The 71,222-nt window shown below is 48.9% G+C and overlaps 1 protein-coding gene across 3 annotated transcripts; it reads right to left on the bottom strand.

Moving 5' to 3' along the window:
- Positions 1-23,200: 23,200 nt before the first annotated feature.
- On the bottom strand, positions 23,201-65,115 carry Clic6 (chloride intracellular channel 6). 3 transcript variants are annotated; one of them, XM_005323595.4, is made up of 6 exons: positions 63,694-65,115; positions 33,337-33,446; positions 32,709-32,834; positions 31,645-31,751; positions 30,915-31,096; positions 23,201-25,221 (listed from the first exon to the last, which is right to left on the bottom strand). In XM_005323595.4, exons 1-6 carry the CDS (start codon positions 64,768-64,770, stop codon positions 25,060-25,062), a joined length of 1,764 nt encoding a protein of 587 aa, XP_005323652.2. In that variant the 5' UTR covers positions 64,771-65,115; the 3' UTR covers positions 23,201-25,059. The 3 variants fall into 3 exon arrangements, with proteins under 3 accessions (XP_005323652.2, XP_040142953.1, XP_077900720.1); XM_040287019.2 differs by lacking the exon at positions 63,694-65,115 and adding an exon at positions 62,553-62,576; XM_078044594.1 differs by lacking the exon at positions 63,694-65,115 and adding an exon at positions 62,347-62,474.
- Between the last annotated feature and the right edge of the window lie 6,107 nt (positions 65,116-71,222).

Here is a 71,222-nt window from a genome sequence, read left to right as displayed (position 1 = left end):
TGGTGCTGTGCAGGCTGCCGGGGGCTGGTGGGGAGGGAGTGGGAGTCGTGACTTTGTCCCTCCAGGAAGCCTCAGGGTTGCCGCTGGAGGCAGAGGGACAATCCCAGTGGACTCAGCCCCAGGGCTCTACCTGGGCACCAGCCTGTGAGCCAGGCCCTGCAGCCCACAGATGTGGACTGACAGCACTGGAGAGCTGGAGTCAGAGTGCGCCTGAACATCTGCTAGCCCACTCCTGGGAAAGCTCTCCTCTGGGTTCTTGTCTCCTACCACCTCCCACGGTGGTAAGAAGGTTAGATGAGAAGCAGGTGGAACTTGTTTAAAACCATGCTGGGTGCACACACATGCCCACAAGTGCCTACCAGGTGTCTGTCCCCAGGGCTTTGCCCAGGCCGAGACATGGGGAGAGTGGGCGAGAGAGCATCCTTAGGAAGCATCCACAGGGAAGTGCTGGCCACCTCCGTCCGGAGAGCGGGGACCCCGGCCTCACTGGGCCCTGAAATCCACCCTTCCTTCTGGAGCCATTCTGGCCAGTGTCCATGGTCCTAAAAATAAGGAATGGGTAAAGCCCTTAGTCACTTTCACAGAGAGGGCCTTACGGCAGTCCTTGTAACGACCCTGCGAGGACAGTTTTATCAGAAATGTCACTTTGCAAATTAGGAAACTGAAACTCCTGGAGAAGCAGTGACTTTCCAAGATCCCGCAGCACCGTGTCTTTGTGATGGCCAGCAGCAGCCACCGTCTCTTTGGAGGGCCAGTGCAGGGGCTGATGGGAAACCTGTTTAGGGAGAGGGAAGCTGAGTTCATCTCTGGACTCTGGAGAGTGTGAGTCAGGACTCTCAGCCTGCTACTCTGCCTGACTCCCAGTGCACCCCCAAGCTAGTGCCATCCCCTGTGGTCTATGGGCGCAGGCGGGGACATGCCCACTGCTGGAGAGGGGCTTCTAAAACAAGAATATTGGGGAAAGCCTGCTTCGCACAGGTTTGTTGCAAATGTCTGGTGGACGCACATCTCACCATTTGGAGGGTGAGCGGCGCTGGTGGGAGGTACAGTATGGTGTCATGTCAGCATCTGCTCATCCTGGGGCCAAGCTCTCAGCTGCAGGAAATGTGCTGTGCTTAAATGTGGTTTGTCCCCACCAAAACTCACATTGAGGCTCGATTCCCCGATGGGGCAGGGTTGGCAGGTGGTACTTGGTAAGAGGTGTTTGGGTCACAGGGCAGAAGCCTCGTGCAAGGATCAGTGCCTCTCTGGTGAGAATGGATTCCTATAGTGCAAGTTCAATCTTTCTTCTCTTTGCAAATGCTTGCCCTTTATTTTCCCCACGGTGCACAGAGAGACACAGAGTTCTCACCAGAAGCCTAGCAGATGCAGCACCAGATCTTGGACTTCCAGTTTCCAGATCTGTGAGTTAAATAAACCTCTTTTCTTTATAAAGAACCCAGTCTTGGTTATTCTGTTATAGCAATAGAAAACGGACTAAGATACTTGGAATGCTCAGAATGGTCCTAAGAACACATGGTAAATAGTATGCAGGGAAACAGCATTGGCTCCTCCCTGAAAGACAATGATCCCCAGACAGGGGAGGGCACTTACCAGACAGGGAAAGGCACTGGTGGGTGCACCCCACACATCCTTTCCCATCTTGCTCTGAGAGAATGGCAGAGGAGAGGGAGAGATACCAGGAGGAACAGTTGGCTGCATGCTCCTCTTCTGTGATCCAAAGTTCCAATCTGTGACCCTCACCCTCTCACCATACAATGAAGCCTAGAAATGCCCATTCAGATTCATAGATTCTGGGGAAAGAGCCAGGTGCCTCACAGCTGGGAGCCCAGGAGGCTGCCTACATCAAGAGTAAAGAAGAAAGAGAATGAGGCTGAAGATGATAACCCAACCCACCAGCTGTGTTTCCCCCAAATCACTGTTCTCACATGCACAACGAGGGCTGGAGTGCAGTCAGTGAAGCGTCTCTCCTCGATCTCTCTTCTCCATGGGAAGGAAGGAAGGAAGGGAGGAAGGGAGGGAGGGAGGAAGGAAGGGTGAGCAAAATATGGTCACAAGCCCCATGCCATTTTCACCTTTCAGTCACAGACAGGAACTTCTAGTGACACTAGTCAGAGGTGACCCCAACATCTTCATACGTCTTGGCCCTGTTTCTTGGATGCAGGCAGAACTGGGGAGACCAGCTTGACTCAGAAGCCCGATTCCACACAGGTCCTCTGGCAGCACCTCCATGGGCTGCTCCCTTGGCTGTCCTCTAAGTCGGAGCTTCGTAACCCAGGCCCTTGGAGCACTGTTGGAGACACAGGTGAGTTCAGTTGTGTGTGGGTGTTTGGGCAGAGAGTCTTCTGAAGGATGAAGAACCACCGCTCTTACAACAAGACTTTCCTCAAAGATCATCATGTTCTGGTGTTCCTGGTGTATGAGAGGGTGAGGGGTGGTGCTGGTGGTGGCACGGGAACATGCTCAGTTGGGCTAAATACTCCCTTTCCTAGTGGTATCCAGAGAGTGCGAGTTGGCAAGCATCTCTGCTGGGTCGTCTTCCTGGGTAGATTTTAAGATGGATGAGAGGATGAATGGACCAATGGAGGATGGATGGAGGGGTGGAAGAAAGGAGGTCAGGAGTGAGTTCCCTCCTAACGTACTCTAGGCCTCTTTCCTCTCCTATCAAATGATATCAATCAATGTAATGATCTCTGATCCCTCTCCATGTTCTATCGCTCCATATTTTTAAGGTCTTAGGACTCTGAACTTCCCTGGACCCAGAGGTGATTTGTAGGCAAAAGGAGTAAATATTAGAGGGTCTCTCACCACTAGAGGCACTAGGAAGCTACGATTTCTTTAAAAATCAGATAGAACTGGGGGCTGGGGTTATGGCTCAGCGGTAGAGTGCTCACCTCGCATGTGCAAGGTCCTGGGTTCGATCCTCAGCACCACATAAAAATAAGTAAAAAAATTAAAGATATTGTATCCATCTGCAACTAAAAATAAATATTTAACAAAAATCAGAACAAGTACTGCCCAAAAAGAGACCAAGAGGCACCCCTATTCCTGAACACAGATGTGCCCAGGTCCTGTGAGGGTCCTCCTGCCCTCCTGCCCCTCCCTGTGGAGAAGGCACTGCTTTGGGCAGCACAGCAGTTATAGAGATGGTCACCCACTGCTCCCATCTCCACACTGGGGAAGACATCCTGGAATGCCTCGCCCTGTTCAACAGGGGCAGACCCTAGGCCTCTTCTGCAGCAGAAGCAGCTCCCCCCAAAACTCTGATGCTTGATGGAATCCCAGGATTCATACTTTTAGGAATTTTTACCAAGTTGGAAAAAAATTACAGATAAATAGATAACATATATCATCATGCCCTTCAAAGACTTCTACCTGCGAGGCTTTGAAATGGCCTGGGAACAATATACTTCATGAAAAGGAGGGGGAACAGAAGCGTGCCCTGCGCCCTGTCGTTTGGGTGTTCCAGAAACAGTGTGATGGGATCAGACACTTCAGAAGTTTCTTGGGGGACACACTTTGAAGGAGCCAGAGGAGGGGGGAGACCCATCAGACCACGGTGCAGGCCTGACCCTGTGGAGGAGGGAAGAAGAGAGGGACCCTGGATGGGCAGAGGCTCGCACGACAGCAGGGTTCTGAGAAAGTTCCAGCCAAGGCCAGGGACAGTCTCCGAGCCAAAGCTGCCTGTCGTAGGAAATCCTCGTGCCCCCAGTCTCTGTTCCTCCGTCATGTTCAGTCACTGCCTGGGAGCAGCTGAGGCAGGTGTGGTGTCCAAGCAAGTCCACCAGGGACCCACAGGGACCCATGGACAGGGTCATCATCAATCACGGGTGGCACATTTTCACAAATGCCACATGTGCGTTCCGTAGGCCAGGCACCTTCTGAATGACTCCTTCCATGAACACCTGTCCCTGTTGGAGGCTGGTATCATCAGCCCATTTTACAGACAAAGATACTGAATTTCAGGAAGCTTCACGCATTCATAGATTGTCAACATCCAAACTGGGACTCGACCCTGTAACTGGGTCCCAAGGCCCTGCCCCTCATGGATGGTAGAGCCTGAATATGGCTTGAGTGTGTCCCCCAGAGGCCTCTGTGCGGCAAGCTCCGTCTCAGGGCAGTGATGTTGAGTGGTACAACCTTCAAGAGGTGGAGCCTCCTGGGAGGTAGCTGTCACGGAGCTCTGCCCTCTGGAGACATCAGTGAAGCTCTCCGGACACCCTTGTTGGTTCCTGATAGAGCAGTTTGTTTTAAAAAGAAAAAGCAAGTCACACCCCTGCCCCTGCATCTGCTGCCTCCTGATCCTCTCACTCTGACCTTTGTGATGCCCTCACCCAAAATCAAGTGGATGAAGTCACTCAAATCTTGGACGGCAGCCTCCAAAACGGAACCCAGTCCAGGTAGTTGTGATAGCGAAACTAAGACAATGTCCCATTGTCCCTGGTCACCAGGACCCTGAACTGACAACAGAGAACTGGGTTAGCTTGTGGAAGTGGAAGTGTCCTGGATTCAGGACAGAAGAGGCAGAGGAAACGGCAGGAAGTGCCCTCCAGGTTCTAGAATATAAACACCACATGCACCAGCAGGTGCAGGAGGCAGGGACACCCCCACCTCATGGCCACCTGGTGTGGAACCTCCTGCCCATTATTGATTCAACAGTTAAATAACCCCACAAACATGGCAGAGAGCATTGGTTAACTGTAGTTCCCGTGGTGGGAAGAAATGCAGGTGCCAGACCTGTGCTGCGTATAAATGGGAGAAGACAGACTTCTTGGGGCACAGGCCACCTGAGGGCTGAATTCACTTCGCTGCATTTGGAATGATGGACGGCAGCACAGTGCCCACTCTGCCATCCCTGCAGGTGATGAGCGGTTCGATATGGCAGCCGAGTCCTGTCAGCTTCTTCTTCCAGCTCTTGTCAACTTGTGCTCTGGAAAGCAGTGAAACAGCCCTCTAAACACAGGCGAAAATGGGAAATGTGTAGGAAGCAAACGCTCCTCCACCCATGTCCACGTGGAGGCCTTGACATCAAATGGTGACGGAGGCAACTCGAGATCCACTTTTCCAAGAGACCTTTAAAAGTTCTTAAAAGGACGATGTACCTGACTCTGTTTTCTGCCATTATCCCTAAGGATTAAATCTGGGGTGCCCAGGCATCCCCCCACCAACCCTGACAAGATGGGAAAGAGCCAAGACAGGGACTTCTCAACCCAGACGCTGCCCTGCCTCCCCCACAGCTTTCATCTCCAGAGCTTCTCAGCCCTTTAATAAACCACGGATCCCAGCGTGGAGCTCAGCAGGCAGCCGGCAGGTGTGAGGAGCGTCCACAGGCAGAGCCCACAGCCTTTCCTGAGAGGGCGAGGAGTCTGCGTGGCTGGGGAAGGGGAGCATCAGTCCTGAAACCCAAATCTCTTTGCAGCAAAGATGCCCAGGGAAGCAGAGGCCTTCCCAGGGGGTCCTTACCAGGTGGGTACGAGTGCACACACTTGGGTGAGATGCTGAGATGGTGTCACTGGGGATGACAGACAGGCACCATAGAGGTGTCCAATGCCATGCTTCCCTGTCGGAGAGGAAACCAGAATGATTTCCCTTTAAGCTCTGTTTCTTAAACATATGACTAGCTATTCAAATTAAGTTACAATGAGAATGGGGGAAGCACATAAGTTGGGTAATACAGCCAGCACGGATGCCGTGGACTCTGATCTGGCATCAGTGGGAGTGGAAATCCATAGGACCTCCACCACAGGGAGGCATTGGGAGGTAGTTAACAAAACAAATCCACACGCCCTCTGACCTAGTCATTCATCTTCTGGGAATCTGTGCTGCCGAGATGCTCACAAGATGACACATGTGTGAGATGATTCATCATAGCTTCTCTGGTGATGGCCAACAATTGGAAACAAATCCAGATGTCCATCAAGAAAGGATTAGTTAAATAAATCATGGTACATCAAAACACCAAAGTACTATGCAGCTATAAAAAGGAACAAGGAAGCTCTCTGTGTACTGATACGGACAAAGTTCCAGGACGTTTTGTCAAGTGACTAAGAAACAAGCAACAGAATATTGTGTATAGAATGTAACATTTGTGTAATAAAGAGGGGAGATAAGAATGTGTATCATTTTCGCTTGTGTTGGGATATACAGATTCTGGAAGGATATGTAAGATATTGTCTGTGGGCAGAGAGGGAACTGGGCTCAAGGGGATGAAGAAAGCAAAACCTTTTAGGCTCTTGTATCTGAAGACAATGTGAATGCAAAGCTTGCTAAAAATCTTATATTAACAAACTTGTCTCGAATGAAAATAACCAGAAAAGGTGCACCCATAGAGACTGAAAGCAGATTAGCGGCTGCCAGGGGCTGGGAGGAGGGAGAAATAATGGGCACAGGGATTCCTTTTGGGGTGATGGAAATATTCTGGAACTAGAAAGTGGAGATGATCACATAACACCCTGAAAGAACTCAGCAGCACCAATAAGAAATTTATTTTAGGTGTGTTTTACCACACTAAAAGAAAGAAATATTATCATAATTGCTACATTTCAAATCTCACAGACCTTCTTCTGGGACCATCGTTAATTCAAGAATTCTGTGTTCTGTCCTTAAAACAAACTCAGGGAGAAGCTCTGGATTCAGACAGGAGCTGCTAAGGAGTAGTTCCAAAGTCCTACCCATTCTAGAAAGCTGGAGTCAGATAGTCACTTCTGCTTCAGACATGATGCTTCTTTCTAAACCTTGAAAGACAAAATTTCCATGAGCTCTTGTTTTGCCTAATTCATTAAAAGCTAAAAGCCAATGAATGGAGGGTGAGGGGCTCGGCCAGCAGGTTCCTGAGATACCAGATGCTGCAGAAAGCAGGGATGCGAAGCCAGGGGTGCCCCCCCACCTCCGTGCCCAAAATCTCCAGCTGCAGGGGCTGTCAGAGCGGCAGAGGAAAATGTGACTTCTACCGAGCGGAACGATGCCTAGGCAACCAAACACAGACTAAAGTCAGGACATCTTTATTTTTAGGGATGGCGGCATCCATCTGTCAGAGCACTGAGCGGGTCCAATCTGTGTCAGCATGCCTCATTCTCCAAAACGCTCCACATGAAACTGGAGGTTCATTAACTAGTTACCAGGTCACCTGGCCAGACAGAGGATTATGGTTCAATAAGCTAACTGATGGCGTAGAAGAGCCAGCTCACTGGCGTTGGAAACAGGGAACTGAGTCCGAAGATCCCAGGGCTGGACCTCTCTCTGTGACCCACCAGTAGCTCTCGTTGGATTTCTGGATCTGGTTGGTGAGGAAGTCAGCTGATGGGCAAAACCTTCTCAACATATTGTCTCACTTATTCCTTGTCACCTTCCTGTGAAGAAGGAATTCTTTCTATGTAATTGATCAGGCAACCAGTTTTTCTAAGGGTTTAAAAGTGGCTTGCTTGCCCGAGATGCTCAGCCTGTCGGAATCCACAGCTTAATGTCCTTCCCTCTTTGCAAGATGCGATCCCATCTCCCACCAGCATTATGAGTGGCACGTGGGTGTGTGCATCTGTGGGTGTGTGTGATCCAGGTTCACCACTGTGCATGGCTTTGAAGATACCATTTATTCTATCTGGAATCATTTTGCTCACCTAGAAGATGGAGATAATGCTTACTTCACAGGATACCTGGGGAGTATGACACAGATCATCCATTTGAAGCCCCAGCACAGTGACCAAGACTACACTAAATCCATGTTAACTTATATTATTTTCAAAAATAATAGTTTCTGGGCTCGGTGGCGCACACCTGTAATCCCAGCAGCTTGGAAGGCTGAGACAAGAGGATCGCAAGTTCAAAGTCAGCCTCAGCAAAAGCAAGGCACTAAGTAGCTCAGTGAGACCCTGTTTCTAATAAAATACAAAATAAGGCTGGGGATGTGGCTCAGTGGTCAAGTGCCCCTAAGTTCAATCCCTGGTACTATAATAATAATAATAATAATAATAATAATAATAATAATTAGTCTTAACTGAAGTAAATTCTCAGAATGGTTGTAGGAGACATTTTCTGAATAATAAAAAATTCAGATAACTAGATTTATTACATATATATCACAAATTGAGTATTATGTTTTAAACACTGAAACAGAATAAAGCCAGGCATTGTAGCATATGCCTGTACTCCCGGCTACTGAGGAGACTAAGGCAGGAGGATCACAAGTTCAAGGCCAGCTTGGGCATCTTAACAAAACCCTGTCTCAAAATAAAATAAAAAGGGGTGGGGATGAGGCTCAGTGGTAGAGCACTTGTCTAGCATGTGTGAGGCCCTGGTTTCCATCCCCAGAACAGGAGGAGAGGATAAAGGAAACACAATAAAATGCGCTGTGTAATCACTGGAGATCCCAGAAGCCCTCTGCAGATCTAGCGGCACCTTATGATGAACTCCAAGTTAGCTTCCGTGCAGCTACGAAGTTATGCAGGTCTGCGGAATAACACGGTAACAGAAATGGATCGCAGAGAACGAACTGTTGCCACGTGAACACGTCCACCCATGCCCACAGTCCACTTAGTGCTTGGAAGTGAAGACTGACCTCTGTGAGGTGCACACCCATGACTCAGCCTTCCATTGCCACTTGCTGTGCGCTGGACTCACTTCCAAGTTCAGAAGCAGCTCAAAGCTTTTCCTTTAAAAAGAACAGCTCGGCCCAAGGAGGCTGCTCAAGTGACCAGTCCGGCTGTGCTTGGAGCACAGTTGTTTCCTACCTGAGCCATGCCAAACGGCTCGAGGCTTGTACTGTAGTGAAGGCCGATGTTTCTTCTTGCTCTCCCTACTAGACAGACGCTCTCAGAGTCAACCCCCGACGACGGGTCCAAGGCCAGTACCTGTTCCCTTCAGACACCGAAGCCAGTACTTTTGGGGTCCTCCACTGAACGGAGGAATTCAGTTTCTTCAGTGAGGTGAAGCTTTCTCCTTAAACTGACCTATCTCCCTACTGTTTGGAGAACTCGCCAGGCCCATTTCCACCACCTAACTGCTTATTCTCCCTGCTCGCTGACATTCCCAAGCTCAGTTCTGCAACCCAGCGCCTTCCTGAATCCCCGCTGCTCATGTCTACGTGTATGAATGCACAAATGCACACGTCTATTGAAACATCACACCACACCCCATAAATAGGGACAATTATTCCTTCTTGGTTAAAAACAAAGTATGGGGCTGGGGTTGTGGCTCAGCGGTAGAGCGCTCGCTTAGCATATGTGAGGCCCTGGATTTGATCCTCAGCACCATATATCAGTAAATAAAATAAAGGTATTGTGTCCACCTACAACCAAAAAAAAATATATTTCAAACAATTTTTTTAAAAAGTGTGAACATTTTGGACTTGACCATCCGGGACACTGTCTCCTGCAAGACTCCCTCTTCACTTTCGTATTGAGTTAGAGTCTCCAGGCTTCCCACGGTTGCCTGCCCTCCAGCCACTGAGATCCAGCCTCAGCCGTTCCTGGGCCATTGTCACAGTCGTCTAGAAATCTCAAGGAGCCTGACGTTCTTGCTTCATAACTAAAGCAGCCTTCTCCGGGGCCTGGTTCTCTCATCCCATATTTTTGTTTTTAAAAGTCTATTCTTGCAAAACCTCCCGAGCAGTTTGTGTGGTGTGGCTTTCCATCCTAGGTAAGCCAGTTAAAAGTAGGCATGCTCTCTCAGGTACCGTCGTCTCCTTTCTGAAGCTTTGAAAAGTTTCTCCGGGAAGTCAGGTAGAAAGTCCATGGCTAACCGTCTACGTGAGGAGCGTTTGCCTTGCTCCCTGCTCTTACATAATCTGAGCTGCTTTGTAGGGATTGATTCCTCTTTAAGGTTTGTGGTCGATTTTAATGGTGTTTCACAACCAGGATGATAAAACAGGGAGCAGCTCAAAGTGGGGGAGGCAGGAACAAGGTTTATGCCTGGCAAGTCCCTTTATAGGCATCTCAACTACAGGAAGGTCATTAGACAGGGTGTGGGTGCCCTGTGGGTGGTAATGGCTTCAGAAGTGACCTGACCCCAGAGGGGACCAATTCCCAGGCTCCCAGGTCAAGGGGCTTCAAGATATCAATCAGAGACAAAGAGCATTGGGAGCAAGCAGCAGTGTGATATGAAAACTATTTGGAGTGATTTAGCCCCCTGAACGCTGTCTTATCAACAAGGTGAAAACGGTTTTACTGAAGTTTTCTCTCAAAGTCTCAAAGAGACAGATGTGACTTTTGGTGGCCTGAAGGAGAAAAAGTGGCTTCTTTGAGTCATCCAACCAGCAGAGAGACCTTCCTGGCCGTCTAGTTCCCTCCAGGTGTTCCGCCTCCTGAGTCTGTTTCTTTGACCTCCAAAGGGGTTTGTCCAAAGGCAAATTCTCCTCCTGTTGAGAATTTTGGGGTTTGGTGTCAATTGCTTTTGATGAAAGAAAAGTCTTCTACCAAGTTTTTACCAAGTTTTTCATATTTTCATGCATTCTATGTCCATTCTCATAACAACTCCAAGAGCTGGGTAGAAAAGGTCTTTCACAGTTGATTAAAATGAGATTCAACCAAAGTAAATTACCTGCCCAACATCGTACAGCTCTTTGCCCAGGAATCCTGAGCTGCCAATGAATTAAAGGAGGAACTCAGACATTGATAGAAATCGCAGACCTAAAATGTGCAGATGGGGAATGAAGTCTAGGTGTCATAGTCAAGTAGAAATATCTAAAACTGTTTAGTAGTGTCAATACTCATACCATGCTCCCCCTCCCTATCCCACTATGAGTCGGCCCCCTTGTATCAGAGAAAACATTCTGCATTTGTTTTTTGGGGATTGGCTATCTTCTAAAAAAAAAATACTCATACCAACCACATTTATGCACCTTATCCAAGTAAATTGACCAAGCTCTGGAAGCATTTAAAAAAGGGAAGATGTTTTACCCCTGAATAATCCTTTCTGTGATCTTAATAGTGTGTTGAACACATTACAGGCCGACTGTTCACAATTACAAATTGTCCATGTTGATCTAAAATGTCCTGCATTGAATCCTGGTCAGCTCAAGACAATGTCAAAGGAGAACAACATCAACCATTCACCAAAGCTCATCTCCACAGTTACACATTGTGCAACAGTCTCCTTCGATGCCCTATAGACTGCTCTGTTTATTAAATGTCTACTGGCTTCTGTCTTGCATTTTTATTTTCTGCCTCACAAAGAATATATTGTCCTTGCTAGGATCCCTTGATTAAAAATCCAAGCATTGAGTAATCTTGCTGCTCCTACAGATGGTAAGGCCTTCCCCTTGTTCCTGGATCCTCCCCTACTCAGCTTCCCTTTCCATCCCTCTTACGGAGAGTGGATGTAACACCCAGGCCTGTTTGACGTGGCTGCCATTGCCAGACACAGGCACCAAGCGCACACACAGGCACCAACGGTCCCCCAGACAGCCTCAGGCTAGGGAGGGGAGTGCTGGGTTACTGGGAATTGTCATTCTCCTGATATTACTTGGTTCCACAAAAATTAGCTTCAGGCATTAACCATTAACCACACTCTGAGTTTTAGAATCAAACTTCCAGTCCTGGCTGTGGACAGTGTGGGAGAGTGTAAGACTGGCCAGTCTCCACCAAGCACACTGGGAAGGTTTCTTGGGATCCCAGAGGGTAAGGACCAAATTCCCTCCGAGGGGGGGAAATCGCTACTGCATTAGCCAGCCCCAGACCACCAGGGCTTCACCATAATAGGAAACCAGGTTTTCAGGGTTCTGAGGGTCCCTGCATCAGTGGTAAGGTGGTGACCCCTGGAAGGTAGCATTTCAAACACCACATGTGTTACCCCAATTCCAAAACTTCTCCTCATTGGAAATGGAAATGGATCTTCGGACTTCTTCAAAATAACAAGCAGAACCTCTTTCATGGAAAAGTGATCGTGGTGTTGGGGTGCAGCGGAGCGTCGGAGGGGAGAAACCACACAAGAGACTCACTTCATGCAATCGCAGGGGGGAAGTTTATTGAGGATCCTGTTCCAGCGCGCTGGGACTCTGTGCCCACTCAAGAAGGGAGAGCAGCCCAGAGCCCAGAGCGGAGGTCAGGTGGAGCTTAAGTACACTTTTTGGAGAGGGTGGGGGGCTTTGCATACATCAGAACAAATCATCATAAGGCGCGGGAAAATTGAACAACAATTCTGAAACATGATTAGTACATACATTGGCGGGAACAATCAGGGCAGGAGTGATTGGTGCTCCTAGGTGGGGTACACATTCAAACTGATTGGTTTAGGTCCTGCAATGCCTACGTGCCAAGCAACACGGAGGCCTTAGCTATTAAACAACCAGAAAGTCAGTGGAAATATTTACTGGGCAGTTCCAGTATTGTCCTAACAGCTGCAGGGATTACAGGTTTTGGGTAGCAGAGGGACTCTAACAATACTAGTCTTTTACTTTTTAACCCAATCCCTGCACTTTGGAAACTTTAGGATGCCTGGTCTTTTACACTTTAACTCAGGCTCTGCGACTTAGAATCAGCTTGGAAATTTTACCTTTACAGTGGACCTCACTTTGATGGGTGATCAGACCAGGGCCACCCTGAGACGTGGCTGAGAGATAAGTCCTTTGTCAAGATCTCCTCACTTGGGTCATTCAGAGTCCCCTGACTGTGACTCTCCAGAAAGGTCTTCTAAAGCCCATCAGATCCCTCCTCTACTCACGGATGGCTTGTCTCAGCTCTGACACCCAGGGCGAGACGGGCACGTTGACGGGCACCGCAGAGCCCACAGAACATGTTCTTATTAGTGAAGACGGAAACCATTTCCTCTGTGAAGACCCACTATGGCTGAAACTCTACGTTCATTTCTCACCGAGGAAACCGCCATCTTATTCATCTTATTTGCCTCCAGACAAAACACAAAGGCCATTTTGTTCCCAGGACATAAAAAAACCCGACAATCAGAATACTAAATAATATATTTGAATTTTTAATCAAAGTTTGTTTGTTCAGTTCCCGGGATGGAACCCAGGGGCACTTACCCACTGACCCACATCCCCAGCCCTTTTTATTTTTTTATTTAGAGACAGGGTCTTGCTCAGTGGCTCAGGCCCTCACTAAGTTGCTGAAGCTGGCTTTGAACTTGCCATCCTCCTGCCTCAGCTTCCCGAGGTGCTGGGATTACCGGCCTGCACCACCGCACCAGGCTATTTTAAGTTTTGGGGTTTTCTGGTTTTTTAATAATATAATGTGATCGGCCATGTCTCCCAAGAACACGATTTCCTGGGAAAACCTAACAGAACAACCCAAACCTGAAAGCTGGTCGCCTTCCAGCATGATTTACTAGGAAGTGGCGTCTTGATGGCTGGGCAGCCATGACACAGCTACCCAGGCCCTACGGAGAAGCAGAGCAGTTGACTCCATGAGAGAACCCTGAGATGACATAAGCTGAGTTCCTCAGCTGGCACCCAAAAGCCTGTGGCCAGAGGTCTAGGATTCTGGCCATGTGACATCTGCCTGGTGACCTTACGTGGGCAGGGAGGCCTCAGCCGGTTCTCGTATCCACACAAGCCCACAGCCTTTGCCCCCACCCTCCCACCCAGCCTTCCCATCCACACGGAGGTCTCCCTTTCCTGTGGTCTAAAATTCACAGGCCTCTGAGTCCTCGGCATCCTCCAATACAAGTGAGAGAAACCAAATCCATTTCCCTGGCACCACTTGTCACTTTGAAAGACCGTGCATGGCTCGTGGATAATCCAGAAGTATTTCTGGCCAAAAGATAGACAGCAAAAGCCATCTCAAGATGCAGAACTGTCAGAGACGGGCTGATGAATAACGAGGACTGAAACTCAGGACAGGGAAGAATTGGTGGTTTCTGCTTTGCTTTTTTAAACTCCGTCTAACTTCTCTCCATCTATTTATTTATTTCTGAAGATAACCTTTTCCACCGCAAGAGAAACCTTGGCCTTGAAGGTTACTATCATGAATCTGTGTAAGTAGCTTTGGGGCTGACAGCCGGGCAGGCCAGGAGGAGAGAGATCCGCCTGCCTTGTACCTGAGACACTCGGCCACCTGTTCAACGTGGGGCAAAATCATAACAAAGCACTTCATTGACCAAGCAAAAGAACCCTTCCTTCTGCTCCACCCTCTCTCCCCACCCTTTGGCAAAAGCCTGGGTAAATAGGTACATTCGGTGCCAGGACTTGAAGGTCAACAAACTCCTGCTTTGTCAGAGCAACCTGGGAATCAAGTCAACTGGACTTCACGGAAATGCCCTACCTCCCCGCTCCAGGGGTGTCTGAGCCCAGGGATTAGGAGTAAAAGTGTTTTAGGGAAGTTTGCCAAGAAGATACACAGCAGACGCCTGATACTGTGGCCTGGCTTGGGGCCACCCGAAGGTTTGGCAATACCATCTCAGCTGACCTCCACCCGTGGGCTGTGTATGGATGGGGACTGCTTCCTTCGGAGTGACCATCACAGTGCCCCAGCTCTTCTATGGCGGCAGAATGCTAAGTTGTCCCTAGACTTCCCAGGCCCTGGTGGACACACTCTATAATTTCCTCACTTGGAAGGGTGAGCAGGCCCCGGGAATAGTAAAATACCACTCTGTGATTGCATTACTTTATATAATGAAGGTGAAGGGGGGTTGAATATACGATTAAAGTCCTTGATCAGTTGACTTTACTTTAGGGATTTTATCTCATTTGGGCCCAACTTCACCAGCTGACTTTCAGTTGCTCATACAGGAGAGTACCTGGGCGGGCCTGGCCTAATCAGACGAGCCCTTTAAAAGGGATCTACAAGTCACAGATGGCAGAAAGCAGAGAGATTTGAAGCAGTACAGACATTCTTTGGGTTGAAAAAGAAAAACTGTCGTGTATGAAGAGAGCCACATGGCTGGGAATGGAGGCTGAGGGCCTTTCTTAGTCCTACAGTCGCAAGGGAATGAATTCTGCCAGTAACCAGTGAACTTGGAGGCTGACCTCGAGCCTTACATGGGAATCACAGCCCCAGCCAACACCTTCATTTTGGCCAGTCAGACTCTGCACAAAGAACCCAGCTATGGAAAGTCTAGACTCCTGATTCTGGGAGCCCCTGGGGATGATAAAGGGATATTGTGTTCAGCCACTGAGGTTGTTTACTGCGAGTGTAGAAAACAAATATGTCATCCTAGGAGCTACAGAAAGAAAATGAATCTGCATCTTCTGGACACACTGTCTATCTCCAGGTGGACTCCGGAGGTCGGGTTTCCTCACCCAGAGGTGAAGCAGACAGTGGAGTGGATGAAGGAAAGTTGGTGGGGACACTAACGAACACTCCCCAAATCCCTATTCCTGGGTGTCTGGGTCATTAAAAGTCTGGCTGATCTTAAGAATGTGCACTGCAAGAAGGAAACGCACCCAAACCATTTTGCATCATATTAGATGGTCACATGATCAGATGCACATTTACTCACAGACTACGTCGATGTCTGAAATTTGGGGAGTGGCTGTCCACCAGAAAATGTCCACCAGAGTTCCCTGAAGCAGGTGACAGAAGACATCTGAACTCAAAATCCAACCTGGCACAAGAGCCACAAGGGGCACGGTGCCTTTCTGTGCTTGGAGGACTATTCCCGAAGATGATTCTTGATCCAGAACTGTCTCTCTGGCTCAGGGTTGATAACTAACCTGCTGGAAACTTCCTAGCAACTTATGTCAGGACACACCTGCATTTGACAGATGAGGAGACTGAGGTCCAGGGAGCGTAGCTACCTTTCCCAAAGCCACCCAGCCAGATGCGACGGAAGAAAGACCCAAACAAGTCTTTCAACTGTTTCCCATCTGGCCAGCTTCAGTACAAAATGAGCCAAATGCTTACTGGTTCAACTGCCAATTCTAGTAAGTAGGACATTAGGTCCAGATCTTGCCTCGGCCTGAAACCAGCTGTCCTGCTCTGCCCAGAAGCATGACACGGACTCTCCCGACAGCCGCACTCTCCTCTGCTGTGCTATCAGCACTCCCATTTCTTACGGCTAAGCAACCATGAAATGACTCAGCGATCCAGGTCCAAGCCTCCCTGGGTGTCTCCGTTTCCTGCAGCTGCGGTAACAAAATACCACAAACTGGGTCGCTTCAAACAACAGAAATCTATTGTTTCTCCCCGTTCTGGAGCCCAGAAATCTCAAATCAGGGTGTCAGCAGGGTCAGGCTCCCTCTGAAGCTCTGAGGAGAACCCCTTCCTCCAGCAGTTCACAGCCTCCCAGGGCCTCTTCCCTGTGTGTGTGTGTGTGTGTCTGTGGCCTCTGTGTCTCTTCTGGAGATAACACCTGTCATACTGGGCTCAGGGCCTGCCTTCGTCCAGGACAACTGCATCTGAATTTAACTAATTACATCTACAAAGACCCTGTTTTCAAGTCAGGTCGTATTCTGAGGTTCAGAGAAGTCCTGAGTTTTGAGGGGACACTGCACAGTCCTCTGCATTGGGTTTTAACTGTACAGTCGACACAAAGCCCAACCAACTTCCCCAATGCTACTGTGTGTAGCGTTGCCCTTCCCCCACCACGCCCCACACTGCCAAGTGCTGTAATAAACCAGGACCCAGAAATTAGAGAGTTGAGCTAGAGATAACTTTAGAAAGCACCTAGCCAATGGCTGTTAATATCCTGGATACATATGAAAAGAACTAGGGACAGTTGGAAAATACCAGTGTCCAAGCCCACCCAATACAGAGATTGGGACGCAGTGGGTCCAACATGGTAGTTTTTAAAGCTGCCAGATGATTCTAATACGCAACCAGTATTGAAAAGCCACCCATTTAGCCCTACCCACAGTTTTCAGATGAAAGACATGAGGCAAACAAGGCTTCAGCCAACACCGTCCCCACCATATGCTATCACCTCCAAGCCTTGAAGTGTTAATTCTCCGCCCAAGTGGAAAGCTCTGTTCCCCTGTGTTATGGTTCAATATTAGTTGTCCCCCCAAATCTCAATGCAAGAAGACCTACAGGTGAAATGATGGCGCTGTGAGAGACTTAACCCAGTCAGTGAATTCACCGAGGAGTAACTGATGATGGGTGGAGTGTGGCTGGAGGAGGAGGGTCCCTGGCAGGGTGTGCCTTGGTCTTTGTTGAGCAGAGCTCTCTGATTCCTGGTGTGATCCTTGAGCCACTTCTCTCTACCATCCTCTTCCACTGTGACCTTCAGCCTTGCTTCAGGCAGAGGAATGGCGCTGACCTTCTAGCACCAAGACCTCTGAAACTGTGAGCTTCCAGATAACCTTTTCCTCCGACTGTACAGTTAAAACCCAATGTCGGTCTTTTGATCGCAGCAGTAAAAAAATCTGCTGAAGGCCCCTGAAAGTTGTCAGAACAAAATCCCTGTGATGTCCACACCATCACCTCGTAAGAGAGAAGCCAGGAAGACCTCAGCAACCACGGGCAAGATGGCGGCCATCTGGTGGTTGTCCCTCTGCCCTCATCAATCTGTGATGCATACCCATGACCTGTGGGATGACAGAGCACTTGTGCAGGCTTCGTAAACTGTGAAGTGCTGTGAAAATGTGCCTTAGCACTCTTATTCCTTCTTTTGTGATCCTCCAGAAGACTTTGTAAAGCTCCATATGTGTACACCTTGCCGACTTGCCCATTTGGTTTCCATTATAATGTGTTCTTCTGTGTCTCTCTGGCTGCTATCTTATTTCCTTGTATTTTAAAAGTAAGAATAATTTTATTACTTCTTTTTAATTTTGATGCATTTCAGTGATATACTCCATATAGCCAATTCTACTTTCCCTTGCCTGAACTAAGAAAAAAAGAAAAAGCCCAAGTATGCACTGACCTAAAATTTTCTTTCAAACAATACTCACTTTGGGGACCATTAAGTTATTTATGAGCTGCAAAAAAAATAAAAAATAAAAATAAAGAATAAAAATAAAATAAACCATGGGAATATTCTAATGGAGACATGGCAAGGCGCACTGCTCGGCATCCCCTTAGGCATGTCCCCAATCCATCTTCTTATTACTCCAAATCTGCTCCAAATGTGGGAGAACCCAAGACCATGGGGGATAGGAGTTCAAGTGACCTATGCAGACTTCTCTATCCCTCAGGTTATGACAGTTAAAAATTGAGAGCCAAGGAATCTTGTTAAAATTACTCGTTTGTCTTTTAGTCCAGTCCACACCTTTGGGAAAACCTGTTCAAATCCTAAGAGAACCACCACATGCATCTTAAATTTTGGGGCACATGGAATGACAAGAGCGAGCCAGTCTGGGTGGTCCTTCCCAGAGTGCCCATTAGGCCTCTGACCTCCCTGTTCACAACTCAGCACAAGGCAAGCTGGAGTTTCCAAAAAGCTCTGAGCCATTGGTGCATTTGGCTCTTAGGTGAGGGGGGTCACTGGGCTCACTGGGCTTGGAGAGGAGAAAGGGGGAGGAGGGGCCCAAGAGCTCTTTACAGATCCCAAAGGAACTGTCCACCAACCCCATCCGTCTTTTTCACAAATGTCAACCACTTCCATTCTTACCATGGAGTCTCTCGCTCCCCCTCTCCGCATGTGTGCGTGCACACACACAAACACACACACACACATACACACACGCACACACACACGCACGCGTGCACATGCATTTCAAGTCCTATTCCTGGAATCCCCAAGGCCAGAGTCTTTTCAGTTAGTTAGTTGTTTTCTGAGCAGGGAAACCTGGACAGAGGCTTCCCGGTGCACCTTTTTGTGGGTTTCTGCTGAAGCTGCCTTTTGGTTTGTGGAGAGGCGGCCAAGAGTCCTTTGCTAAGGAACACATTCAATTCCAGAATCCAGAAAAGGAACCCCAAAAGAGGTGGGGTTTGGTGACAGGCAAAGCTGAGCCTGGCGTCATAGTGACACAGGCCCAGCCCCATCACTGCCTTTGTCTCCTGCTCAGCTGGCCACATGGCTGAGCCCTGGACTGCAGCAATCCAGGGTCTGTGGCCCAGCTTCCCAGAAGGACCCAGTGTCCAGTCTGCCTAACTGCTTTGGATACTGTTAAAAGATGAAACCAAGTGGATGGATTTACTGGTTGCTTGGCAATAGACTCAGGAACGCTTCAGTAATGGGGACTGGGCTCCAGACCCACAGGCAGGAACCTCATCCCCTGCCATCCCTGCTCTCTGGCTCCACAACATGCAGCCCTGCTACCTCTCAGGGACAGGCCAAGGGCCCCAGAGGAAGGTTTGGGGTGCAGCCATGGGGTGCCTCCTCCCACCTATCAGTGCCACTGGGTGCCCTCAGGCCTATTCCAGAGGAGGAGGCCAGAGGACAGACGAGCTCAGGGAGGACTGCTGGCCCTAGGAGGCTCAGCTAAGGAGGAAAGGGGATGGGGATCACCGGATCTCAGATGCTCACCCCTTAGTAAGACCATCTTCACACAGTGTGAGCCCCCGGGGCATTTGGCTCCAAGGTCAGGGGAGCACTGGGCTCACTGGGCATGGAGAGGAGAAAGGTCCAGGAGGGCCCCAGGAGCGCTTTTCAATTCCCCTGAAGGCTACAAGGAAATGTCCACCCTCCCTGGCCCATCTGTTGGCACAGAGATTGGGCTCGGCATCTCTAGAGCAAGTTGTCAGCCTTAGGTGTGACAAGAAGCTCCCTGTCCTGGACAGGGCTTCCAAGGCAGGACTGGAAGTCACAGGACAGAGCAAAACCCCTTTCTATAGACACTCCACTAAACACATCAGAAAAACACAACCTGACCCTCAGGAGCCAGGGCTGGGACCAGAGTGCTCATTTCACACCTCACTTCCCTCCCCCTGACCTTTCGTCACATAGGCCACCCTGGGCCGACACCCAGAGGGCCAGACTGGGTTTGGATGAAGTCCAAAGACTGTGTCTGTATCGGACCAGAGGGGTCAACCCAACTCGTGCTTCAAGTTCTCTTGTCTCAAGGCCAGTTCATGAGAGGGTGAAATGAGGTGCCTGGCCTCAGGGGACGGGAGCAAGCGCCACCTAGTGGTGGAAGGAGGGACTGGCCTGGGTGGGCATGGGGCTCTGGCCTTAGACCAACAGACCACCCACTTTGATTTACCTGTTTCTTAGGACTGTGAGTAAATATTATGCCACGAAAAACAGTGTCTTCAGTGAGCAGGCTCCACAATGCAGCTACCCTCCATTGTTAAGCCTGACAGAAATCCAGACCAGCTCTACACACCTAGGTAGTCAGCAGAGACTGACCAAAGGGGACAGCTAGTGACCATTGTCCCTCAGGGGTGCTTGGTAGGGAGCCAGGAACTCAGCATTCACCTGTGTTCCGTCTCTGTGGAAATCTTGAGTCCATGTATGCTTGTGAACTCACATCTTGTGCACTTTGACAACCTGTTTTCAGGACTGTCACTGAATGAGAAAAGCAAGTAAGAGAAAAGGTAATTTGTATGCATTGTGGAGTTTACAGAGGTCCTCTAAATAGATCACCTCCTACACACCCGTGAGACATTGTTCCAGGTTCACAGATGAGAAGAGTGAGGCTAAGAGATTAAATGACCATTCAGATATATCCAGAGACATCTGGGGCCAGATTGAGGACCCGATGTCTGCTGGGAATTTCATTGTTTCATTTATTTCTTTTCTTAAGCATTAGTACTGCCTCAAAAATCACTCTAAGGAAGAGACCAGTGATATGTTTAGTTTGTTAGTACTTAATCCAGAAAATTAAAAGCGAATAAGTAAACACAAACTGTAGTGCTGTTTGAGTACACCCCTTTTTATAAAACCAAAGGAGCCTTCTCAGAAAAAGCTGTTCTTCTCTTTCTGGAACCTGGACTTATTCTGGACCCTAAAGAGGATCCAAAACATTGGAAGAGCTCTGGCAGGTGTTAGTTGTGAATATAGAAGGTAAGAGTTTAAGAACTGACCTAACTCAATTCATGAGTGTCAGCCTCACAGGGGGACAGAGCTCAGCAGACCAGCTAGACTAGGGGCAATCCTAGGCTAGCCACAGGGGGCCATTGTCCTTATCTTCTGACCAAGAGTACATTGCAGAGCATGGCAGAAGAGATCACAGAAGAGATGGGAGTTAGTGGTGGCGCCATCAAGAAAAATGACTTCTCTTCTAAAGAGCTGCTAGCCAGGCAGCAATGGCCAAGGGTCCCAGAAGCAGAATGTAAAGTGGAGGGTAATCCCCCAAAAGGGTGAAATGAATAGCACATAAAATCCCATTGGTGGCCAGCCCCAGCCCTTATTCCTCAAATAGATGGCTTCCCTCTCCTCCATGCAGTTCCACGCTTCTGAACAGACTTTCCCATGGACCTTGACTTGACCCACCTATCTCCATCATTTAGAGGCAAAAAATGGTCACCCTGGGTTCTCCCTGAGTAAATGGTCTTCTTTGAGGCAAGGGTTGTCAGAGACTCAGGTGGAACCCTCTGCAAAGGGAACAAGTGACCTTGTCAAGCCAGGACCACAATAGAAGGTGCCACCTCTGGGGGGGGGGTCCCTGAGCATACAGGCTCTCTCATGACCTGAACCCACATGTCTCTGTGAACAATTCAGCCAGTTCCTTTGTGACTGGGGGGCCACAGGTCTCCATCTGGTCTTTAAGTGGCTGTACCTTGCAATGAAATAACACACTAAACCAAGATCCAAAGGTCCAAAGAGAAATTGGAGAATGGAAGAGCTCAAACCTAATGCACGGTGTGGAAAGAGAAGTCATGCTGTAACTTTCATGTTCTTCCAATGATGGGACAGTTTCGTTCTTGCTATGGCCTGGATCTGGAATGTCCCCCCAAACCTCTTTTGTTGAAGTCTCCACTGCAGTAGAGTTGGGGAAGTGACTGGATCCTAAGTGTGAGGTGGTGGGATCTAGGCATATTAGGGCATGGCTGGGGGAAGTAGCCAATGGGGGTGTGTCCTTAGGACTCTATCTTGTCCCTGGTCCCTTCCTCATTCTCTCTCTGCTTGTTAGTTACTGTGAGCTGAGCAGCTTGCTCCCACCACACCCTTCTTCCATGATGTTCTGCCTCTGGTCAGGCCCAAAGCAATGGAACCAGCCAACCATGGACCAAATCCCCTAAAATCATGAACCCCAATAAATCTTTCCTCCTTTAATTTTGGTCACAGCAATGAAAAGCTGATCAACACAGTTCTCTTAACCATGGAACAGAAGATGGGTTTGGGGGTCTTAAAAAAAAGACACTCTCCTAAAGAATTCTTCCAAAATGTAACTATGAAACAGTGAAAGTGAAGACTGAGGTGCAGGCGTAAACTTGCTAAGACTGCTGGGGATCATACAAGGGATCCCTGAGCTCAGTCTGCAGCATGGGGTGAGGTGGGGTGGGCATGTGCCAGCACACACGTGTCCATGCCATGTGCGAATATGCCTTTGTAAACATGCTTGTGTGTGAGAAAGAGTAGGTATTGTGGCAGTGTTGTGAGCATGAGTGTGCATGTCTGGGTAAACACGTGTGTGCGTGATTGTGTGTGTTTCAGGGCAGTCTGTCCAAGGAGTGAAGGCTTTCAATTCCCAGATAAAGAGATACAAACTGGAAATTATCTATGAAGACCTCGTTCTCTCAAAACTCCTTTCCCAGCTTACCTCCTATCACTCATCCCCATTTTCTGAGGAAGAAATATCCAGAAAGCACAACCTTGTGATGCTCTTGTGTACCTTCTCAGCCTGCTGCCGGAGGGTCTGTGGTGAGAGGGGGTTTGTCGTTGTAACTGTTATTTGAACTTTGACTAAAAGGCAGAATGGAATCCTCTCTGGCCTGAGAACTTTTCACACAATTGGTCCAAAGAAGTATTCAGCATCTGTCCATATTTGCATTCTGTATGCTTTGAAGAACACACATTTTGTTTTAAAAACCAGTGTAGTAAAGATTTTAAACCAGGAGATTCACTTCAGAACACTTCTCACCTCTGCACAGGAAGAGATCCTTCTAGAGAACAGAAAGGGAACTTAGGGGAGGAGCTACTGACGGGGAGGAGCGGGTGATGGGGCGTGGCTTGGGCCAGGGGGCGGGGCTTGGAGGGGATGGGGAAGAAAAGGGAACTAGCAGCTTTAGGAGTGAAGCAGCCTGCAGGACCTCAATTTCAGTCATCTGGACAAAGACTGGTCACTTATACTGTCTTAGGCCTCCTTAAGTTTCCGTTCAAATGTCTTTGGGTCTCCTAGTTCCAATATGGATTATCTCCAAATACTGATCATCTCTGGTTCAAATTTGCTGTCACAATTTTAAAAGAAGCTCATAATATTCATTTTACTTCCTTATACCTAAATGGAGAATTCAAACTATAAAAATAAATAAATACGAAGAGATTGGCTCCATTTAAACGTTTTCATAATCTGTTTAATTTTTAAGGCACACGGAGTTTATGATCACGTTAACATCTAGAAGTATTAAAAGGCACTAGTGACACTGGTAGTCTACTCATTTGCCAAGTTGACATGTAACATTACAAAACTAGATTTAAAAATCTGATTTCTAACAGCTGTGGGACAACATGGACAAAGGTGACATATCTAGACACAACCGCCATAAACTCAACGTTGTTGACAAAGAAAGCCGACTTCTGGGATGAGATCCCAGCATCCCGTAAATGGGGAAAGAGTAGCCACCATATTGAAGGCTTTGCTTTTTCATGAGACATTTTTCACCAAATTCCAAAGTTGTGACCCTTAGTGCATTTTATTCTCTTTCAAACAAATCACCCACAGAGCAGGTGCATGCATGAAAGATGAGCATTTTAGCATCCACCACACACAACCAGCCATACCAGAAGGGTTTTTGTAAGATGCATGTGAATGTCCAGCAATAGACCTGAAAGGACTGTGAGTATGTAGGCGGCCCTCCATTCTGTCCTCTGTGCCTGAGGCTGGGGCGTAGCAGCCCCCCCACACCCACAGCTGTGATGTGTGTTGGTTACAGGGTGGTGGAGAGAAAGCCACAGACCCCCCAGGAACTCTCTGAGTCAATCATTTCCACTTCCTCCCTAACTGGACTATTTACCAGAACCGCCCAAGAGTAGTTACCATGAATTTGATCTCCTGGGTTTCCCCTGCCTGACCTCTAAATGAAATTAAAAAAGCAGAGAAGGGACAGTGACTGGGCTAGCCCCCACCACAGCATCATCACCAAAGAAGGGCCATGTTGGAGCTTAGAGAGCACAGTCATGAGAAAGAATCAAGGTGTGCTGGCTTCACACTGCAGCACAGGGCAGGGAGTCTCCAAGTTGTAGCTGGAATGAAGAGTCCCCGTGAACGCACAGTCTTTGCAAGAGGGGCCGGAGCAGAAGGAGGTACTGGAAAGGGAACCACAGGCTCAGAGGAGCATTCTCCTACTATGGCCCTGCTAGAATCAGAGGCGGCAGCACCTGGAGGCCAAGACAGTGAGGTTCCTTCTTGGTAGCTGGTGACTCCACAGCCTCTATGGGTCCCCCTCTCTTTAAAATCTGACCAAAAGTGTCCTCTGTAGCTCTGCAGTGTTGAATCTTTTTGTGTGTCTTAAGTCCTCTATGACTGACCATCAAGGAAAGACTTTAAAATGAACACAATACCATATAAAAATGAATGAAATTGTGTGTGATGCACATGTCGACATGCACAGAAGACAAAATTTGGAAGATGTTCACCAATCATTTATCAGTAATGAAGTGGAGTAAAATTATAGGAGATTGTTTTTACTTCCTTCCTTATATTCTCTGATGTTATCTTGAAGTATTAAAATGGGAGGGTATCATCTTTGCATTATAAAAACAGTATCTTCATCTTGAAAATACTTAATTATTAAATTAATAGTTAAGAAAAACCGACTACATATGATTATGAAAAGTATCAAAGACAAACCAACTCTTTAAAATTTGAAAGAACTGAATCCAAATCTAATTTGCTTTGAAACTTTCAACTGCAAAGTGCATTCCCTAAATGTCACAGATTATGAGGTCAGTGAATGCCAAAGATATAAATTAATATAGACTAGGCAACTGGTATGTTTAACAAAAGGTACTGGCATATTAAAGTTTGCCAATGAGTTGACAAATCATGAGGACACGTATCATTGGCCATTGAGCGGGTCCGGCTCTAGACGTTACTTTGCAAAAGATGGTGATTGAGGGAAATGCATGAAAACACGCTCTTTTGGAAACCTAGCTCATTCCTCTGAGGCACAGGACAGGAAGCACCCCGTTTCACTTCATTCTTTTTGCAACATCTGAATACGCATGTTCGATCTCCTGGTCGGCGGGACACGTGTTGGTGAACTCATCCCTAGCATAAGCATTGTCCAAGTATCTCCAGATGCCGGTCATTTCAGAAGGAAATTCAAAATCTCTGTATTTCTTGGCCACAATCTGAAAACAAAGAAGGAAATGATCAGTAAGGGGAAATCCACTAACGTAGGCCATCAAATCAGACCATCCATTCTCTGGACGCATGTTAACTCAATTCCTGATGTCATCCCACAGTCATTGGGGCTACCCACAGTCATTGGGGCTGGGGCTACCCACAGCGGCACTGTGACTTTGAATAGGGGACATCTTGAGTACAGGAAAGGCAGTGGAAGTACTGAATACCAAATGGTAGCTCCTGCAGTCCTGCCCATCCAACTGCCCTGCACTTCGTCGGCCAGTTGGTTTGTCCCTGTGTATGGGATTGTGTTCTTTTCACGCATTCTGCTACTGTGTCTTTTGGTACATAAAGATTCATGGTGAACCCTCAGTGTTAGATGGCGCCAGGAGCGCAGTAAAGTGCTCTCTTTTTCCTACTTACTAAGCCTTGCTACTGCAATCCTGAATACCTGTGTGTGAATCCCACAGGTCTCCATCATTCTGCCACTGAGCAGATCATTTGTGGACCCACCAGACAGATGGGATAGTTTCATGAGCAAAACAAGACACGAATCCCTCCCCTGATGGAGCTAATGGGTGTAAGAAAGGGCAAATGAGTGTGACCAACAGAGGACGGGTGTATCACACTGAGGACCGTATCAGTTTGCTCAAGCTGCCATAACGAGTACCACAAACTCGGTAACTAAGTACAACAGAAATTTCTTCCCTCACAGCCCTGGAAATCAAAACCAAGACATCAGAGGGCTCTTCTCCTCCGCAGGCTCAGGGAAGTGTCTGTGCGGTTTCTCTCTTAGCTCCTGCAGTTCCTGTGGCAGCGTGACTTGGGTCTCACACAGCGTTCTCCCTGCATGCAGGTCTGTCTCAAGTCCCCCCCACCTTTTTGCAAGGAAACCAGTCAGATGGGAGTGGACTCCACCCCACTTCAGTACGACTTCATCTTAACTTATTTCTTCCGCAAAGACCCAACTGCCAAATGAGGTCAGATCCGTAGATACAGGGGCTTAGACCCCCAACATAGGAATTTGGGGAGGGGGTAGAAACAATTCAACTTGTGGCAGGAAACCAGACCTACAAAAGGCCAGTTGTGCTTTGTCATCTCTCCTCCCTGGGATGTCTGAATGAGGCAAGCAAGGGATCAACCACCAATCAGATCTTCGGGACTTACTTCTGAGCCTCTGGAGACCAGCAGCCGTGGGTGCGGTGTAGCAGCAAATCAGGACCAGACAACGGTCAGAAGGCCTGATGTTGATGTAAGCAATCTGTTTCCCTTTGTCCACATTTGCTTGGTTTGCGTTTCTCTGCCTTTTTATTTCACCGTTTCTGAGTAAGTTTGCCGAGTAGTGTTCCTCTCATTGATGGAATCTTGTTTTCTATTTTCTGAAGGTGATTCTTTGTCCTCTTTCTGTTCTGTGTGATTCATGTGTGTTTCTCCCTTTCTGGTAACTCAGAGGGTCTGCAGTTCATGTTAACTCTTGTCAACTTTACATGCTGTCTGTTGCCTCCTGTCAAGGACAAATGCGGGGATTCGTGTGTCTACACTTCTGTCCATTTCTACTCCCTTATCCTCCTTCCAATGACTATAACGTCCAGGTTTGCTACCTTCTGACTATTCTGTTGCTATAACTGCTGTTTGGTCTCAATACCGTTTTAGAATTAAATAGGTTCTTCACCGTGTGTCCTTCTATATCACACAGCTTCTTTGTTCCTAGATTCTTATTTTTATTATTTTTATTTATCATTTTATTTCACCATATAGCTATTTTATTTTGTTTTTGTTTTTATTTTAGCAAGGAACTTCAGGTATCTATTCTACAATATGGAGAAAACATACCTTTGCCCACTGCCCCAGACACAACTGTTATGACCCCGGAGCTGGCCAGCAATACCCCTTAAGGCCCCATGTGGGGTTCTAAAGACAAATCAGAGCAGGAAAATGCTAAGCTTTCTTCCCCGTGCCATTATTTACGGAATTCACTTTTTCACTAGTAGCAGAAATTTTACTAAAAATTGGTCACTAAACTGACTTTTTGATATTTTTCCCTCTTAAATTTCTTTTCTAAATTATCTTCACTGCCCAACGACTTCTGCTTCTTATTTTCTTGTGAACACTGTTAAATGGCTTCAGATGGCTTATGTGACTGGAACTAGGAGTCTAGGTAGGAATTACAATTTGCCCAGATGTAAAATTCTTATATCACACATCCCAGTCTGTCCCTTAATTCTTTACAGATGCTAACCTCTATTTTATGATCTTTCTTATTTTTAATGTCGTGAAGATATTGGAGGTCAGTCTGAATTTCACCCCTCTGCAGGTCCTTGCTTTACCATGACTATGATTATGATGACTATGATTATCACTGTTGTTATGATCATTACCGTCTGCTACGGTTTGAATATGGTTCGGGTGTGTCATCCAAAGGTTCCTGTGTGGGAAGCGTGGGCCTCGGTGGGGAAGGACTGAGGGACCTTTAAGAGGAGGGGCCTGGTAGAAGACTATTGGGGGAACTGCCCCCAGAATGGATCAGGCAATTCTCATGTGACTCATTTGTTCTCTCAAGAAAAGTTATTATAAAAGAACAAGGCTGGCCCCTCCTTGCTCTCTGGCTTCCAGTCCCACCCTGTAACCTCTTCTCCTCACACACTCTCACCAGTGCTGCCTTGGGGGCCTCACCAGAGCCAAGCCAAGGCCCACACCAGGCCCTAGAATCTCCAAAATGGAGACTTAAATAAACTTCTTTGCTTCCTTCATGGCCCAGCCTCAGGTATTTCCTTATAACAATGGAAAATGGGAAAACTTCAGTACCCAGAAGGTTCTTTTGACTTCTCATAGCTCAATAGAGCATCACGTGTGTCTTACTGTGCTGACGTTCTGGGCTGTATTTCCCTAAATATTGGTACATAATTTAAAGCAGAGGTGCTGGTTGTTCTTTATTAAATAATTATCCCCTTGAAATCCATCCCTCTTTAAGTTTGTCTTTTTCCATTTTCTTTCTCTGTTCTCCTGTTTCCGCTCTGTGCACCTGGGAACCCTCGAACCCGCTTGGTCCCTTTTGTTCTTCTCCACTGGGTTTTGGATGACCTTCCGGACCCAGCCTCCGAATCCCTGGCCGCCTTCTGCTGCTCCCAACACGACCGTCTTCTCTGCGTTGACTTTATCTGTCTTTGCGTTTTGCCGTGCGCCCTGCCAGCCTGATTTCCACCCTGCTGCGGTATAGTCTCCAACGTCTTGGGTCTTGTCTTTGAGCTTTCTCTGGAAAGGCCCCCACTCTCTTTCATGTCTTGAGCCTGAGGAGAATCTGGAATGTTCTTTCATTGACTGGAAAAGGTCTTCCTCACATGTACGCTCTCCTCTGCCTTCCTCCTTTCCTCCGTTCCTTCTCTTTGTCCTTTTCCCTCTCCCCTGTCATCTCACAGGTGCACAGAGGTCCCACTTGGGTTCTTCCTGGTTATTAGTCACCTTTCATCAAGGAAGACTTACCATCCGACCACAGTGAGGCTCCTGGTATAGCACCTGCCTGGCATGGGGAAGGCCCTGGGTTCCATCCTCGGAACCAGGAAGGACTTTTTTTTTTAAGTGCAGAAGGTAAAAAGGAAGGTCGACAGGGCAAGTGGCAGATTGATTTGGGTGTGTGCCCTCAACCTCCAAACACTGTGCCCTGCTCTGTCCCCAAGGCACGCTGAGGTGAGCTGGGATCAGGTTAGGGCAGAGAAAGGGCACCCTCTCCTCGAAGATTCGGCAGGAGGTCACCATGGCTGAAAATGAAACTTCAGTCACTTATCATCTCGACTGGTTTGGGGGCTTGTTTCTTTTCTCTGATCAGCAGAGACCAAGCAGAATACCACTTCCTTCTCTCCCCCTGCTCCATCTCCCCTCCAAGTGGTACCTGGCTGGGTCTCAGGCTGGAAAGATGGCCCTCCATCCGTCCGTCCACTCCTCCTCCCAGAGAGCACGGTTCCAAAGGCTCCAGATGCCTGTCCCCTCTTCCCTGACCCTGAGGCAGCTCACCCTGGAGGAGGTTTCTTAGTCTTCAGTGGGCCATCTGTCTTCGCTGGTCCTTTTATAAAAGATGAAGCTAACATTCTATTTTTTTTATATTGTTTTTTCTGGGTTTCAGGAAGGGGAATAAATTATAAATCCCTTCACTCTCATCTTTTACCATAATTCCCCTAGATTGATTCTCATTTCCTTTCAGAAGTACTCCATCCTGGAAGGTCATTAAGCCGTATGGGATCTTGAGTGCTAAATGGCTTTAAAGATTTTGCAGCTGGGTCTGATCCTGAGCCACGGCTGCTTTCTCTCACTCCGAAGCTCACCGCTTCTACGGAAACGTAAAGCAGTGTCTTCCACAGGCGCTCACCCAGTGGCCACTGACGCGGGTTGGGATATTCTCCCTGCTCAGGCTCCGTGTGCCTCTGCGAGCACTCCTTACCCAGCGAACGCCCAAACGCATTCGCTGAAAGGGACCAAGTTGAAACACAGTGACATAAATACCTGTTGGAAAGCTGTTCCCAAATTCAGCAGCTTTTAGGGGACTCAGTTGCTTCACTTAGAGGTCGGAGACCAGGGCAGTGGCAAAGCTATGGAAAGGACACTCCCTTGAGGGACCTGCGTCATCTCCAGACCTGCATTTGGATGGCTATCCCTCAAGCATGACAGGTGCAAGAGAAGAGGGAAGGTAAACAGGGCAAGACAAAGAGGCAAAGAGGCGGAAAGAAGAGATGCAGCTAAGAGAGAGTGGCGAGGCCAAGGAGTGGAGCAGGCAGGAAGGACGCTGGTGGCCCCCCCGGGAACAGCGCCACACACCAGGCGAACCTGAAGCGTCATTCCAGGCGTCAACTAAACGCGCTGTTAGAACACAGTCTCGACTTGCGCTTCCTGTGTCTCGCCCATCACCCCAAGGTGATGGGGTGATGCCAAGGACCTTGCTCTGCACCTGGTGGGGTTGTAACCACCCAGATGCCCGAGAACAAAGCATCAGCTTCTCCCTGAGGTATCTGAGAACCCAGCAATAGAAACAATGACAAGAACAACATCCCTGAGTGCTAGAGAGGCGGAGAGCACTGCTGAGAGACAGCAGCCACCCAGGAGTCCAAGCTGGGGGCTCTCCGCCCAGAAACCCCGGGGCTGCCCCTGGAAGTTCTGGTTTAGTCGGTCCGATTGGAGGACATGAATGTCTAAAAAGCCCCCAAATAATTCTCCTTTCTTCTAACACTGGAGGACCACTGTCTGGAGAGTCTTCAGATCCCAGTAACTTAGAACCCACAACCCTCCCATCATGGGAAGGCAGCACCAACCACGGCAGGGGCCAAGTCAGGGAGCTGCCTTACATCATCCACAGTGGACTGAGGTCACAGTTAAACAGCCCCAGCTTCCAGGCATCACCGCCAGGCCTCAAGCCACGGAGACCCCCTGTTCCTGCCCAGATTCCTTCAGTGTAACTTCCTCAGGCCGAGAAGGTCAGACGGACAAGAGCAGCGAGGACAGAGGGTCAGGGGCCAAGTTCACAGGTACCTCCTGGGAACATTTGGGGCCCTTTGTTCCTCTATCTGAAACTTGTGGCTTGGCCACCTCGAACGGAAATGAGCTCGTTTTTCAATTTGAGAGTCCACATTTCAGGTGGTCGGAACGTCTGGCCCAAACACACAGCAAAGCCTCATTCAGGCATGGGGCACGGGTTTGGGGAGGAAAGACGGACCTTAATGATATGGAGCTTGGGTAAGAGGTTGCAGTCGGCCAGCGTGAGCTCATCCCCGTCCAGGAACTTCCTCCCGGAAACAGCCACCTCCTCGGTGCTGTAGGCATTGATCTCATCCGGCAGGGGACTAGTCAAGTAATTGTCCAGCTTCTTCAGGGCCCGCAGCAGGTTCTTCTCATAAACTGAAACAGAGAGGCCAGGAATCACTAAGACAGGCCGTGCCACGTGGGGCCACTTCTCACTAGCCATGAAGGAAGGTGGCTGTCGCCGCTCCTTCCTGACAGGGACAGCCAGGGATGGGCACGGGGATGGAAAGACGTGGAGGAGGAGGCAGTGTCTGAATGACAACTCACTCCCCCTGAAGAATCACTCTGCTGCCTACACAACTTGCAACTTCTGGAGTGCATCCATTTATCCAAAAAATAAAATGAAACAAGATACTCATGGAAAGCTCACGTGGGGTGGGCCCCATTTCAAACCACTCCTGCGGTCCACCAGGAAACACCTGGGAGGTGAACTTTTCCCCTAATGATATCATCTCCCGGTTCCCAGCCCCTAGAAGAAGCCATCAGTGTCTTGAAACCCAGGTGCGGAGCTGAGGGTGGAGTGCGGCTTCCTCATTTCCAGACTCCCGTCTCTACCCTCAGTGCCCAGGTCCGACTGGGCTGCACTGGAAGCCGCGTGGAGGTCCACGCGGAAACAGGACGGGAAGATGGGAGGAGGTACTCACTCTCGTTGGCATCCTTCTTGGTATTTTTAATAAATGCTGAGAATTTGGCAAACACGTCATTTCCTGCTGAGTTGGATTCAGGGTGTTGGGGCCCCAGCTTAGGGTACCTTGAAAAGTTCAAAATTGGAGGATCACAGGTAAGCAGTGTTTGTTAGGCTGACACACATAGGGGAAGTGGATATAAAAAGGGAAACCCCTCCTTGGCTGTTTTCCTGATTTTTTTCGTTTTCAAGGTTGAGAAGAAACATAAGTTGGAGGAATCACACTGGACTGAGAGTTTTGGCCCTGACAATGACCAGTCCTGAGACCAAGGGCATGGGGAGGCCTTGCTGGCCTTAACTTCCCATCTAGTCCAGTGGAGGAGATAGACTAGAAGGTTCCTCCCCGTCCACTGCTCCGTGGTGCTTCATCCTAACTCACCCCTTGGCTGCCAGCTGCGAATCTGAGGGACGGCTAACTGCGCATTTTGGATCTAAATGTCCTCCAAAGGCCCATGTTAAAGACTTGGTCTGCTGCACTATTGGGAGGTGGTGGAACCTTTAGGACACGGGGCTTAGTGGGGGGAGCTGGGTCACTGGGGACTTGCCCTTGAAGGGGATATTGGGACCCCGGCCCCTCCTCTTCCTCGCACTTTGGCTCCTGGCCACCGGAGGTAAACGGGCCTCCACTGCCCCGTTTTTGCCATGATGCACTGTGCTGACCGCCATCCAAAGCAGCAGGGCTCAGCAACCATGGACGGAAACCTCCGAAACCATGAGCCAAAATAAACCTTTTCCCATATGAGGTTGATTATCTCAGGCGTCTTGTCATAGTGATGGAAAGCTGGCGAACTTCACACCATGGACACCTCCCCCCCACCTCCCGCCATCCCACGTGAAGGGGCAAGGGGTGTGCACAGAGCAGTGACGCCCAAGCTACCTTAACTCAAGGCTCCTGATCTGGCCCTGTGCCTCCTGGGGCCCCTCATGACCAAAGAAGGAAGTGCCGGGGCCACAGAGAACCAAACCCCCGTCCATCGGGGCCACGCGCCTGCAGGCTGTGAAGAGGGCTTTTCGGAGGCCTACCTCGGGGGAGCCAGCTTCTCCTCCAAGAACTCCTCGATCTTATTCACGTCCGTCTGGACTTCACCATCAAAAGTCATAAAAGGTGGGTTCGCCCCGGGAGCCAGGTTCTGCAGGTCCGCGGGTTTCCTGGGGAGAGGGAGCATCAGACTGTGCGTGTGTAGCCCTGAGCCGCTCTCTAGGCTTAGCAGTGTCCTCCCCGGCTTACAGACCCATCCTTCAGAATGCTCATAAGACTGCGGGTTTACAAAAGGGCCACCAACGTGGTGACGAACGTGAAGACACGCGTCAATAAAGGCCAGGCGGGATTTGCGCCCTCGTGGCCCCTTTCTGGATACAGAGGGGGAAGGGTTAACTTTGCCAGTGTCCTCAGCTGGGAGCAGCGCTCAGCCAGGCATCTAGAGGTACGTGGCTGACCCCGATGTGGGACAGCAGGTGCCTTAGGGTCACCAACTCCCACTCCTTCCGGATGACAGCCCGGCTGCTCTGAGAGCTACGCGGCTTGGCCCCTATCCAGGCTCCTGCGGAGGATGGACACACCGCCGATCTCTCCCCCGGGTCCTAGGGACATGTGGGGTGGCGGTGGGGGGATCAGGTTCCATGATTTCAGCAACGCAGAGGCTCATCTTACCTTTTCAGGTCCACCGTCGTCACATTGAATATGACGCCCTTTAGCCAGAGAATCATAAAGAGACGCTGAGAAAACGGGCAATTTCCAATGCTCTCGCCATCGTACCCGGCCTGCACATGGAAAGAGGTCTTGATCTGAGCCGGGCTCACCGTGGTAAGTGTGGGCACACGGTCATCATGAGTGTTTGCCCATGCTCACGACCCTCTAAGCAGCCTTCTGAGGCCATTTGAACTTGGCATCTAGGGCACAGTAGAGGTGGGTGTGGGGGGGAGGGAAGGACAGACTTTCCCTCCTTCCCGCCCCCTCCCTCACCACTTCCTGCCTCCCTGGGCCTCAGAACAGCAGTTCACAGAGAGAAGAGCAGTGAGCAGGTTCTCCCTCCATTAGCAAAGACAGAAAAGAAGGACACCCTCTTTCCCTCCATGACGCGATCCTCTCCGAGGGAGGACGAGCTTGCTTTAGAGGCGAGCCTGCACCGTGCCACCAGCTCGGCCAGTCTGCACGGAGCTCGTCCCTGGGACCAGCTTGGGATTATGGGAGCTCGAACATCCGTGCACACAGCAAGACCGGCCTCTCCCCTCTTCTGACTCATGGGGGTGGGAGACAGGAGGCAGGAAGCACTTGGACCAAGAAGACAGAGCATCACCGGTTGGTCCTGAGGCAGAGGGATGTAAAACCACCCCTTCCCAGTGACCTCCACCCACACCCCAACACAGACACTGAAACCCACTGAACCCCTGGGGCTCCTGCAGAAGACCAAGGCAGGTGTTGGGGAAGATGGTTGTGGGGCTTTGCAATTCCTAGTGAGAGATCAAAAGATAACAAGGGACGTTCTGGACTCTTCTTCCCTTTCCATCTCTTCCACCTTGCAAACCTCTGGCACGGTCAGGGCACTAGTAACACAACACGCTGCTAAAAAAGGCAAGGGGTGGGGGGTGCCTTGAACACATCCTTGTTTCTGCTGTGGCTTGGACACATTTGTGCTCCAGACGTTCACGTGCTGGGAGTCTGGTCCCCAGTGTGACAGTGTTGGGAGCTGCTGTGGAACCTTTGAGAAGTGGGGCCTCGTGGAAAGTGAGGAAGTCACTGGGACATAGGCTCAGAAGGGACTAACTATCAGAATGAGTTCTCATGACAGCAAGTCAGTATAAAGACAGCAAGACCAGGCCCTCCCTGCTTCCTGGACTCTTGTCTCACCAGGTGACCTGCATGTGATGCCATCTGTCACAAGGCCCTCATCAGAGCCAAAAGCAGACGCCAGTGCCATGCTCATGGGACGACAGAACCGTGAGCTAAATAAGCCTCTTTTCTTTATACAGTCCCCAGCCTCAGGCATTTTGTTATTGCAACAGAAAACAGACTAATACTTCATGCCCACACCCAGCCAGCCTTTAATTACAAAAGCCTAGCCACATTCAATACTCGAACTCCATTTCTGCCATATACAAACAAAAGAAAGTTAAGGACACCACACCGTTCCAGGTAGACAACAACAGGAAGACAGGAGGCAGCAAGTGAATTGCTTGTTTGCAAAGTGAAGGAAAGAAAAAAGATGGCTCAGGAGAATTAGACAACTTCAAGAGTACCCCGGAGCTGATTCCCTGACTTTGGCGGCTCTAAGAAACTTGGAGAGGTTATTAATGACTGATCAATGGACAAAAGACCATTCATGAATGTCCCTGCAGATAAAGAGGATAAACAGTGGACAACCCAATTTTTAAGAAACTTGGTCAGCCTCCACAAGACAGGGAACCCAGGGGGCCAACGAGTACATGAAGGGTTCTGAACATCATTAGACGCTGGGGCAATGCCAACAGGAGGTGCCACCGTGCACCTGGCAGGTGGCTAGAATCTAAAGGTCTGACAACGCCTACAAAAATGCAGAGTGACTGTCATTCCCATGAATGACACCACCTGGTGTCAGGTAGCACCAACTGGTGTCGGGAGAGCTCCTGGGGTGAACTGTAGCGCTTACCAGAGTTAAGCACACATTAACCCTGTGACCCAGTAATTCCATTCCAGAAAGAAACGAGTGCTTATGGGCACCCCAAGACACTTACGCCAATGTTCTTTGCAGCTTTAGTAGAACAGCCCAAACCTGGACATGACCCATATTCCATCACAGCCAAATGAGCAGGCCCGCTGAGGCCCAGTCAGACAAGAGGATACCACGGCACAACGCAAAACAACAACGAGCTGTCGCAGCACACAGCAGGGTGGCCACCTCGCACCAGCGCAACGTGGACCGGCAGAAGCAGACGCAAGAGTCCCACGTAGCTCAGGCTTAAGTGCAAGCTCAGGGAAAGTCTTGTGAGGGTGACCTCAGAACCACAGGTGCCCTAGGAAGATGGCACCCTAGGATGGGGCCCTGCAGGGAGCCCTCAGGGTGGTGGAAACACTCTCCACCTGGTCCAGGTGATGGCTACCAGGTGTAAGGTTGGAGTCCTTACTGAATGCTAACTTTTAAAAATATGTATTATTTTTTTAAAAAACAAGGGAGTGGGATTCAGGGGGCTCTTGTACGGGGCCCAGCAATCTCAATTCTTAAGAAGCCAAGGTGATGTAATGCTGGTGGGGCCAGATCCACACCAGAAGTGTGGCCGTCACTCAGGGTAATGCCACTGACGCCCAAGAGGACTGTCAATGTGTGAGGCGGAACCAGGAGAATCACCCCCCCTCCAGCTGGATGATCCAATGATAAGAAGACTCCCAAAGCTTTCTCATTAGCGAAGACAGCTGCACACACGGAGATGACAGCCAGACTTAATCCACCTGACGAGGCGCCAACAGCCCTGGATGGCAGAATTCAGAGTCCCCCAGTTCCGAGTCTGGGCTCCTCCGCACCTCTCTGCCCTCCCACTCTCACTTTCTGGAGACGGCATTTATTTGCCTGTTGGCCTGTTACAAGGGAGGGTCTGAGAACGCGCCAGTCTGTGGAGTGGTAGGAGCCTGGCGGATGTGTATCTATCCAGGTTCTCACGACCACTCCCTAGAGACCTGAACCTCCGCCCTGTATTGCCCACCCGAGGCCACTCCTGCCTCAGGGCCCTGCATCCTGTGGCCCTCTTGAAAGTGCCCCCCCACCCCCCGCCGTGTCTCCTGCTGCAGAGTGAGCCAGGGGAAGCAGAGAAGGAGCCAGACAAAACTCCCAGGGGCTTGCTGCTTGGGGGCCCTCTCCAGCTACGGCCCCCCCCTGGCTCAGCAGCCTGCTTAGCTCCCCCAGGTTGGGGCAGTCAAGCCAAGCAGAGGGGGAGGGGGAGGAAAGCACAGGACACGGAGTCACATAGTCTGGCCAGTCCTGACTTGCTCTGCAGCTTTGAAACCTCTTATATCTGTAATAGCTACACTAAGCCCAGGAAAGTCTAAAATCAGTGCTGCAGAGTGGGGCGGTTGTTTCCCTCCCAAGATAACCTGCCTCCCCAGCCTTGGGAATCCTGGTAGATCTCATCCTCAGTGCAGCGAAATCCCTGCTGAGCTCCGTGCCATCCTGCCCCGTGGTGGAGCGTCCTCCCTAAGCTCACCTTGACAAAGAGCTCTGTGTCTACAAAGGGCCTCCCCCTGCCCAGCCACCGAGCAGAGCATCTGGAGAATAAGCAGACGCACCGTTCTCTGCCTTGCTCTGTCTCAGTTCTCTCCAACTCAAGTCAGGGTTTCCTTGCAACTGTCCCTACCATTTCCTGAAGTCTGGCTGCTGCTTCTTTGGAAGGACTAGTGGGGCTGGGAGCCATCGATTTCTTTAAAAAAAAAAAAAAAAATCAAAGCTGCCTCTGCCATCCAACTGGAAAAACTTAGCAGGCTGCTTCTGTGCTCTGTGACTGGGGCAACACACCTGGCCAGAGGGCAGGACCCTGCTCTGCAGGGCTGCAGACCCCGGGCTTCGAAGTGTGATGGAAGTTTCGCCTGTTCGTTTTGTCCCAGCGTGGGGCTAGTAAACTCAAGGCCGTCAGGCATTTTAGAAAAATTAGCTAGTAGCTGCTGCGACTGCCAATAAAACAGGATTTACATATCCAGAGTTGCCTCATCTTAAATTGCTCTAAAAAATTTTTTTTCCTGTCTCCGTCTGTTGTAAATGAGGGGGTTACGGGAACATGGTGGGAGTGACGAGGACGCCTCGCTGCCTAATTTTATTACTTTAATGCGCTTCAGTGCTAGGAGGTGCCAGCCAGGATAAAGGCAAAGATAGGCCATCTCCACGGCCCATTATGGAGCAATAATGGCAGCGGAGCACCGAGGTCGCGTTCATTAACCAGAGGAGATGATGGGATAAATAGACGCATATTAGGAGAGTAACTGACACTGCTGTCATCATCGGGACGCTCTACCCTGTGAAGTTTTATTTTCCAATGCTGAATCCACGCGCCCCCACCCCCACCCCCACCCCCAGCTAATTGCACTCTGGACTCACATTTCTCAGCAGGGTTCTCAGCCTGCAGGGGAAGTTTCTGTATGTCTACGTTTCTGATAAGATCAAATTAGGCAGTTTGAGAGATCAGAGTGTCCCGGGTTTCCAGCCGAGACCTAGGCACTTGGATAACCGGGGACTGAATGTTTGCCATTCAGTTTTGACTCTTTTGAGCATCTGCAATAGCAATTCTGCAGAGAAGAATTCTGGATGCCTCGGGCAAATTCTGAGAAACTCTGCTTGCAACCGATTCCTACTGCGGCTTCGAGAATGTTGGGAACTCTGCCAGGTTCCAGCCTGCACCCCCCCCACCCCCCACAGGAGTCCCCTAAGTGTGAATGGGAAGGGTCCGAATGGCAGTGCCAAGGTCAGCAGCTGGTGCCCGTCACAGGCCCTCTCAAGATCAGAGCCTCTCCCACTTCTCTGCCACACCGACGCCACTCCAATTTGTGGAAAAGATTCATTTTTAATTTCCTATAAGCATCTTTTGCTTCAGGCCAATGACCTCCCTAATGAGTTCTTGGTACCGGGCACCATCCACACCACCACCTTCCACCAAAATGACCTCGTGCCCACGGCTGCCTTTGAAGGACCGAACAGACCCAGACATCCAAGCGCACAGCTGACGGGGTGGTGACCCTCAAGAGAACCTCAGCCGCCCCACAGCATCCCACCCCCTCATTTCCCCTAGAGTAGGCCACACCCACCACCTTGACCCCCCAACTTCTTGGTTCTACCTTCTTTCTAGAAATTTCTGTGTGGGCCTAGATGGTAAACACGTGCTATAAAGCCAGTTCTCTACTCTTCTCCAATGTACTGAAAAACAGTTGAAGGTGGAGGCAGAGGGGAGACGAAGGAGAGGAAATCAGTTGGCCATAGTCTCACTGTTCTTTTTCCGATGAACAGATTTCAGCCAGGGAGGTTGGACCTGCATCCGGGTGCAAAAAAATTCTTCAGTCCCGGAATAAACTGGGGGGAAAGACCTGGGGACCTGAGGGTTGGTGGCTTGATTAGATGCCATCATGGGAGTGGAGGAAATCAGTGCGGAATGATGGGCTGCTGACTCCGATGTTCTGGAGGGACTTCAGGTTGAACAAGGACACTAGCAACCAGAAGAAGCCAGAGTCAGGGGACGGTTTAATGTGGCCAGTCTTCTCCTCAAAGAGAAGCCATGGGGTCAAACGAGCCAGCCAGGACTCTCCTCTGCTGTCTTAGTCAGTTTTCTGCTGCTATAACAGAGTACCACAGCCTGGATGATTGATAATGAAAAGAGATGTATTTCTCCTCATTCTGGAGTCCAGAAAGTCCAATGTGGAGGTGCTGGCCTCTGGTAAGGGTCTTCCTACTGCATCATAACATCATGGAGGACGTCACTTGGCCAGAGAGTGGCCAAGAGCCACCACACCACTCCCATGATGACAGCCTTCATCCTTTCATGAGGTGGAGCCCTCGGGACCTAATCGCCCCCGATTAAATTGCAACAGGACTTCAGGGGGGGACATTGAAGCCTAGAGAAGGCCCAACGCAGGCCGGCCCAAGGGAAGGAGTTAGAGCAAATCAGGTGGAGATGGGGTAGGACTCCCTCCCCTCCTCTGAGTCCCACCGATGACCTCCATGAATTCATCCCTGGGCCCACGGCCTTACTTGCTTTGGGAAGTGGCAATCAAACATGCCCTTCATAGCTCAGTGCCAAGGCCCAACCCCCGAGACAAACAGCCAGCTCTCCCGGGGTTCCCGCATCCTCCTGGGTGGGTCCCTTCCCTTGGCACTCACAACTGACCCCAGCGTCGGCCGAAGCGCCTTGTGGAACACGAGAGCTACAAACTAGGCCCTGGAGGAGCTGGGGTGGTCAGCAGTCCGCACATAGAGAGTTCGCAACGTGGAGAGCCCCTGCCCCAGAGACACCCCTGCATCTGGGCCCTGTGCGGTGGGCAAGGACCAGGGGAGACTGCCCCATTCCTGCAAGAGGGCCTCACAGGACAGTCGGGGACAGTCCAGTTGGGTCTTTCTTGCCTCCCAGTGAAAGCAGGTGGGGAGACTAGGATCTCTTTCTGACCCAGGCCATGGTGGGCGTCTGGGATCAGGGGCCTCTCTTCACTCATCTGGGCTGCTCCTGCAGGCTATTCCTGGAACAAAGGAAACACTCAAAAGAAAAGCAAAAAACTAAACACTGAGGGTCTGCAGCACTTGCTCCCATGGCCTGGGGCCTGGTCCACCCAGGTAGCCCCCAGCAGCTCTTCTTCCTTTTCTAGATGGTTATCCATGAATGGTTTCCCTTTCTGAAACTCACTCAATCTCACTGCTAAGACAGCACCCATAGAGACCCGGCAAGAGGCCAGGGCCAGTGGCAGCCAGTCCTTCCCGCCCTGCTGGCCCATGGTGGGGCCTTCCTATGCAATATTTCAGTCCATCTGCAACTTCTCAATTTTGAGTCATTCTATAAATTTTTTAAAATTGCAATGTTCTCCACGTGTCTAAGTTAACGTTTCCAATTTCAGCAAGGTTCTTCCAAGGTCAAGGGCAATGGGTGCAGGCACTGGGGCCAGGGACAGCCAGTGGACATGGGCCTCACCTCTGACTAATGATGTGGCCTTGGGCAATTCATTTGTTCTCCTGGGCTTCCTCCGCTTTAAAAAAAAAAAAAACAGGGCTCTAATCCCTGGTGCAGCAGAACATCCCGGGCACCCGATGAAGGGAGCTGTTATTGTCATTATCGTCGTCAGCATCACCCTCATTACTCTTCCAAATCTGAGCACAGTCCAGGTCAGACAATTATAGAATTTAGGGCACTTTTTAACAAGCCTCAGTTAGCGGGATATTCATGCCAATCTGTAGAATCCTAAAAGAATGACTGATTTTTTTTTTCTCTCTCTCTCTCTCAAAAAGTAACTCATCCCATACTTACTCCAAGTGGAAATGAAGAGCCAAAGTCTTTTTCTTTCTTTTTTTGTAGTAGTAGATGGATGGAATGCCTTTATTTTATTTGTTTATTTTTATGGGGTACTGAGGATCGAACACCAGTGCCTCACGTATGCCAGGCAAGCACTTTCCCACTGAGCTACAGTGCCAGCTTCCAAAGTCTTTTTCTTAATTGCAAAGCAAACAGATCGTCAGCCAGGAGGCAAAAATGCAAGACCCTGGCCTGGCGTTCGTGTCTGGTGCCACACAAATCTCCTAGTGAAGTTTCAAGAGGACAAAACACCTGCAGAGCTGCACACGCCTTGACCTTGACCTTGACCTTGACCTTCGGAGGCTGATGAGCTCAAGGCATTCTTGACACCAAACTCTCTGCCCATGGAAGGGCAAGGCTGGTCTCCTGTCTGACGTTTGGAGTTGGAGCTAAGGCAATCTGAGAAGGGGCAGCTGCCTCCTGCCCACCATCCCCTGGGAAAGAGGATTCCATAAATGGGAGGAGAAGGGGGCCACTCCCCTCTGGGGACTGGAGTTCAACCTAAGGGCTTGGGAGCTCCACCTCAAGTAGGGTCAGCATGACAAAAGGCAGAGAGGAGGAAACCAGCTCCCCCCTTTCTTGGCCAAATAAGGATTTTTTTAAGGATAAAAACTGATAGTAGCTCCCTGCCTGCCGGCTGACCCCAATATGGGTCTGATTCATGTGTGGATGTCATCAGATTTAATCCTCTCAAAGTCTTGGAAGATGGGTCCTGTAATTCCTCCCGTTTTACAGATGAATGAATGAGGCTCAGAGAAGCCAAGCAGGATGCCCAGAGAGGCAAACAAGATGGGGTGATCCGGCTCGCCCTTGTTCTCCCAGACCCGATGCAGCTTCGGGTCCTCGGCACGGAGACCAGGCTCTCCCTCCTTTACCTGGAGAGCAGCGGCTCACTTGCCTGCTTCCCGCCTCTGAGCCCCTCTCTACCCGGCATTTCTAGCCCTTCCCTGGTCTTTCCTGTCCCCAGACGAGGCTGACCCTGCTAAGTTGCAGGTTCCCAGGGTCATTCTGCTGGAGGGCCACCCATGGCTCTCAGGGGCCCAGAGAAGTCGCCCACCTGCCAGGGCCTCTCTCTTCCTTTGGAAGGAAAGGCTAAAGGCACCTACCCCTTAGTACTGGGTGGAAATTAGGTGAACCACAGAACAAAGCCTGCACACAGGGGCCTGTCTGCTGGGCCCTCCTTCCCGAACCTCCCTCCCTGCCCCCACCCTCCCCCCTCCTCCGCGTCCTTCCCTCCCCCTCCTGCCCCTCCCCCAGCAGCCAGTTAAGCCAGTTACTCTGCTCACGGTGGTCCTCTCTGGGGCAACTGTCATATCCATAATGAGCTCAGGCCACCTTCCTAAAATGCTCCTTGTCCCTGCGCCACCACGGTAAGTCCTCCACGTCTCTTTCTGTAAGTCTGGTCGGTACCTCTCACCTTCTCCGAATCCCACTCACAATGCCATGGGCTCTGCCTGGTGCAGCACCCCAGGGTTCCCCAATGTCCCCTCCTGGTGATCCTCCACAGGGTGGCATGGGCCGGCCTCTGTGGGGAAAGGCGCTGGGGTCTCCTTGCAGCACCAACCCCGCATTCACGTGCTTCAGGGGTACTCCGCAAAGACCCAGCGGGGACACCCCCCCCCAGCCCTGCAGGCCCAGCTCACCCCAACCCTCTCCTCCCCAAAGACCTGCCCAGCCTGCCTGTTGGGCGCTCCTCTCCCACCTACCCCAGAAGACAATTGCTGGGTGACCAATCCCAAGACTGTCCTGATTTTAAAACTGAAAGTCGCTTGTGCCCCAAGTCCTGGGTAAGTTGGGACAGCTGGTCACCCTATCGTCTGCTCAGATGAGACCGGTATTTTAACATTATTAAGTCCGGCAGGGTTACCTAGAAACAGACCTCTGCTTCACCTCCACCACAACATCAGCATCGATAAAGTGATCAGCTGGACAGTGGATCCCTTGAATGTCACCAAGCAGGTGACAGCCAAGATAAGGAATGCTCAGCTCCCTGGGCAAGGGGACAAACACACAGGGTCTGAGATCTACAAGGAGGAGAGGGAAGCCCCGCTCTAAGTCTGTTGAGAGCCAGCTCATACAGGGACAGTCTGTCCCCACCCAGTGCAGAAAGTCTGCTGCAGCTCAGTGCGACAGGCAAGCAGGGAAATCCGAGGTGAGTGCCCATCGGGGTGACACACTGCCCAAACCAGGACCTCCTCCCTTTTAAATTCCTGAACTGCCCTCAACAAAGGCCACCGTTTCTCTTTGATCCTCCACCCAACTCCTTAGATTAAAAGGAAAAATCTGAACCTCTGTCCAAGTGGGGAAGGAAGACCTTCCAGGCATCCCCCGACCACTGGCAGCCGGTGGGGGACGGCGTCCTTGTACCCCGAGGGGGTGCCTCCTGCCAGGAATGTGGGGCTGGAGTATCCATTCCTACCTGTCACCTTGGCACAGCGCCCACCTCTCATTCAAAGAAGATGATACATAATTGGATGCATCTTCTCAAAAATATGATACCTGAGGCTTTAAGAAGACCACTGACTCTTCTCTGTCTCTTAAAAATGTGGTTGTGAACAACAACAAAAACGACTTTGTTACAAATATATATATATATGATGTTACAAATATATAATAATGGTGGTGGTGGTGGTGGTGGCAGCCAAGGTAGCACTAACTTCGCCACACATTCTTCTTAGCACTTTCCTTGTGTTACCCTCTCAGACGTAGATACTGTCATTATCACCAGAGAGGGAGAGAAACTGCCCAAGGCCACACAGCACAATGTGAACCCAAGCAGTCAGCTAGAACCCATCCTCTTCATCCCACCCCAGGCAAATGGACAGGCCCCCGGTCTCCCTCTAGTAGGGCCTTCCCCAGAGAAGTAGAAGTTTGCTGATTTGTTGTGCCCATCCCTGTTCAGCAAGGACTCAGGTAGCTTGCGGGAATCATTATAAAAATGATAAGAGAATAGGTAGATATCAGAAGCAAGTGGAGAGCACGAAAGAGATTAGTTACGACAGAAAACGGGGCTGGGAGTGGGGAGCCACCAAAAATGAAGGTCCTGTGTGCTTGGGCAGCAGAAGGAAGAATTTTGTGACAGCCCCAGTGGACCCTGGCTGTGGGCTACAGCTTCTGTTCCCACTCTAGAATACACTTGCCAGAAGTCAGCACAGCAATGACATGGACTTTGCCTCTCCCTCTCCACACCTGGAGAACAATCCCAGTCAACAAGAGACCCCTCGTCCCCCACCCAGCACCCTGGCAGACCAAGCCAGGCTGGCATCTGCCTGCAGAAACCAGAGAGTCCTGCAGGGCTGGGAATTTGAGGCCAGGGTTCCACCTCTTCTTCAAATAGGGCAGGCAGGGCCAAGGGAATTCCAAGAAGACCTGACTAATCCACTCTAATCCCTGTATCGGCTTCCAGTCACTGGCCAAAAGAGTGTGAGTCTGGAATTTTTCTAAGGCAGGTAAGACCAGGGCCTGCACTGGCCCCAAGAGTGCGAAGCGCCAACAGAACTGTAAGATAGTGGAACCGAGTGGTTTAAAGCCTCCAAGTCCGTGGTAATTTGTTATAGCAGCAAAAGAAAACTCATACAGCTGGATTTCCATAAGGCCTTTCCCCAAGGCAACTCACTGGGTCAACTCAATGGTCATGTAAAAGGATAAACTTGAAGCAGGTAACACTCAGCTTGCCTCTAGAAGCTTCCTGCATGGAGTCTTTCCACTCCTCTGCCGGGCATTAGCATGCTGACCACCGGCACCAAGAAGCCCTGTGTTGAACCCACCGACAATCAAGCCAAGACTGCAGCTCCTGTGTGTGGACTTGGGAACTCCAGTAACTGTTTGACCTGAACTTCCAGGAGGCCTGCTGGTTCCTGCCTGTCACCTCCGGGGCCACAGCCTCTGGAGGACAAGACACACATGGAGCTTTCTAGTTGGATTCAGTCAACTTTTCCCCCCAACTTTTTAATTTGGCAAGATGGATTTCAGAATCTCCCTGTCCAAAAACTTAACAGGGAAGAGATGCACAAGAGGATAAGGGCTCTACCTGGGACAAGTTCACTTTCTTTAATCTTGGTTCCCAACTGTGGTTTCCAGGACCTGCCCACAAATGGCCAAGGGAGGGGGGGGGGGGGACTGGAAGGTGCTGTTGGCGCCCCCTGGTGGTCTTGAGGTGCACTTTCAGATTTATCCTGACCACTCAACCACTGCCATCCCAAATTACAGAAAATGACACTAATGACAGGGGCTTCACCATCCAGATTTACCCAGGACTCAGGAATTTCCTGCTACATAGGATTTTCAGTTTTTAAACCAGAAAAGTCTGAGAAAAGTAGGATGAGTTGGCCTCCCTCTCCCCATAATCCTCTTGGACCCCTTGGAAAAATGGCTTGAGGGTGACATCTTTTCAGCCCTATGCACTGTGGACACCCTGTCCCAAACATGACTGGGAGCACACATCTTAATTTGAGTTCATAAGCCAGACTGCTCAGACATTGTGCTACGAAAATAAGAATTGAAGATTTGTACGTTATTTCTCAACTCTCACTGAAGAACTGGGGGTGGGGACCAGGAGAAAGTACACAGTAGGTGAGGGTCCTGCGTCACCCCAAATGCTGGCAGAGCAGACCCTAAAACAGAAGTTGTGATGAACCGCAAAAGTGTTCAAAAGCAACGTTCTCAATTTGTTCAAAATTCTCTGGGCTTTTTTGCAAAACTTCAGAAACAAGTCGCTTCTGTGGGAGGGCAGTACCTGCTTTCCCTTCAATTTTCTCTAGAATGTTTGTAACTGTTAAGGCAGCCAAAGGCCTGGAGCTATCTATTTGCAAAGGGGAAAAATCTGGGGTCTTAAACACTCTCAGTTGAGTTTAACCAACTCAAAATTTTCATGTATTGGTCATTAAAATACAGGAAAATTTTCTGCAGCTGGCAACTGGGATTCTATAGGACCTTTTGTCCCGACTGAAACCAGTCAGTTCAGAAATATCTGAATGGTTCTTAACCGAAGTAAGAGATGGGATTCGAGGCAAGTGTGGACTTTGGAACGCTTTCTTTTACATACTGAAGAGGGCAGAAATCAGAAGCTTTGTGGGTAACTTTTCAGGCAGGACCCAGAGGTTGACTGTGGGATGATTTATGAGGTCTGGGAGTGTCCACCTGTCTTAAAATGTCTCCATCACTTTCTATGAAAATCTGACTCTCAGAGAACTGTCTAGAAAAAAGCCACAGTCTGTCAGGTGGTGGCCTTCCCCAGGGACAACCACAGGGCACCAGTGCCCCTGGCCACTAACCTTCCCACAAGCCGACATTCTCTGTCCATTTCCTCACACACAAAATGAACAAGTCCATCTTCCAGAACTTTCTATAACTTGTCATGGGTGACACCTTCCTACAGACGTCAGATGAAGTGGCAAAGGCTGAGGACGCTCTTGTCCCCACTTTGTAAGGATGTGCTTGCAGGGTTTTGAAGTGGTTTTGAGAAGCAGTGTTAATTACTACGGCTGGTCACTGGAGCTGCGAAGAATATTCACAATCTAAAATCAAAGCACTGGGAATGCTGAAAAAGAGCCACCTCGGAGTCGAAGTCGATTTGGTTTCCAAAACCGAAGTTCTTAATCGATCACGTGGATTATTATTTTTGCTTCATGTTAAAAGGAAAAACAGACCAAGAGCCACTCCCAATTAGGTAATTCATTTCTCCTGCAGTTGTCTTGCGTAATGGAAGAACTTCCACAAGAACAGCAAATAAACGAAGAACTCCTAGCTCAGATATTCGAGGTCCCTGGTGCCCTGTGGTGGGATTTCTACATTCAAATGCAAATTTGGTAAACTCTGCCTGCAGCTTCATGCTTAAGAAACCTGCACCATGCAGACCTGCTAAGTTCCCCAATTGCTGCCTTTTCTCCTAGCCATGGAGACTTGGGGCTAAGCCTGCTCTACCAAACCAAAACCTCAGGATTCACAAGCTTTGGACTCAAACCACCCTGTCCTTTTTGCATCGGTTAGAGGAGACAAAAGAATCAAGAAAGCTCTACCTTCCCCATGTCCCACTCTGGCCTGCACTGACCCATGCAAAGGGAAGGTCCCTGGCCCCAGGCCCAAGAGAATCAGCTACACTCCAAACAATCAACCAGGAGTCCATAAAATCATTTTATATATAAAACAGGCAAAGTTGGCTTTTGGTTTCAAAAGCAGGAAAATTGGAGCCAGGATCAAAAAAAAAAAAAAAAAAAGTGGCATTTAGGAAAATCACAGAAGTTTCCTGGAACCGTGTTCAGAGGGGTGACTACTCCATTTTTAGCCATCAGACTCTATTTCATGTTTCCTTGTCATTGCTGCATCTTACAGGTTCAAGGGCTCCTGGGTCAGAGATGATTAATTTGCTAAATCTGAGCTTTGACAATGAGCAGAAAGAGTGGCATCCCGTAGAGGTCAGCAACCCAACTGGAAAGTGCTTAGGACATCACAGAATCATCTGGAAGCTCTACCTTCCCCATGTCCCACTCTGGCCTGCACTGACCCATGCAGAGGGAAGGTCCCTGGCCCCAGGCCCAACGGGATCAGCTACTCTCCAAACAAGGATACACACCAACTGGCCGGCCAAGCCAACACCCTGGCTTCGTTAGAAACCTTCACGCCTCGTGCTTTCTTTGGCAAATATGGTGACTCCCTCCCCACCATCACCCCTGAGAAAAAGAGAGCGTGTTTCCCTCGCCCCAACCCAGCCTGAGATCAGCATCACAGAACTGTTCACAACCTGGGGGAGGAACCACGCCTCTTGTTTTCAAAGCGGGCAGGCATGCTAAGGGACCGGAAACCAATGACCCTGATTTGTGGCAAACTGTGTAATGGCCACAGCTGTCCAGAGTCAGGGTACTGAGTACTGAGTCGCTTCGCCTGGACATGCAGACGGACACAGGGACACCATGGAAGCAGACTGGGTTCTATACGGCTCATTGATTATCCTAAGTCCACGCCTAGTTAATTGAGTAACTGCCAGAGGTCAGGGACAAAGCCAAGCAAGCCCTGAGAAACCGGAATTCAAAGAGGAAGCATCCAAATCTTGCTGTGTAAACTAACCTGCACATATTTCCTTGTGTGCCAGTAAATAGGAAAATACTCCCTGTTCAGAAGAAAACGGGAGGCAATGGTCATCCGGCTGTGATCTGAGGTGAGGTCACTGCCCTCCAGAGGCTGATCATACCCAGGCGGTGGCCTGCCCTCATTAACAGGGAGCCATGAGCCAGACCAGGAAAGGACCCCCACTCACCCCTCCTTCACCTTCATCCCCGGAGACCTGTCATTTGTTTGAGAAGATACAAGGTTCTAGCCAAACCTCCAAATAAGCTCTCCTGATCCATGAGTCGGAAGTCACGGAGCCATCTTTTACAATGGATCGAAGAAGCAGAAACTTGGAAGATAGGGGTGAGGCAGCAGAACGAGTCTCGCCACGTGCCTGGAGGGCCGGGTCAGGATGGGGCCAGGAGTACCCTTTCACCCTGTCTCGGAGGTGAATCCAAAATGACAACGCTTTCCAGGAAACATCAGAGCCCACGAGGACAGGGAACCGTCTGAAAGCATTCACCAAACCTAAGAATTTCCAAAAGAAAAATCTTCAGTGGCTGCAGTCCCCAGAGAAGGTCCCATCTGCCACCGGGCACAGGCACAGGGTGTGTTCTCAGGAAAAAAAAGGAGGACTTCAAATCCTGTATGGCACCAAATGAGACACTTCTTAGAGCACTTTTCACATTAAAAAAAAAAAAGTGGACTAGAAATAAAAATTTTCAGTAAACAATAATAAAAAAAAATAGTGTGGATCCTATGCTGAAAGGTGTGTGCTCTGAAAGGACTACAGAAGCGTCTCTGGTTTTAATTTGCACCCTTTTCCCAGTCCCCAAAGGAAAACACCAGAGACCCTCCCAACGCCCCTTAGCCTGGGCGCCTCCAAGCTGCACCTCCTGGAAACACCCCGGGCGCAGGGAGCGCTCACCATGTCTTCCTAAGAGAGGGAGGGCCTGGTCACGGCCACCAAAGGCGTGGGGAGCCACCAAGGAGGCAGAAGGCCGACAAATCCCTTCCCTTCTCTCGGTTCTCCCCTCTTCCTGCCCCAAAAACCACAGCACGTGGAAGACACAGGCCGGGAGAGGGCCTTTGCTCTCACTCTACACCTCAACAGAACCTGCCTCCTCACTCCCACCTCACCCCACGCTGAGCACAACTTCTTAAAAGTTATTAGGAAGCAAGGTTCTATTGGAATAAAAGTGAACGGCCTATTTCCGTGCATCTGTGAGAGCTCTTGACAACCTGTCACTGAAATAGAGGCATCCACAGATATTAAAATAAGAGCTCAAACCAGGCGCAGGAGCGCACGCCTGTCACCCCAGCATCTTGAGAGGCTCAGGCAGGAGGATCGTAGGTTCAAAGCCAGCCCCAGTAATGCAATGAGACTGTCTCAAAATTTTTTTTTAAAAGGGGGGGTGGGGATGGTGCTGGGCATGTGGCTCAGTGGCTAAACACCCGTGGATTCGATCGCTGGTACCAAGAGGAGGGGCGAGGAAGGGGAAAGAGTTTTTATCAGGGAGTTTGAAGGGCAGGAGGAGTGTTTGGTGGATTGTAGGTATTTCTACCTCTACAGCCCAGGCGTGGGCACCTTGCAGACTTAAAACTTCTCATGCTGAACCATCACCCACTGGTGCTCCTTGGGGAAGGACACTAGTATCAAGTGGCCCGCATTCTAGGGGAAGATGGCTTGAGTGGGATTTGTACCCTGACTGGTTTTCCCACGGAAACAGTGACGCCACAGAGGATGACACGCTTTGCTAAAGGCCAAAGGAATGGCTTTCTACCGTGCTCGATCGACCACGAAATGGGGAGGAGTGTCCTGTGGACACAAGTTTTGCTAAACCTGAACCACTCAAGAGGCCACAGAGATACCATGAGTGAAACCCACAGGGACGACACAGAGGGTGCCAGTCCACTGTCCAGGTGTGGAGCCAAGGTCACCTCTGCAGCGGTGGTGATGGAACACAGGAGGGCTTCTTGCTTTGGTGAGCTTTTGGCCTGGAAACCCTCAGAATTTGATGTCCCAGCTGGAATTCTGCAACTCCTGCTTGGGAGTCTCCTTAGAGATGAAGGGAAGCCGTTCATTCACGTGGTTTCACATCCTATGAGATTTGCCACCAAGGTCCCCAGCATCTTTCTTCCTGCACCCTCTGCCCAGGCTTCTCTCAGCTCAGTGTCCCTGTCTCCTTCCCCCACAGTTGTGCCAGCAATCAGGGAACCCCCACGGGTCTCACCCCCACCTCTTGGCTAGGTGCAAGGCGGTGCTATGGAGGGGTGGGGAGGGAGGCCAGAGCAGGCCATCCTGCAGTCACGAGATGCAAGGGTAGAGCAGCCACTGAGGATATCTATGCTGACCATCTGGAAGCCCTCGCTACTTCTTGAGCCTCACTGCAAGATGCAGAAGGCTGCCCCCCCCACCACCCAGTGGGCCCCTCACCCTTGGTCCCTTGCCTTCCCTTGGCTGCCCTCTAGTGGACAACTAAATAATGGGCAAGGACAGCCACACCCACAAAATCCAGTGGCAGAAGTAAGAGGCCTGCAGAAAAAGAAGCAACCAGTGGAAGGGTCCTTCCCGCCCACGCTGAAGAGGAATTAAGGGAGGCCAGGGAGGCCCTCATGTCCAAGTCTGTTGGCAATGGTCACTGCTTTCCTGCTAGCTATTCCCATGACACAAATGAAAAAAAAAACGCTACTTTAAGTTCAGGAAGCCCTATTTTAGAGAAAGAAAAGTGGATTCTGTTTCCTTAAATAAATAAAAGGCTGCACACTTTCTCCAGGGGCTCTGGCCTGTCGGCCTACCCGATGGCTGCGGCCAGCCACCCAGCCCCGCAGCGCTGAGCTACATCTGACCACTCCGCACTCGGTTGGTCCAACGTGCTACCCGTTGTTCACTCCGGGTCTCACGGGGATCACACACAACCTTAAAGCACACTGCTCCCTCTTCAGGTCCTTAGAATCTAGAAATAATTTCATTCATCGTCACACCAAAATCCAAAGAGATACATAAAATTTTGTAACGTGGATCTGAACTTTTCAAAAGCCTCCTAATCCTTCACATATTCCCAGCTATATATATTGCCTGTATCCCTTCCGATGGCTGTAACAATTAATTCATTATTAGATGGATTAAATGGTTGACCCACGTAGCTTAGCTACCAAACCCTGAGGCTTTGAGCTTTCAATTCTGGCAAGAGGCTTAGTGATGTTAGCGTCTATTGTCACAGCAGGTGGAATCAAGTCATAAAAAAGTACGTGAACAAATAACATAGCACTCTCCATTTTCTCTCATATATGAGTTATGCTTGAAAAATGCCAGGGCTATTTTTAATCCTGATTTAATAATATGGCCCGATACCAACTGAAGCTTATACATGGAGATGAAAAGCTTATTTCCTTGTAAAAGTCTCACAAGGAATTATTACAACAAAGGCACATCTTGTTCTGGGAAGTCTGCTTGATAATGCAGCCTGTTGTTGTATACCCTGGTGGTTTATGTTCTTGAATGACAGTCTTCCGATCCCCACAGTGACTCAAAGGGGAAAAATGCAGGCACCAAATAAAGGGACCAATAAAGGTTCCTTTCCTCTGCCTGGCTGACTCCAAACTGCTTTAAACTCCCACCTTGGCCCTGTCTCTTTACCACCCAGACTTCACCCGTTCAGAGGAAAATGTAAGCTACGTGACTGAGTCACCAATTGCTGTGTAACAAACACCCCCAAATTTAGGAACCTAAAATCTCTGTTTTAGATACCTTATGATTTTGAGAGTTAGGAATGTGAGCATGGCTTTCTTGGGTGATCCCTCTGTTCCTGTGACACTAATAAAGGTCACTCATGGTGTCCATTTGGTGGATAGACTGGTCAGAGTAGGGGGGAAAGGCAGCTTTACATGGGTACCCACTGTCTTGTAGGATTATCAAATAGAGCACCTGCAGGTGGCCTCTCAGCACGTGGCCCCAGGATGGTCAATGAATAAGGCAGAAGCCACGCAGCCTTTGGTGACAAAAATCACCCAGCATCACTTGCACCATGTTCTACTGATGGCCAAGAGCCATGAACGTCAAGCCAGATTCAGAGGAAGGAAGATTAGACCCTACTTCTCAGAGGCAGGCCTGTCAAAGAACGTGTGGCCATCTTCCGTCTGCCCCGCTGAGATTCCAGGTTTGTTCCAAAATGCCCCAAATCATGTATTAATAGACTCAGTTTTCTGCTAACTTGAACTGGCTTATGGAAAGCATGGTAATGTCTAAAAGTGGCAGATCATGAATTCTTTTATGTTCAGCGATGGTCAGAGCTGCATGTCTGCAGTGCTTACACTGGCAGACCTCCGTACCTGGAGAAATTTTGGTCTTCTGCGGCCATTTGCAATTCCAAGATCACCATGTGTTGGTTAAACGGCAGTGAGTAGAGAACGTCCCCTTCACCTCTGATGTGCTAACACCTCTGAGCTTTCTTAAGCACTGAACTCTGTTTGGAAAGTTAAATGACACCAAGAAGCCCCTGAGTACAACCCAAATCTCCATCCAGTCTGACCAGTTATGGAAGCAGGATAGACAGCGTCTGACTTGGAGTTCAAAGGAACAAAGTTGGGGGAAAGACCGTATCTTTCCAGGGTTATTCAAATGCACCTCCAAGGCCCTGACACCAGAGGTACCAGTGAACTGTTAGTATTCTTCATTTGGGAAAAACCTGTGTCCCTGGATCTCCAGGCCAATAACACCTTGCTCCATGCAGTCTTGGAAGCACACGGTGGCTGTGAGATGCGCAGTGTTTTGGACACACTGTGTGGCCGCTGCCCCAAGAGCCCCAGCAGAGCATCCCTCGTGCGCCCCAACCTGGAAAACAGAACTGTGACCTCCCTGCTCTGACTCCTTGTCCCTGGTCCCACTGGGGCTCAATATGGAACAGAGGTACTATTGGGGACACTGCTGGGGGTGCACAATGAGGTTCTGCCTGCTGTACTGGAGCATCCCATGTCCCAAAGAAGTTTAGAAAAATGCCAGCATAATGCCGGAAGCAGAATGGCTCCATCTTCTCTGCTCTCAGCAGCTGGCCACCCTTTCCAGGGAGAGGACCACTAGTGGAAGACAGTCAGAACTAGCAGGACGTTCTGCGCTCACTCACTGGGAAACACAAAAGGGGCCCTGATAGGCTGTCCTATCTGCTTGACACGCACTGTATTTCTTCTTCTTTGGAAAAACAGAGATGGCAGAAATGAGCATGTGGGGTGACCCAGATCACTGGTCAAGGCCCTCTCTATGTGGTTACTGTAGCAATGGCCCTTGGTCTGCCTCTCCCCACTCAGTTCTTCAGCCACTTTTCCTGCTGTAGCCTCCTGCCGTAGACACAAGGGGAGAGGTATGTGGGAGGCCATCCTCGCAGGTGATTTGAGTTATCTCCCTGGCTGGGTGAGAGGCGCTTAGACACAGCTGTGTCAGAGCTTTCCCCACCCTTCTCCAGGTCTGAGGGCTTGTCCGTGCAGAGGCGTGTCTGGCCACTGCCCCAAGACCCAATCATAGCCCCTGACGTTGGGACGCTGCCCCCCTTAACCTTCATTGGATGGGATTTTCCCCAGAATTTTTTATTTCCCAATAAAAGCCCACTCCCTGGCGTGTTCTCTCTCTCGCTCGTCTCTTCAGTAAACCTCTCTACCGTATTAGGTGGATGGGGGTGGGAGCTAGGAGAAGCTGCCTTGGAGCTGGTTTTAAAGGTAATTAGAGTCTTGTCTCTTTAATTTAAAACTCCCTAGCATTGACTTATGAATGGAACCTTCTTTCATGCAGCCAGCGCTGGTCGCGTGGCAGAGAGGTGCTTTCCGCATCCCACAGTATTTCAGTAGTTAAGTCGCTGTCCTCAGACAGAGCCAACGTCTGCAAGTACCATCTGACTCGAGCAACATCATGGGTTCAGATGAAGAGATGCTATAGGATAAGATTTTACAATTCTACAAAACACACCGACCTCCTAAATCTTCCCACCTAGCCTAGAAGCCATGCTTCTCTGTGGCTGTCACTCAGGTATCCATCCTTGGTACAGACGGACAGATAACATTATTCAACCTGCAGCCGATGGCTGTCCCTCAAGGTCAGAGATCTAGAGTCTAAAACTTCCCCTGCTGTGGTCTGAATCTTAAATATTTCCCAAAGGTCCACGTGCTGAAAGTTTGCTCCCATCGTGGCGCAGTTGAAAGATCACAGAACCTTTAAGGGGTGGGGCCATGAGAGGTCTGGAAGGGGACAGTAGGATCCCAGAACCTTCTTCTTCCTCTTTGAGCTTCCTGGCCATGAAGTGAGTGACTGCTCCATCACCTGCTCCCCACCATGATGTGCTGCCTGGCCACAAGCCCAAGGGCAGCAAGGCTAAGCAACCATGAACCAGACCCTCCAAGCTGTAAGTCAAGCTGACTTTCCTAAGTTGATTATCTCCTTGGAGTGACATGGGTGACACCAAGCTGACTGACACACCCCTTGACCGTGGTTTCTGCCCACTGCCTGCCCTTTCCACCTTCTCCCACAACCCCTTGTGGTCCTCCTTCCTTGCACCATAGGGGAACTGTTCCTCTCTGCATCACTCTCCAGGCTCCAGAAAAGCACTGGCTATGGGTATTCTCATCCCTGCTGTCTCCGTCCCCAAGCACAATGTCTGACCCTTGGAAGGTAACCAGTAAATCTGTTTTAACTATATGCGGTGCTAACCAGTCCTCCTGCCAAAGACACGCGGGTCTGCCATTCTGAAAGCGGGTTCTCCAGGATTGGGCCCCAAACACCACATGGCAGTTTGGAAAACTTCTTCCACATCAATAGACTCAGTAGACTTCTACGTGAACAGTCAAGCACAGAAAGGGAGAGAAACAGTGAGTCGAAGGAGAGTTCACAAACCCAGTAAAATTCCGGAATTAAAGACTATTTTTAAAACTGATGATTTCTTGCACACGTATATAAGATTAGACTTAGCCCCTGCACACTGCATAAAAGTGTCAATCAACACTGCCTGTTTCTCAATAGAGTTTTCCCCCTCAGAAGTTTCCAAACCATCTTTAAGAGTATTCAGTTCCCCCCTCCCACTCACCAAACATGAGCCATGAGGAGGTTCATGATCCTGCATAGTTCACTAGACCTCCGGCCAAGACCTGTCTTCATTCTCCATGAGTTTGTTGATTCACTCTTTCAGCAGGTGGAAGCAGAAATGGGAAATCTGTCTAGGAGACACCACTCTAGGGACAGTATTTTGCTATAGCTGCATCACAGATGATGTTTTCCCAAGGGTTTTGATTCATGGGTATCAAATTTCTTTCAGTAGAGAGCACAAAAGAGCAAAGTGATACACCTGGCATTTTCAGATAGGGTCATGTGGGCACAGCAGGATCCTACTATCTACAGGGTTTAAATTCCGTTAGGAGCTCTCTGCATTTAACACAGAGTTCCACTCTGAAAGTGCATGAGCTTGCTAAAATGTACCTGATAATTAAAAAGAGAGAAAAGCAAAGCTGAAATATCTAATCCCTCAGGATTTAATAAGTTATGGAATATAAAGAACAACAGAGCATTTAAAGGCTCCAGTGAATGAAGCTTAAAATTGCAAGAGCACCCGGGTAGCCTGAGCTTCACATTCCCACACGTCGGTTATGAGAGATTACTAAGACTATGAGAGTGAATCACTCCAGTGCCGTCAACGCACTCTCAGAAAAACCAAGGCAACCCGTGTGTCAGAAAAGGGTCTACGTTCTTCACCCTAAAAATCAAGAATGGAGCCAAAAGCCAACTTGAAAATTAAGCAATGGATGTAAACAACCAGCTCACAGAAAACAGACACTGATAGTACTTAAATACATAAAAGCATCTTCGATCTCACATATAATAAAAGAAACATGAATTCAAAAACAATGGACATCATTTCTCACTTTTCAGATTCAAAGTTTGGGTGGGGAGGTCCAGTGGAGTAAACGTGGCACTGATTAAGGATCAGAGAGGAATGTTACCTGGTACTGCCTCTTGGAAGAGGAAATTTGGAAAAGGTTATCAAATTTCAAGTATTCAGTGATATTTCAAAGAATTTAACTGATATTTAATCATACATCTCTGGGGATATTCACTACACTATCACTTAACCATCTTTTTGATGGTGGATATAAAGGCCTATATATCCACCGGTGAGGGATCGAGTATAGGGAACACCCATCTCCAAATACTATGACATTTTAACAAGTTCATGAGAGAGCTCTAGGCACTGAGAGGAACGAGTCCCAGGATAGAATGTTAAAGGGAGAAAGCAAGACCAACATATTTTCAGTGCATTCATTTTTTTGTGGAGGAAAATAAGCAGATGTGGGGTCTTTAAAAATGTGTCCACAAATTCTTGACTTTTCCTTTAAGGGGCAGAGTCTAATGCCACTCTCTCTGAGGTCTGGGCTTAGTGAGTGAATTCCTAAAAGGCAAAATAGAGCAGAAGTGACAGTGTGCGGCCTCAAAGAGGTGGTAGCCTCTTCCTTGGTTTGTCTTAGATCCCTGCTCTCGGGAAAGCCAGAAGCCATGTTGGGAGAGCACTCATGCAGCCCTGTGGAAAGAGTCCCAGCGGATGAGGAACCAATCCTGCCAAAGGCATGTGAGTCTGCCATCTTGGAAGTGGGTCTCCAGCCTCGTTGGTCCTTCAGACAAGACACCGCCCTAACGCACATCATAACTGCCACCCCATAAACCAGAACCACTCAACTACCCGTCGCAAATTCTGACACAGAGAAACTCGGAAGAATGTCTGTTGTTTTAAAGTTTTAAGTCTTAGAGTAATCTGTTGCACAGCCGTGGATAGCTAACACAATGAGGATGTTTACATTCATGCTTGGATATGCACAGAACATTCCTGGAAAGAGATATTTAGTGGTTATCTAAAGAAACAAACAAAAAAACAGGAAAGCTGGACCTCCAAGGTAGACGAAGACATATTTCATTGTATTATATCTTCATGTGTGTAAGTTTTGTTATGTTACTGTATCATCTTTTAAATAAATAGTAGGTCCATTTCACAGTTGAGAGATCAGGGAACCTTTAAGGAGTGGGGCCATGGGAGGTCACAAAAGAAATCCATGGGCCACATGAACATATTGTTCCAAATTCTGTATGAACCTATTTAATGTATATTTTATTTTTACTTTACTTAAATAAAAAGTATGGACTTCATAAGCAAAATACATTTTTTAATATTTATTTTTTTAGTTATGTGGTGCTGAGGATCGAATCCAGGGCCTCACACGCACTAGGTGCACACTCTATCACTGAGCCACAACCCCAGCCTGCAAAATACATTTCTAACTTTATATATATATACACACACACACACACATACATACTACATACATACGTGTGTGTGTGTGTGTGTGTGTATATATGATGTTTAGTGTCTTAAATATTTCTTGCTGTGATAGAACCTTTGGGTTCTTTATTCAGAGCCATTTCCCTTTTTCTATAAAGAAAACTCCAGTTCTTTAAGGATGTTAGTGCATCTTGCCCAGGGTGATGAGTCAAAGTAGGTCTTGGGGGTCACCAAACCTTCTCTTACAGGGCCCAACAGTAAATATCCCAGGCTTTGTGGCCCACAGAGTCTCTGTCCCATGACTCCGTTTTGCTGTTGCAGGGAAAGCAGTCATAAATAAAACATGTGAGTATAATTAAGGCTGGGTCCAGGAAAAGGAGAAAAACCTTTATTGAGGGGCACTGACAGTGGAATGTATCTCTGTGTGTCCTGAAATCTCCTTCTTTTGCTATTCTTTCAACCATTTACAAAGGGAAGAAGCGTTCTTAGGTTGCAGGTGGACAAAAGCAGCTGGCAGCCTGGTTTTGACCTGTTAGACATCATTTGCTGACCCTGGTCTAAGCCACACTGGTCACACCCTTCCACCTCAGCCCACCCCAGCCCACTCCACACTCCCAATCCCTGGGGCCTAGGTAGGACCTGCAGGGGGCCGGGCACGAAGCCAGCCCCAGCCAAGGGGACGGAAGGAAAGTCCCCTCCAGTTGTGGGGAGGGGCCCTTCCCCTGATTCCTCCAGGTTGGGGGACAAAGCCCCAGCCCTTCCCCGTCTTCCTGCACCAGATGTTGGATCAGATCTGACGCTGGAGGCTAAAGGAGCCAGCTTTTGATGATCAAGGGAGAGAGAACACACAGAGTCAGTCTGTGCCCTCCGTGGTGGCTAAATTGCTGCATCCCATTTCTTGTAAGGATAAGAACAAACTGTAGTTTAAACCCACTTGTTAGCAGCTCATCTACTGACTGCAGCCAAACACAGTCCTAACACCAGGGAGCTCCCGCTGCAGGCCCCTCAGCCTCCCGCTCACCCCCACGCTCCTTCCCTTCACATGTGCACTAACTGGGATCTCTCAAGTGCCAGGCGCTGCGCTAAAGCCTAGAGAACAGAGACGGATAAAGCAACTCGGTCTTTGCCACTCGGCTCCAGCGCAGGGGAGACGTGACGTTCGCATGAGGTATTACACTGCTCATTATCCGTCCTTTGTAACAGAAGCTACGCTCTGGGAGGCAAGGACCTTCTCAGTCTTTCTGCTATGGTGTGAATCTGTCCCCTAAAGTTCACGTGCTGGCAGCTATACTCCAAACTCAGATGTTCGTGGTATTTAGAAGTGAGAGTGGGCCCTCATGATGGTAATCAGTAACTCTATCAACTGGATGAGGAAGAGATCCTTGAGTTGGCAGCACTCTAAAACTCAGTCTTCTATGTGATACCCACCACCAAGTTATGATACATCTGTCCTTCACCAGATAGATGCCAAGAAGGGGCTGGCACCATGTTCTTGAACTTTCCGGCCTCCAGAACTATGAACTAAATAAACTTCTATTCTTTATCAATTACCTAGCCTTGGGTATTTTGTTATAGCAACAGAATAGGCTAAGACACTTGCCAATACGCTCCAAGATTCTAGCATGGTTTCCAACACACGGCCCTTCATGGGTGTGGAATGAGACTGGCACAAGGCTTCAGATTCCAGGCTTCTCTAAGAATGGGAAAGAGCGTGGGCTGATTCCTGATACACATTCCTTCAAATCCTTGGTTTTACCTAGGCACGTGAAATGAAAAGGGTAAATTTACACACTTGGAGGACCCAGTGTAGTATTTCTGAGGATATCCTGGCAACTTCAGAAGCCCGAGGAGATAGGATAGCTGAGTGCATCTCAGGGAGAAAGGCTGGCCACGTGAGACCAAGGACATGAGGGACACCAAGGGAGGGCTATGCTGAAGGCAAGGAACACAATTGCTACCGTGAAGCTCGCAGCCTTCAGCCCACACAGGGATGGGAGCAGCGGCCTGTGCACCAGGCAGGACAGAGCCCCAGCTCCCCAAGCTCCCAGCTCTGAAGCCCTGATGCTGACATCTCCAGGGAGGAAGCTCGCCTTGTGCCTATCACTAGGGGCACTGGACTGGGCTGGTGGGAACTGACCCGTGCCATGTCCAGGTTTTGCTTCTCAGTAGCTCTCACCTTGAACCCAGCCACCTACCTGTCGTCATCATCAGGAAGCACCAACCAAAAAGCGCCAACTGAGAGCCCACTGCTCGCCAGGTGGTGAGGCCAGAGGCAATCAGGACGGGGCTCTCAGTGTGGCCTCCGGGCCCGCATGGGCCCACACCGTGCCTTCATGCACGAAGTCAGCAAAACGTCCTGTCCTACCTATTTTCAGCATGAGTAACTGTACTGATTTCATATATGTAATTCACAAATGGGTTTTCTATGCTAATCAGGAAAAACCCACAAAACAGTGGTTTGAAGGGAGAATTCAAGGCACAGAAGCCCACCCTCACTCGTTTCCTCTAGAACACCCGGCACCCACACGGTTAGCAAAGCAGCCCCGGCTCGCTCCCAGGGAGATGTGTGCAGCAAGCCACAGCCGCTGGTCCACCCGGCCTCAGCCACTGGTCCCTCGGGTGCCTGTGGACCCCTGGTGTGGCAATGCAGCAGGTCCTCTTTTCTCTTTTTGGCATTTCTGGGTGACGATGCTTACTCGAAGGCCATGTCTGTCCCGAGTTTCATTTTGTTCCATCAGGTGTCTGTTTCACCTCTTTGAAGAATCCCAATGACGCAAGCGCATGAGCTCAGGGACTTGCTCTCCTTAAACACGGGCCGTCCACAGCACAGTTTAAGAAAGTCCTAGGCTGCGGCCCTGGATCACTCCCAGGTCACACAGAGCATTTTAAAGTCATGTAAAATTCGCCAGGAAGCCCATATTTCTGAGCACCCACTCCTAGCCCCTGCCTCAAAGTGCCCCTGCTGAATCAGACGTCACCAACCACTTCAGCTCTTGTGTCTTGTTTGCTGCTTCTGTGTTGTGTTGCCACTATATTGTTACCCTTTGTTGTTGTGAGTAAAGAAGGAAAAAACTTCTCTCACAAAATATGACTGGGGGGTTGGTTACCTTGGAATGGGATGATATAGTTAATGCTTCTTTAGGGGAGAAAAAAAAACTAAAAATTAGCATGATCCACGATTGATTTGCCACAGGATCATTCACGGAGGACTTGCTGGGCTGTTGTATGGGGTTCTGGCTCTTTTACAAGAATACAGCCGTGTATCCTTACAGAAGAAAATGAAGGCAGCTAACAACAGGTTGACTTTCATCAAGATGGGAGTATAATCCATCAGGTAGCTAAAATCAGAAGGCAACTGGAAGCAATTAGAATTACTATTATGGGGCTGGGGTTGTGGCTCAGAGGTAGAGTGTCGCCTAGTGCGTGTAAGGCCCTGGGTTCGATCCTCAGCACCACATAAAAATAAATAAAGGTATTGTGTCCAACTACAACTAAAAAAATAAATATTTTTTTAAAAAAGAATTACTATTACAGGTTACTAGGTCTCTTTCTGGTATCTTTTTGTAACCAATATGTTTGTTTTTAAGAATAGGAAGAAAAGTAAAAGTTAAAGCTCACAAATAGAATGTGGCTTAATTAATTTTAAAATGTGTTTCCTAGGCCTCATATGAAGGCTGGAGGGACTCTTCCTACAGAGCAGTTCTGTGAATTCTATGTTCCAGCTACACCGCAGAACACCCGCTATTACAACAAATCCCATGCTATATGTATGATGATAATGCACATTTTGAAAACCTTATTGTTAAAATTTTTTAAAAGGTCGAAATAAATAAATAAATGCCATTAGGTCCAAAGTGGGGGAACCCTACCCACCATGAGTACTTAACAAAACCCAGGTGACGTGTCCACTGTGAAATGCAGGCTCCACCTCAAACCGAGCCCAAGAAGGAACCCAGAAAAGGCTAAATCTGGCAAAGAAATCTGCATCTGAGCCAGGTTAAGTACTTTAAATCAACTATTACAAACGCAGAGGATACGGCAGCCCAAAGGTCTTCTTTGCTTGTTCATTGCTTTCGTGGTCTCATTAGTCCCTCTGTGTCCCCCTTTATTTTTACGGAGAATGATGAGTGGATGGGAAGAAACTGAGACGGCTTACTGAGATGAGGCACATCTTAAGAGAATCTCAGAAGTTAGCTGGCCTCACTGTTTGCTTCCCTGAAGGAAAATCATAAATAAAAAGGACACTAGAACACCCAGCCAAGTACTGCATGGAGGTTGAGCTGCCCTGGCCTTCGCCTACAGTCACTCCTGATCAGCATTGAGAAAAGGAACTGTTTTCACTTTTTACGACACTCTTATTCCCCAAAGAATGGACGGACGTAATTAGACACCTAGAGGAATTTTCTCTTCAAAAAGAAATGGAGACAGTCTCCATACAGAATCAACGGAAGCATAAAGGAGCTGGGCAGACATAGCAATGAACACCCAAATCGACACCATGCTTACTTCAAGACAAGCAGAGCTCAAAAGGCTTTATGGAATCTATACTTGAATCTCCACAATAACCACAGGAGGTAGGTCCTATCATTGTCCCCGTTTTGCTCAAGAGATAACAAAGGCACAGAAGGGCTGAATACCTTCCTTGCCCACGGTCGGTCACACGGTAAGAAAGTTGCAGAGCTAGGATTTGATTCCAGCCCCACAGGCTCTGAAGTGCCCGTTTTTTACTACAATACTATACTCATACAGACTGTCACCCATTCAGACTTTCCTCTGGCCCACACCTGCATTCTGTCCTGGACATCATGATACATTTCACGCAGTCCAGAAAAGAGACAAGGACAGTGCCATGTGTGCATGAAACGTCAACAGAGGGACATCCAACCCAGACTTCGGTGGAAAAGCCTCCCCAGAAGTCCACGCTGACTCCTGGACATGCAGCCAACCATCAGGACGCAGACAGGGACAGGGATAAGTGGGAGCGATGCCTTTCAGGCAGAGGGCACAGTGTGTGCGACATTTCAAGGCGGGAAGGAATAAATACCAAGAATGACACCACAGTGCCATGAGTGACACAAGATGGGGACTCCCCAGCAATACCCAGGAAAGGCCAGAGAGAAAGGGGGAGGGTTCACATCATGAAGGGCTTGTGCTTGGCTCCGGAATATGGGTTCACCTAAAGTTCTGCAATAAACAACTAAATAATTGTACACTAAGAAGCAAAATGATTGGGTTTTTCCTGGCTCACGGGTGATTTAGAAGGGACTACATTGAAGAGACAGAAACAAGAGAAAGGTAAGAAGCTGTACCATTTGCTGGAATCCTGCAGCCATGCCACCAGAGCAATGGAAAGTTCCTTAAACCAAGTAGGTCTGAACCGACCGGCAGCACACACCCAGTCTTCCCACAGCCTTCCTAGGGCTTGTGCCCTCGGGTTATGCCCCAATGCATCATTTGATGTTTTATTCCAGCGTCTTAAAAAAAAAAAATGCTGCCGGGAACAGCCCCTTCTCACCATAGAATGAACACAAGCCTGCTTCTCCCCAAGTTCTTTGCCACTTAAACACTTCTTGAAATTCTGATATGAATCATTTTGGGAACCCCACCACCACCACCCCTTTACTTATTAACATTTCAGCCCAGGAAGTTTAGGCCACAACAGGCTTGTATAAGCCTGAAAGTATTTCTAAAGGATTAGAATTCAACGCGTAATGCACATTCTTGATCTTATTATCTCCAGCTTCCCAGGGGTCTGGCCAAAGTTCTTCAGAATGGCCTTTTTTTTTTTTTTTTAACAAAGCTTCTGGTGAGAGCAGCTACTGGACTTTGCCCATGTATTTTTGGAGGAACCTGGTAAAAACACTTATTTAAACTCAAGACATCCTTCCTCTTGTCTCCTCCATCTTTTCTCTACAGACTCCTTCACACATTAAATCACTGCTCTCTTCCCAACTGAAATAAGATAGAATCTCTCTCTCTCTCTCTCTCTCTCTCTCTCTCTCTCTCTCTCTCTCTCTCTCTCACACACACACACACACACACACACACAGAGAGAGAGAGAGAGAGAGAGAGAGAGAGAGAGAGAGAGGCAGATGATTGTCAAGTCAGCAGCCTCTTGCATTCTTTCAAAGTAAATGGTGAGATGTTCAGTGACAACGATAATAGGCAAATAAGTTTCCCGTTTCCTCCCGAACGCACTGGGGTTCTTAAAACGGAATTGCTTTTTGAAACTTAAAACTGTTGACCAGCTCTGGGCCTTGGGATCTCAGTCCTGGGGCTGCTTCTCACACTGAACCTACCAGTTTGCATTGTTTCACTTCAGGGATCAGAGTTTGCTTTGGCAAAAATCCTTGCAACACCAATGGGGCGTGTCACTTTTGATCCGTCCCGCCCCCCCCCCAGTTAATTCTTTAGTAACCTCCCGACCAGGGGGTCCAGTTAGATTTTCAGGACAAAAACGGTGGAATGCTGACCCCACACCCGCACTACCCACCGCCTTGGCCCTAGCCCTCCCCCAAATGCTCCTGCAACTCTTCTTGAAAACCTAGTTGGGGAGGTGGAAGCGCCTGGTGACAGTTAGGACACGGGGGAGGAAGGAATCCGAGGGGACCAAGACGAGAGAAGACGTCCTAAAATTTGGGGGAAGCGAAATTTACCTTGACGAAGAGGGTGATGTCGTGCTCCTGCCCCGGGTCCCCCTCCTCCGACGCCTCGCCGTTCTCGCGGCGGCCGTTCTCGCGCGCCGGCTCGTCGCTGCCCTGCGCGCTGCCCTCCTCCGCCAGGTGGTTGCTGAGCTTGGCCTCGGGCTCCTCGGGCTCCTCGGGCCCCGTCTCCTCGGCCACCTCCCGATCCTGGGTGCCGTCCGGGGGCCCCTCCTCTCCCCCAACTGCCGAGGCGTCCTCGCTCGGGGTCGGCTCTCGCCTCTCGTCTTCCGCCTCCATCTCCTTCTGGCCCCCACCCGAGTCCCCATCCTGGCCAGCATCTGCCTTCGCGTCCCCAGGCACCGCTTCTCCGGACCCCACCTCCCCCGTGGCTCCTGCAGACTCTTCCGGGCTGGGCCCCCCGGTTTCCGCGACAGCGACCTCAGTGGTCTCGCACTGGGACTGGGGACTCTGTTGCTCCCGGTCCTGGTCCTGGAGCTCACCGTCTGCCTCTAGCGCCCCTCCCGCCAGCCCCTGGGCGTCCATGCTGTCCCCTGAAAGTCCCTGGGCGTCTATGATGACCCCCGGAGCCTCTAGCCCGTGCTCCGTCTCCTCCTGCGCCGCTGGGATCCCGGGGTCCCCGGACTCCCCAGACTCCCCGGACACCCCCTGAGCCTCCCCTGCGGCCTCGCCCTGCACGCCGCACTCCGGGCTCGCCTCCTCCACCTGCCCGTCCGCCGCCTCCCCTCCCGGGGGAGCCTCGGCGCCCCGCGGTTCACCCTCCTCCGCCTCGGTTTGCGCTCCCCCTGGGCCGCGCGTCTCTGTCCCGGGGCCACTGCCCGCTCCCGGCGACAACTCCCCCGTACACCCTGAGTCCGGCCCGCCGCCTTCTTCCTCCTGGTCCGCCGCTGTCGCCGCTGCGCCCGCCCCCTCTCCCCCGGGCGCCTCCGCGGCGCCCTCGCTCGCCTCCCGCCCCTCCGCCTCCTGGCCTATGGCCCCGGCTTTGCCCGGTCGCTCGGCCAGAAGCGCTGGGTCCTCGGGCGGCCCCTGGGGACCCGAAGCGCCACCCTCTGGCTCGGTAGCCTCAGCCATGGCCACAGATTCTTGTCCTTGACCCGAGACCCTTCCTTGACGCAGCAGAGGTGCTGGTGGCGCCTAGCGAGGAGCGAGGTGCGGGGACTGCTGCGCCCTCTCCGGGAGGTCGCCCCACTGAGGACTCTGACCGCCAAAGTTTCGTGCGGAGCGAATTCCTCTCTGCCCCAAGACGCTGCGCCCCTTCTCGCTGGCTTAAGGACTGTGGGCTCTTCTAGTGATTCTCCCGTTTTTTCACCCGACTGCAGTCTGGACGCGGAACCTGGAGGTGCAGCGCAGGCACCTTTGAAGTGCCCGACCCGCTGTCCACTGCGCTGGGGTTGATCCGAAGTCCTTGGAGCCAATTCCATCCCCCTGAGGTTTGGGCGGGGTTTGCGTCCCCCCTCCCATCTTTGGGTGGCCTGGGAGCCTGGCCAATGATAGCCTTCCTGTGGTCCTTGTGGATTTTAATGAAAAGATTCTGATTCTACTGGGCTCTTGGTGTTTTCTGGAACCGTTTCAAGTTCCATAGACATTTAAATCACCCTCAGAAACACACCCTGGCACTTAAACTCCTAATTTCCACCTCGCCCCTGAAGTGAAGCATTGAGCAGTTCAGATGCCCAACAGATGATGTCCACGTTGTACCTTGTGTCCAAGGGCAAGGGTCCCTGAGAAAAGGAACAGGGGAGACCACAGTAGGCGGCCTTCCAATTTCAGCAGAGCCCTGCTGAGAGGTTGCAGAAGCCTGAAGAGAGAAGCAAAAGGAGCCAGATGAGACCTGTGGTGAGAGATGTGTCCATCTCTCCAGGCATGCATGACAGGTACTGTGAGCCCTGCACTGGGAGATCTTAATACTTAACGGTACTGTTCTCTGAAGCACTGCGAGTCTGTGTACCTCGTGGACTCTCCCAGATTTTTTTTTAACTTCATGACACCTTTTTGCCCTCGGTGTTGTGTGTTAAGGGTTTGGAAAGCTGGATGTAGGAAGGGAAAAATCCAAGAAGCTAGAGACAGGAACGGCGGAATTCATTGCACTAGCAGTATTCCAGGATCACAGACCAGATTCCTTCTCTATAAAATGGAATATGTGTTTTAAAAGAAAAATTAAGAACGAAAGAGAGAGAACCGTTCCAAACTAAAACTAGTCAAGAACACAATAAAACAAAGCTTTAGACCAATATCTACTAAGAACACAGATGAAAAATTTCTCAACAAACCACTAGAAAATAAAATTCAACAGCACGTCAGAAAGATCATATGCTGTGATCAAGTTGGTTGCACTCCAGGGATGCAAGGATGGTTCAACATATGCAAATCGATGAACTTAATGCATAGCATCAATAGAACGAAAAATGAAAATCATAGGATCCTCTTAATTAGATGGAGAAAAAGCATTTGATAAAATTCAGTATTCCTTTATGTTAAAATCTCTGAACAAATGAGGTATAGAAAGATCCTATTTCAATATGATAAAGGCCATCTCTGGCAAACCCAAAGCCAATATCTTATTGAATGGGGAAAGTGGGAAGCACATCCTCTAAGATCAGGAACAAGACAAGCCTGTCAGCTCTCTCTGCTCTTATTCAGTATAGTACTAGAAATTTTAACCACAGCAGTTAGGCAAGAGAAAGACGTAAAGGGCATACAAATAGAAAGGGAGGAAGTAAAATGATCCCTGTCTGCAGACAATATGATAGGAAAACCTAAAACCTGCACCAGAGACTATTAGAACTGATAAACAGATTCAGTAAAGTAACAGGTTTCAGAATCAACGTATAAAAATCAGTAGCTTTTGTATACATCAGTAATGAATTTGCTAAGAAAGAAAGCACAAAAGCAATCCCATTTGCATTAGCTACAAAAATAAAACCACCTAGGAATAAATTTAGTCAAGGAAATAAAAGAACTCTACAGTGCAATTTACAAAACAGTGATGAAATGAATTGAAGAAGACCCCCAAAATGGAAAGGTTTCCATGTTTTTTTGTTTGTTTGTTTGTTTGTTTGTGCTGGAGATTGAACCCAGGGATTTGTGCATATGAGGCAAGCACTCTGGTAACTGAGCTATATCCCCATACCAGGTTCCCATGTTTATGGATTGAAAGAACTAATATTGTTGAAATGTCAATACTGTTGGAATGACCTACAGATTCAACGCAATCCCCATCAAAACAGAATAGAGATCCCCACAATAAACCCACATATCTACAGTCAACTGATTTTAGACAGAGGCACCAAAAAAAAATGCATGTCACAGGGCAGCCTTTCTGATAAATGGTGCAGGGGAAGCCAGATGGCCACATGCAGAGGACTCACATTTGATCCTACTTCTCACCCTGCAGAAAAATCCACTCAAAATGGATCAAAACCCTAAATGAGAGATCTGAAACTACTAGAAGAAAATGTAAAGGAAACACTTTAATATATTGGTCCAGGCAGTCAGGTTTTTGGATAGGACCTCAAAAGCATAGAAAACAAGGATAAAAATCCACAAATGAGATGACATCAAACTAAAAAGCAAAGCAAATCTTCAACAGAGTGGAGAGACAATCTACAGCAGAAAATATATAGGATAAATATTTCCCACCATTTGTCTGTACGAAGGTTATAGAATATAGAAGGATTTTCATCATAACTTTCTTTTTGTGTATTTATTTTATTGACTTGTAGTCATTGTACATATTAATAGTGTTCAGTGTAATATTTCCATACCTGTAATATTTCCATACCAATTTCCATTTCCCCTAACTTTCCCAACTAGTAACCACTGTTCTACTTTAGTTGTTGTTGTTGTTGTTGTTGTTGTTGTTGTTGTTTTTAGCTTTCACATATGCTGTGGTTTGGATGCAAGGTGTCCCTCAAAAGCTCACATGTGAGACAATGCGAGAAGGTTCAGAGGAAGAAGATTGGGTTGTGAGAGTCTTAACCCAATCAGTGATTAATTCCCTGATAAGGATTAACTGAGTGGTAACTGAAGTGATAAGGTTTGGCTAGAGGAAGTGGGAATTGGGGACATGGCTTTGGGGTATATATTTATATCTGGCCAGTGGAGTCTCTCTCCTGATCACCATGTGAGCAACATCCCTCTGTCACACTCTTTGACCATGATGTCCTGCCTCACCTCGAGCCCTGAGGAACAGAGCCTGTTGTCTGTGGATTGAGACCTCTGAAACCGTGAGCCCCCAAATAAACTCTTCCTCCTCTGAAGTCATTCTGGTTGGGTCTCTTAGTCACAGTGAAAAAGCCGACTCAAAAAACACATGAGAGAGAACATGTGGTACTTGCCTTTCTGTGTCTGGTTTATTTCACTTAACATAATGTCCTCCAGTTCCATCATTTTGCTGAAAATGGCAGAACTTCCTTCTTCATAGATGAATAATATTCCATGCATGTTATCTCTCACATTTTTGTTTACAATGAAAAGCATGTAGTGAGCCTACTATGAGGCAGGCTAGCTCTGTGGAATATAGTAAGGAACTAAATTACCCAAGAGAATGCCATCTAAGGAAAGGAAGAGAGACCTGAGCTGGCGCCCCCTGCTCCCTCCATGATGCCTCCCTCCGTGGGATGATACATGAGAAGCACTTCGTCAGATGCCAACACCTCTATTCTGCAACACCATCCTCCAGAACAGTGAGAAGGAAATTAGTTAATTTTCTTATTTATGTTTAATTACCCAGTCTGTGGGCCTCTATCATGAGAGCCCCAAACAGACTAAGATAACAGGACAGGAGCCCAGAGACACTCAGCTTCATGTCACCTTCTCCAGGGTCGTACCCTCCTGGAAAGGAACAAGATAGAGACACATCTTTGAGTAGATGCCCCAAAGCAGCAACTACTCAACATATGTCCCCATATAGGTGAGGTAATCAGATGTGTGGGGCACAGATCTGCTCCAAAACAGGAGTCCTGGTGCACTCACCAGACCAAGAAAGCAGCCGTCACCTTTGTCCCTTAAGCAAGAAGCCAGCACCGTCAGCCCCACAGCACACACACCACAGGTTTAGAGTCCCTTATGAGGACATCTCAGGGCCAGATGTGTTTCAGAACACAGCAACGTGGAAAAAATGATTGAGCGTCCATACTGCATATTACATAACACAACGACACACCACCCTGCGATCAAGCACATTAATATTTCTGCAGTGACACAGGCGGACCTCACGTTAGGCAAGATGTGCGAAAACCACACATGGCTTCGGGGGCCCCCCAGTTTACATTTACCCGCCAAGTGAGTTCAGATCAGTCTGCTTTGCCTCTAGATATGTTCCCCCAAAACTTGCCGTATTCTGGGCTTTTTAGGATTTCAGAATGCATTAAGCATTAAGCTGTAAACCACTGAAGGGCTCTAGGTTTATTGGCCCCACTTGGGAAACTGTGAGGTTAGTTACAAGTCCAACTTTGTTCTTAACAAGAAGCCACTGGTCTCCCAGGGACCAAATTTAAAGGATGTCATGACTTGTGTGAGTGATGACATTCCACAACTTTGAATCAAGCAGATGTGTCCGGGTGTACTGACTACAGGAGGGCGTGAGCATCTCAGGAAAACTCTTCTCTTCAGTTGCTTGTGGAGTTGGCTAGCCACGGACTGTTTGCTGCCTGGCTGGCTGAGAGTTGGCACTGGTATGTCCTTGTAGAAAAAGATGCCGATAAAGTCTACTCTGTCCTGGATGGACACTGATCCTGCATGCACAGGCTGTTTTATTTTATAGTTTGAGATTTATACATTTATCAGGTTTGGATTCATTTACCCACATTGATATTGGCTCTCAAAATACCATTCTCTTCTCTGTATGGTGTAGAATCTTTGACTTTTTGATGTTAATCTTAATAAGCACTTTTAAATTTCATATAATTTTGCAATTTATTCATTGACTGTAATTATAGTTTATTTCTAAATAAATACAGGCACAACACAGAAAATATAGAAGATACAAATAACAGAACTCCCCACAACTTTTCTATAGTCCATGACTAAATATTTTCTTTCTTTTGAGAGAGAAAAAGAAAGAGACAGATTGTTTAGACACTGGGGATACGCAATAACAACATGAGAAAGTCTCCTCTTTTTCAGGGCTTTTGGCTTGAACAAAAATAGAGTTAACAATGAAACCAGATAACTTTGGATAATGTTAAGCTTTATAAAGACATCTACACCAGTGTGTACAGACACCCACACATACCCAAAAAACAGAACTCCTTTCTCTCACACCCTGCATCCAACCCACCAGCAAATCCTATTGTCTCCACTTTGTAAAATAAAATGTAAAGAATTTCCCTAACAATTCTCATATTGACCTCAGAGTCACACTCTGAGACACGTCATCCTAATTCTTGTCTTTATAACTGCTATCTTAATAAGTTCAAAAGGGAGCTCACACGCAGTATTAAGTTCAAGTGCAGATTTCACCTTAGCTGGGATAACTAAGTCCAAAGTGGATTTCTGTTGTTGTTAGTTTGTTTTTGTTTTTTTGAGATGGGGTCTCACTATATTGCCCAAGCTGATTTCAAACTCCTGGGGTTAAGCAATTTTGCCTCATTCTGCTCAGTGTTGGGACTCCAGGTGTGTGCTATTACACCTGGCCAAAGTGTCTTTAAACAGAGGCTCTGCTGATAACAATTCCTTTAAGCTCAATTAACTTGAGCTGTTACAAGTATGATGCAGATGTCACTATTAGACAATATTTAGTGATTTACACCAGATTCCTCATAAAGTTGAAGACAAATTCACTGAAAAGTGTAATCAATAATCATTTAACTGGCTAACTAAAACATAAAACACAACCAGAATACAACCGCTTTCCTCTACCTCCATTGCTACCACTCTTGCTGGATTATTACCAAAGCCTCCTCACTGGCCCCTGCTTTTCCTGGGCCTTCTACAGTCTATACTGCACCCACAGCCTACTGAGCCACTCCAGTCTGACTGGCCATGCTGCTTTCATGCTTGAAACCTTTCAAAGTCTTCCTGCCTCACACCAAGGAAAGTTGAGCCCTATGCATGAAGAAGGAGGTCCTATAAAATGTGACAACCTCAATCTCTTTCTGGCCTCGTTTCCTACTACATTTGTCCTCCTTTATCAGATATTTTAGTTTCCACTGTTTCAATTACCAGTGGTCAACTGTGCTCCAGAAATATCAGGTAGAGAGTTCCAGAAATTAATAATAATTAATAAGTTTTAAATTGCATGCTGTCCTGTCCAGGATGTGAGTCATCCCTTTGTCCAGTGTATCCACACTGTATATGCTGCATGCCCATTAGTTACTTAGTAGCCATATCATCTATTAGATTCATTGCTAAGGTATCACACAGCTTGAGTTCAAGTGATCCCTAGTTTATTTAATAATGCCCCCAAAGTTATTGTTGTTCTTTTCTTACTGTGCTTAATTTACAAGTTAAACTTTATTATAAGGAAAATGAACATATAGAAAAAAAGTAGTATATGTAAGATTCAGTAGTTCCATGATTGT

This window comes from Ictidomys tridecemlineatus, chromosome 3 (assembly GCF_052094955.1).
Source record: "Ictidomys tridecemlineatus isolate mIctTri1 chromosome 3, mIctTri1.hap1, whole genome shotgun sequence".
Lineage (NCBI taxonomy): Eukaryota > Metazoa > Chordata > Mammalia > Rodentia > Sciuridae > Ictidomys > Ictidomys tridecemlineatus.
The sequence above is the reverse complement of the archived record's forward strand: the minus strand, read 5'-3'. Positions and strand labels throughout refer to the sequence as shown.

Bases quoted from the DNA above. Each gene is read 5' to 3' on its own strand.
- Clic6 (XM_005323595.4), bottom strand. From the start codon at position 64,770: ATGGCTGAGGCTACCGAGCCAGAGGGTGGCGCTTCGGGTCCCCAGGGG. The intron at 31,752-32,708 runs GTAGGCCTCCGA...GAACTTTTCAAG, and splicing joins GAGAAGCTGGCTCCCCCGAG to GTACCCTAAGCTGGGGCCCC. The intron at 31,097-31,644 runs GTGAGTACCTCC...TCTCTGTTTCAG, and splicing joins CAAGAAGGATGCCAACGAGA to TTTATGAGAAGAACCTGCTG.